The sequence below is a fragment of the Trichoplusia ni genome, chromosome 16 (assembly GCF_003590095.1).
Source record: "Trichoplusia ni isolate ovarian cell line Hi5 chromosome 16, tn1, whole genome shotgun sequence".
NCBI classification, from domain to species: Eukaryota; Metazoa; Arthropoda; class Insecta; order Lepidoptera; family Noctuidae; genus Trichoplusia; species Trichoplusia ni.
Window position 1 is genome coordinate 7,028,175 of NC_039493.1, and position 72,089 is coordinate 7,100,263.

The window sequence follows — 72,089 nt, forward strand, 5'->3', positions numbered from 1 at the left end:
TTACATTCATAAAGGCACTTTTACATAGTCACGTGTCAAGAAGTCGTGAGCTATAAGAGCGAAGCGGAGGTTTGCCTGTGAGAGGGGTGAAGCGGCGGCGCGTGCGCAAGCGATACAGTGCGGCACACCATTATGTAACTGTATCTCTATTAACTGATCCAATTTAAGATCGTCACAATTCAAGTTTTTCAAGTCAAATGGAAAATTGAAAAAGGTTAATTTTCTTTGTTAAATATAGCTAAATGGAACAGAATTTAGATAAATTGTAGCTTGTAGGTCTTAGCTATACGATATTGGTTCGTATCTTTATGACCTATTACTAATATTATATTCGTGAAAAAATATCCTAACTACACCATACCATTTGACTAAAACATTTCTTAGTCATTTAATCGAAGAAAACCGGCAAAATGACTGAATGTATGTTTAATCATGAATGATACTCAAATCTACATGATTGAAGCTGAATATTAGTAACTATTTAAACCCGATACACTATTCATACAATAATATACATTTATAATAAGTACAAAGCTAGAATATCGGGTCATTTGTTAGTGAGTAGCGACATCTAAAGCTATTGTGTCTGTGGTTCAGATGTGTTTGTGAAGTTGATTATCCCTGATATTGCAGGGGTCGACAACATTTTTAACGGCGATTCTTCTGCTAGCAATGTAGTGTATCTGCGCAAGATACTTTTTGTTAAATCTTTTTTTTATTATATTTTTTTGGGACATAAAGCCCCCATATTAAGGCTTGTTGTGATTTTCGTGGTTTATAAGCTGTGAATATGTGGTCTTACGGTACGCACATATAATGTATGCTCAGGATAAGTGCATAGGTGTAAAACTGTGTTTTCATGTATTTGGATGTATAAGGATCATTTGTTCAAGTAAGCAAAACCACCAAATTGAAAAGAAATACAAATTGCAGGGATAAAAGCAAAAGGTATAAAATCAAACTTTTGTATGTGTACTTGCTGTGTGTATACTGAATTCCGTACAACCTCAAAATTATTATATTAAAATTTAATCATTAGAGATCACAATAATTTTGGACAGCAACACAATCTTATTAAATTAGAGTGCTAATTGGCTCAAGCCCACTTGGATACAACATCAAAAATGAGGTTTTAATAACATTTTTTTTTTATTAGTCTTGTTGTTTGTTTGTATGTGTGCAATGTGTAGTGTCGTAAGCACCTGATGCCGCTCACTGCTCGACGGTGACCCGCCACGCGCGCACTTCGCCGCCGCTGCAACACACTCCAATGTTACTTCGCTACCTCAACACTGACAGCCGTATACAAGAACCATACTTAATTAATTTGGACGATGTGAGAAATTTGTGCAGGTTGTAATACATTGCGGGACAGAGCGGCTGTAGTGTCAGAAGAGATTTACCATAGCCTGCAATGCATCGCAACTTGCAAGATTATTTCTCTGTCCCTCAATCAGCTTTAAGTAACATGCTTAAGTGTCTTTCTGTCTCGTTCGTTTGATAGTGAGAAAGACAGCAAGATACGTAAAGGCGACAATTTACTCTAGTTCTTGAATACGGCCGTTTCTCTCCTACAGAGACTGATAATAACTATTGTATGGTTTGGAAATTATAGGTAAAGTTTAGGTAGATTATAATTATCAATACAATAAAAAAATTTAGAATCGAATAATTCAATTAAGTTTAGAGAATCTAGACATGTAATAATATGGTTAGGAAATTATACAAACAAAATAGGGTTAACTAAGATGTTACATTAATAAGTAAATTGAGGAACGTTAAAATAAAGAGTCATGATTTGAAATGTATTTTTTTTATATCAAATTTCAAAGCTACATTTTGATGAATAAACGTTAACAATCACATACACTAATTGGATGTACTGATTGACATTACCGAAACATCAAGTAAAGTTGATATGACAAGTGCGAATGTTGCGATGCTCCACCAACACAGCCATGACGGACTGTTATCAGTCGAAGGGATAAATTGACAACGACAAACGACAAGAACAACAAAATTAATTGACGTCCAACAAGGAGTAAGAGGGAGGGAGGGGCAAGAGGGGGGCATACATACTTCCCGACGGTGTATAGCGCCCTGAGCGTGTGGTCGGGGTGCGCGCGCAGGGCGTGCGGCAGGTCGGGCAGCGCGGCGGGCGCGGCGGCGGGGCGCAGCGCGGGGCCCCACACGCGCAGCGCCGCGTCGCGCCCGCAGCTCGCCACCAGCAGCTCCGCCCCCCCGCCCAGCGTGCACACGCCCGTCACCCAGCCCTTGTGCGCGTTCATCACGCCCTGAGAGACCACGAATATTTTACGGTCAGTACGAGCCAAATAGATAACTAATAAATCCTGATTTCAGTAATTTAAATTTGCAAATAATTTTGATATTGTGTAAAACCTAAACCGTCTTAAAACTCTCAAAAACCGGTCTACTACTAGGACTATATCCTAAAACAACTACTATAAGGGACAACATTTAAATACCCTTAGATCCGGGCAACAAGTAAAATTGCTAGGACTACAACCTCAAACTTAAAATTACTATAAGAAATGAGGTTTAAATGCCATTAGATCCGGTTAAGAGGTAAGGCATACTTTATTTAAACCTGGGGGTAATTTTAAGGTATCCCGGTTATTGGAATTGGGCCTTATTAGGACTTTCTACAAACATTTAAAACATGACACAGTCAGTATACTTACATGTGAGAGTGTATGATCAGTGAGGCTCCACCTCTTGAGGCTGGTGTCTCTGGACGCGCTGTACAGTACAGTGTCGTCGCAGCAGAGCGCCAGCGCCTGCACGCCGTCGTAGTGCGGCGGCTCCAGCAGCCAGCGGTTACTGGCCTCCCAACTACCTGTGAACGATGATGATTCATATTCATATTATTTATTTGCATTCCACAATGTTTACACAGATGATATTAGTAGGTAGTAACGGTACATAGTTAGGTAATGGGCATCCGGGGGCTGATCTTGAAAGCTGTTTTATCGTGTAAGCCTTATGATAGATTTGAAGCCCCTTGGAAAATCAATCAAGGCTTGCTTTTTTTGCTTGTATCGTGAGGAGTGGTACAAACATTTAAGTCACATAAACAAAGACACCCAGACCCTGAGCAAGCATTCCTGGTTCACACGACTGCTTGTTCTAGACGGAGATAGAACCTGCAACACGTTGCGCTCAGTGGGTTTAGCGTGGAGACCTCGAACCCTCAGTTATCCGTGCCGTCGTCAGTTATATCAAATTCGAAACCTAACAACGAAAAGCTAATTTTCAATGCTTAAAAAAGAGAAATAGTCGACCGCAAATCACTTCACTTAGTAAATATAATTGGTTTACCTGTGTCTTGCGGCTGCATGTCCAGTGTCCTAACATAATGGTCCTTGGAGCCGGTAGCCACCAGGTCCCCCTGCGGCGCTCGTCCTATAGCTAAGCACATGACAGCCGCCGCGTGGCCCGTCCACAGCTTGCTGAGGCATTCCATCCTAGGAAAACAAAAATGATCATTTAATGTGATTTTTAACTTTTATTTAGAATTATGGAATTCAGACTCTATACATTACGCTAAAGATTAAATTTGCTTGTCCCTCAGAAGCAACGATCTCTGCTCTTTCATTGCGGCATATTAATAGTGGTGTCACCATTGTTCTCGTCAAATAAGCCGTAACTGCAAGTCTTAAGGTATAAAGTCGCTTGTAGCTTACATGCGCAGGTCCCACAGTCGCAGCTTGTCACCGGCGGCGGTGTAGAGGCGGTGCTGTTGTGTGAGCGCTAGCGCTGTCACAGCCACTTCACCGCCCACGCCACGGTTAGCAGGACACGGGCCTGTCACTCCTGATGACCTGGATAGAAATATTAATTTATGTAAGGTACGGCAGGTAAAGTAGGTTTTATGTACAATTTGATTAAGCCAGGGCTTTAAGAATATATTGATGATATTCTTGCGACTCAAGTTTGATTGCTGTTATCAATCCAATAAGTTAAAAGTTTTTCCTCTATTTGTAATTCTAGCAACTTAACATTAAAACGCTACAAAAGGAGAAAAAAGAAATAGTATTTAATAAAAAAAAACACAACACTCATTCGCAGGGCACCACTGCTCACTCTAAAAATACAATACATTAAACTTCGTACCACAGCGTAGTAACAGGGGTTCGAGATCTGGTATCGAACATCCTGACCGCGGCGCCGGCAGCAGCCAGTACGAGGCGCGAGTGAGTCGCGTCCCGCTCGCCGGCCGCTAGCGCCGCCACGCCGCCGCCGCACCAGCCACGCCAGGTTTCTACTCCCACCGTGAAGTCCCAGCCGCGGACTGTGCGGTCTGCACCCACAGGTAGATAGGTATAGAGTCGTTAGAGGCAAGAGGAAAATATTATTCAAGATGTAAAAAAGAGAAAATTAAATATGACATAATGGGAATCAAGAACAAAGAAATGGAAGTCTTTGCTGGGTAGTCTGGGCTGAAGACGACGAGCCACGATCATAGCAATTTCTTTCTTAAATGCAGGACCAAGTTGTACCTCAGTTTTTTTAATGACCTGTCGAGCCGAAAGAAAATTGCTTCCAGACCAAGCAGATTAACAACATATTGTTTATTTGAGCCATGGTAATAATTTCATTGAGTACTGAGTACACTTTTGTTTGGTTGGTTGCAAAGTTAACACATACCGACTCCCCCGCTGAACAGCATGTCGGATGTGGAGGCGAGCGCGAGCGCAGCGCCGGCATGGCCCTCCGCCACGTGCGTGCACTGCAGCCACGCGCCCGTGTTGTTGCCACCGCTGCCGCTCACACGCTGGACATATACATTTATATGAACTTAATGGACGCATACCAAGAGATGATATTTTCGGCCTAAATCCATCAAATAAAGACTCCGACTATTTTCGTCACGGTAATATTGGAAATACAAATTGAATTTAAAGTTGTCTTAATGATTCGCTTTCAATGGGTCGCAAAATTAGCTCGTACTGAAGACAGCATACCTACAACTTAATTATTATTATTAAAATAAATTTGTAAGTCTAGTTTTACATTATATACTGTCTTGTTCCACACTTCGAACAGGTTATTATCCCAAGGTGGACATTTTTTTAAAGTTAGTCATTTAAGACTAGACAATAGACAAGTACTTCCAAATCGATTCAACGTTCACTACAACAGCTCATCTCTTTACTGACCTTAAGCGCGATCTCTTTGACGACTCCCTGCGGCGTGTTGTCGTTCCCCGCGCCGGCCAGCCTGAGGAAGACGTCCTCCTCGCGCGCGCGCCGCGACGCGCCGGGCGAGGCGGGCGGCGTGCCCGCTGTCGCGCTCGCCTCTCTGCGTTAGTGCACGCGTTAGCAAGCGGGGCCGATATGGGAGTTACACAATTGTTGTAGCCAGAAAATATGTTTGTGACGTAATATAGATAGCGATTATGTAATTTTTCATGGTTTTTATTTATTTTTTAATGCTTATGCACTAGTTACTCAATAGCATCGCTGATCTCTGCAAGTTACATCAGCGTTTGAACCAAAATAATAAGCGTTAAACGTTATTTTGGTTTAAATCTTTGCCCAACATTTTGTTATATGCTTTGGCTTGGTTATGACTATTTTCTGACAACAACATTGAAATGAAAACGTGATATAAGTAATTAGTAAACGTGAGTGTTGGTAGGTAAATCAAAAACTGTGCGCTAGGTTAAACTTAAATTACAAAACTTGATTAGTATTTCTTTTTCCTTAGTAGTTATAGATTTTAAGTGACGTAGCTTTGGGTATTTGATTTAGATTTTATTTAGTATAACGATGTATTTTGAACAAGAATGAGTTTAAGGCTTATAATCGCATGAACCGAAGTCTATTACGTAGTTAAATATAAAACGTAAAAAATACATAACAAATGAGTTTCAATGATAGCACGGCATGAATCAATGGGGCACAATGGTATCCATGCCATGAATATGTAACCAATGAATAATATTGACCACAAAACGAAACTTTATACTTACTTTAGTCTTGTGGAACTAATCTTGTATCATCTATGATTTCTAAGTTTCTTGTCATATATTAAAACTAGTTTCTGTTAGGAGGTGGGTAAATACAACAGTGTGAAGACTACATTAATACTTATGCAATTGCAACCATTTTTTATTTAACATTTTAGATTCTTATTACAAAACGTTCGGCCAGGTTTCCGAGAGTTAAACTTTGGAAAGAGAAATTGAGCTTCAAATACCAATTAAGATATTTCCAAACAAAATTCATAGATTCAAAACGTTGCTAAAAAGGAACATTGGTAAAGTAAAATAAGTGTTACACAAAAGTATCAAAACATGTTAATTATTTTGGATGTAGTTTACGTCTTCGTATAATTTTTTCTATTTAACAACATACTGTATCATTAAAAAACGACTTTACTCAACATTATCTTTCAATTATTGACTGTCTACTTAACACCAGGGTGTTTCTCATGCAGTATAGCGGGGGGTGCGTCATGCCGGTTGCAAACAAAACACAAGCTGTATTGCATCTATTTATTGTGCCTACATAATACACATATATAGTACATACATAGTACCAATACACACATTATATACTAAACAAATACTTGAATCTTAGATAAGATGATTTATGAACTTGTACTTATAAGATTATACGGTTGCTGACTAAAATAGTTTGTGCTGAAATAAGATTTTAATGAGAAACTTTTTGTAGTAGGATTTGAATAGGTACTTTTAAATTGTATTTTATTCATGTGCGGTATCTTATTGAGTCACAATATTTGCAAGTAAATCATATCAAATATTTTAGTCAACAATAGCGAGCATGAACGTTCATCATCAGGTATTTCTTTAGTATATAATCTGTGACGTAAATCTACGGAGTTAAAGCTCACGTTACAATTGTGACGATACACTTACACGCTACTTCGATATAATACAGTAAAATGCATCAAGCTAAACAATTCATTTGGATTAGTATTATTATTTAACATTTATGCACTTAAATGCAAAAGTTCCCATTAAAACTATAGTGAAGAATGGAAGATTTCATTATACAATAATAGATCTTAAACACTTGATCATTAAGTCTAATTTCAGCTGCCATTGAATAAGGTATCAAGCATCTTTGGATATATTTGGTTCGATACCCGTATTTTTAGTAAATAAAATATATTATTTTACATTTTTATTATCAACAGTTAAAATATTCTTAATTCTTTATATACATGGTTATGTGTAGTTCAGCGTAAATGCGTACGTACGTATAATACGTGCGCGCCCGTAAATCGTACGTACCGTAATGTGAATACATCGATCATTTAAAATGGTTTTAGAAACTATAAGTACTTAGTCTAAGAAGGTGAATATAATTAATGTTATGTTATCATTGGATTATTACAACATTCTCTAAGTTATCACAACAGTAAGTCTTAATTTACATTACGGCTGTCTTACGATCATTATGTGTAACCTATTCATCTGTAGTTTAAACTATCGATATTTCTTGTCGTGGTATACAATTAAAATTATAAGCGGGATAACTCACTTTTTTATCATCATCAACATGTTTTATAATCGTGTCAAGTTTCTGTTTTTTGTTTTTCTGTTATAGTAACTATGGTTAGCTTTTTGATATTTTGTTGGAAACAATTTTTTCTCGTGGAAAGAAAAACAGATGATGAATGCGTTACATAAATTCACAGACAGCACTTTTAGTATTGTTAGTTACGTATCAATTTCTAAAACCATTAAAAACAGCGTGTATATATGTTATGGCGTAGATGAAGCAATAAATAAGGGCAAAGCATGCAGAGACGTGTAGGAGGGTGTTAGACATGGGGTAGGGTTGCTGCGCGGCCCGCCCCGCTCCTCAGTCCTCGACTATGGACAGCTCGGTCAGCAGGCTGCAACAACACACGCGTCAGCCAGCCAGCCCAGCCGAAACCGACCATCCCTCACGATACCCCGTACTTATATGTGCAACGACTCATTTCAATACACGAAATTATTGAACTATTGCTTAAGATTCTGGGATAAAACTTTCATGAGAACCACTCTCATAGATTGAAAATTATTGTCATTTGTTTTCATTACTCATGAATACCAATGAATATTGTATTATTGCACGGTTGTCAATTCTTTTACTACAATTTAGTTGGAAATGAGTTCGCCTTGCACATATAAATAGATGGTACAAAGTAGATATATGTAAACAAACATACAAACACAACTCCCTGTACTAAATACTTGCTAACTACGAGTACCTTACACCGTCTACAGTGTAGCACATATACCCAAGCAGTGTACCATGCAGAAAGGGACGGCTATATAGCGGATATACCGGTGCGATAGAGACAGATACTAACTACTCAAGCTTCAAAACTCAAAGTAAAACATATTTACAGCAAAAAGAAAATAGAATAAACCAATTGCTTAAAGAATCAGTCAGTTCAGTTATGTTTTAGAAAAGAAAATTGAAAGAAAAGTAACTTAAATAAAACTCAAAATACTAATAGTAATAAACTTTCACAGGAAATACCGAAACTGAACACATTTCATATAATGTATTATCTTCTTTTTTCCACTGCAGAGCAAAAGCCTGCTTTTCTGACCCATAATATTTGTGTATTTTTACAAAACATAATTTTTCCATAAAAATAATATTTGTAAGACAAATTACGTATGGTAAGTGCTCAGTTCCGACAGATCCTTGTGTTCAGGTATAACGGTTGGTGTACGTACAATGATGCAGGTTTGGAGAGGTTGTGGTGTCGGCGCGGCGGCCGCGGGGACTCCGGCGGGATGGGGGCCGCGCGACGCTGGACGGCGGGGGACTGGGCCCCTGGGGCAGCCCCTAGTGGCTGTAGACCTCTGAGGGACAAACAACGTAGGGTTAATTGGGAAACTGGTTATATTACTGTGGCCTTGGTATTCAGAGGACAGATAGTTTAGTTTCTTCGTTGTTTAGAGTGTCCCAAGTATCGATGTTGGGGCCTTTATACGTCTGATCTCTATCTCAATTTTATAATCCTCTAAATGTAGTAAAGGATAAAAGTGTATAATTATCATCATACCGCAGGCTCCCAGGCGCGCTAGGCACTCGGCTAAGCGGCGCGGGTCTCGGCGGCCCGGTCTCCACCATAGATTGCGTCATGGGGTCCTCCTCGCGACCGAACACGCCCAGGTCTCGCAGCCGGACTGAACCGCGCCGGACACTAAAGAGATGTGAAGAGGTAATAAGGTTGTAAATCGCTCGAAATATAGCTACGTATAACGTAGAACTGTAAAGTTTGCAAACAACTTTAAATCGTGTAAATAATTTGACAAGGTTGTACTGACGTGTTTCGTTGGAACGGAGAGTTGGTGTTGTCATCTGGAGGGGAAGTTGGCGCCGTACTCGACTCGCGAATACCGTTCTTAGGCCGCGATTCGTTTAACAGAGCACTGTGAAAACAATTCATGCATCATATTAAGTTCATAAAAAATGTCGAAATTAGCTATTTTCCAAATGGTACCGCTCATAATAAAGCGAAATCGAAACTTTTTTTTTATTTCAAGTAGGCCATTTTCCTAGCACTTTCATAACGTTACAATATGACTGAAAAAATTACCTGATGGTTATATCAGACTTACTTAAAATGTGCATAGGTAAGACTGATACATGAAACTACTAGTTCAATCCACATACAACTACATAGTTGTGGTTACATACCACAGTAATGACAGATATAACCCAAGTATAGTCCGGTCCATACCTGTCGACGGGCGACACGGAGCGCGTGGAGGTCCCGGAGGACACGTGCGCCAGCAGCGCGGCCAGCGCGGCGGGCGGCGCGCCCCACGGGTTCAGGTTGTGGTCGCCCGCCGCGCCCGCCGCGCGCAGCGCGCTGGCCGTGCGCTCCGTACTCTCCTCCAACTGGGAATTATTATTACAACTATTGTAATAAACATTATTGAATAAAACCGTCCTTATTATTGGTAGAGCCGGAAACAGCTCTTCCCACAATCTCCTGCAATCCTTTGTTTACTGGCGGACTGTGTAGTGAATCAGATACATGGTGTAGATTTTATTTGGTCGATCGTATAGGTGACGCACCACGTTACGAGTATCTAGTTATCTAGAGACTTCTACTCTTCCATACACAATTTAGTACATAGAGATTTAATAAAGAATTTAAAATAGATGGTAGCGCAACGGGATAATGTTTTAAGGCTCATAAAGAGCTGCAGTTTCATCGCGAATCGACACTGTTTATTAATTAATTCTTATGGTTTTTACAATTTCTTCTTGGATATGGGTTTAATTCTTATCCTTTGCGTTGATTTCGAGCAAGGCGCCGCAAGTGGTAATGCATTCTTGTTTTCTCTATCGTATTTTTTACTCGACCCTCAAAAAGATTAGGTGCTAAATTTTTGTAATTTTTCGTATTTCCGTTATTTGTTTTACAGTATTCAACATTTTCAGTTTTGAAATGAAATATGTCTCTCACCTCTTTAAGCTGCGCGCGCATGTCGTGCAACATCTTGAGGTTGCGCGCGGCGTCCTGCGCGTGCTGCAGCGTGAGCGCAGACAGTCTCTCCAGCGAGTAGCGCCCAGCTTCCACCGAGTCGATGTGGTCCAGCAGGCGGGGGAGCATGGTCTCGTCGTTTTCCTCCTGAAAATGGTACTATAAGGTTACTGGTATTCAGACACACCGTCTTCAACCCTACGTATTTTTATCTGTAATATGGTCTCAGGAAGCTACAGACATGAAAAGATCTTGGCTGATACTGCCGCCGATTCAACAAGTGCTGACGAATCGCTATAATGTATTAAACTGTCATGTCAAGTTGTCATACGACTCCGCCATTAAGGAATTTAATCCTTGTGTCGCGGGGGTTTCACAATACACATGCACAAAGACACCCAGACTCAAAACGAGCAATCTTGGATCACATAAACGCTTGTCCTACGCGGGGATCGAAATCGCAACACGTCGCTCAAAGTGGGTTTGGCGTGATGATCTCAACCACTCGGTTATGCATGCAGTCAATTTCTATTCTAAAGCAACGAGATATAATCTAAGCTTCTGATTTTAGCAATAATCTATTGAAATCTTACCTCAATCTGCATGATCTGCGCCTGTGTATCAGCAATGGCGTCCCTGAGGTAGCGCAGCAGGTGTTTCGCGTCGGGGTCCTGTTCGCTGTTGCGCGCCTTCTCCCGCTGCTGCAGCAGGCGCTCGAGCGCGGCCTCGAGCTCGCCCAGCGTGCAGCGCGCCGCGCACGCGCGCGACACCCAGCACTCGAGGCGGGACCACGCCTCGCGGTATGACGTGCTCTTGCGAGATCGGGAGCGATCTAAGGAATTTCTATATTAATGTCGGATTTTATAGAAACATGGACAAACCAACAAAATATATCTCGGATAAAGGTAGTAAAAATAACTTTTGAAACAATGAAAACACCTTTTTTGACATTATTTAATACGACCCGGAAATTGTAATATGGCAAATCATAATTTGAAGCAATTCCTAACCACACTAGCCACACTTTTGACTTTAACTGTGGCTGAATGTTAGCTTTTGGTGAATGATATCGACTTCTTTTATTGAATTAGTAGTAGTACAACAGTTCTGCCTAAGCATCGCTCTAAGCAGCCACCATCACGTTATTTGAACTTTACTGCACAACAATAAGGTTTTCTTTATAACATCTCACCATGTAACCTGCCCGCAGCACGACTGCTAAGCTTGTCTCGATGTCCTCGTCTTAACAAGGATACCTCCTCTTGCTTACGTCTTAGTACCTGTAGAATAAGAAATATAATTAATAATTTTCTCTCATTGCGTAAGGTAGGAAACTAAATTATAAAGAAGAAGTCTAGCTTACCGCTTCTTTCATCTTAGTTTCAGCTTCTAATGATCGTATCAAGTTGGCGTTCTTACGAGATTCCTTTCGCAGTTGGGCCACCTGAGAGAAGATACAATTTAGTTTCATATATGTATTTCAAGTATTAACGATATGGTTTCATATTAATGGATAAAACAAACCTCTTTAGCTCGCACCGCTTCAGCTTGGGCATGACGTTTCGCTTCTTCGCGCATACGTTGTACTAATTTCACCTGAAAATAGTATTACAAAATGTAACATAAATATAATAACATGCAATTAATACTAAGAAACTGGACCTCTTTTACATCGATACACAACAACTTCATTTCAACTCTATTGAATATACTTCAAAACATTTTAAGCACCAATACTCATGCCATTGAAAAATAAACTTTAAACCCTACGTCATAGGGAACAATATTTATTAAACTGGCTATCTTTCAAATAACCTACCTTATCTCGCTTCATATGCTGCAACTCTGTCCTCAGCGTGGATATCTGCTGAGCGGTCTGTTGCTGGGAGCGCTGTAGCCGCGTGTGTTCCCGCTGGGCCGCCTGTAACCGCTTCAGTTCGCGCGACATGCCCGCCACGCGACGCTCGTATTCTTCCTTCACACGTTTCAGCTTTTCACTCGGAGGCGATGCTTGTGTTGCTTGATGAAAAGAGAATAGATTGTTAGATAAAAGTAGTTATAATGTAATGTGAGTCCAAAAAGCGGGACACAGCTGGACAAAATTAACGATTATTGCTTTACAGAGACGAATTTTGGAGTACAAATGAGTAGAACTACTAGAACTCAATTAGCAATAGAAAGAAAGAGAGATAGAAAGATAACCTCAAAAACATGAAGGCATTAAAAAGCGTACTGTCAAAAATTAAGACAATTATTATTTAATCTACTAAATGACGTCGTAAACATGTACATATTATAGTATATGACAAACACAGCAGGCAGTTTAATACTACTTACCAAGAGAAGCGAGCACCTTATCCTTCTCATCATTGGTGGCTTTGATCTGATGATGCAGAGTATCTAGGCGCTGCTCGTAATGGTTCCTCAGTGCTTGCAGGCGACGCTGCGACAGTTCCAGCTGTTCTATGAGGCGAGCCTTCGTGTCTATATCCTCACTTAACGCTGCCAGTTGAGCTGATAGGACGCGTTGACCTAAAAAATTGGGAGTGGATTGAGTAAATAGATGGTGATTGATTATTTAGTTGATGACAACACATTTACGATATAATGGTATTGTGGTGCACGGTAAATTTGAGTGTGATTTATACTGCTTCATACATACATTCATATTATGGTTAATACAATATCTAATGACGAATTGAGAAGTTAAGATTCTAAATATTTGGGCGTTCGTATTAAAAAATCACCCAATTCTCATCAGAGTCATCACGTTAAAATAACGGCCTATAACAACAGCCCATCCTTAATGCTGCATTGCGTACAAAAAGAATGCATCCAGTAAATTATATTTGGTACCTTTAGCCTCAGAATCTTCCTCATCCGAGTCACTGGGCTCTCCATCCCCGTCGGAGGGCTCCGAGTCTTCAGCACTCTCGCCCTCCGCGCGCTCCCTCTCTCCTATAGGCCGGTCGTCCACTGCACTCGTCATACTCTCACTCATGTTCAGCTTACGCTGGAACTCCAGCTCACCCATACTACGAGCAAGAAGCTCTTTTTCCTAAGAGCAAAATAAATTCGAACTTTAATTATCGAATTTATGATAGAAGGTTATTGTAAGAAAAGAAATACTCTTTCTTCTTCTGGTTTGCGAAAGTATGATGTGAAGAAAAAAGGTCGCATGGTTAGACTAGATACTAAAGAGATCAAAATATCTTAGTGTAAATAGTGAGCGAAGGTATTACTATCCTCATAGTTTTGGCGGATTGATTCAATTTTAAATAACATGCTGGCCTAAATTCATTTGTGCTTTTTGATTGATACAACATGTAAAACGTACCTTATAAAGTTCCCGTTTGGCATCGTCTATGATTAGCGACGGGTCTTGCACTGAGTCGTTACGTGTCCTCGCGACCGTCGCCTCTCGCTTGCGGCTCGCTTCATACATCGCGTTTGATTCTAATAGCTGCGCTCGAAGATCCTCGATTTCGCTTACGTAACCCTAAACAATAAAACAGAAGAATAAAAATCTTACCCGAGACTGTATTAAAAGTAGTAATCGAAAGATGGACGATAAGTACATAGTTTCGTTTTAGGGATCCGTACTCAAAAAGTAAAAATGGAACTCTTCTACTAATACGTTCCGTTCATTTATTACCAGGCTACAGCCTAAACGAGAAGGTAATAAACGAACCTCTTGACAGTTGAAATTTACACAAATGATTCTTTGAAATAAAGATAAGTCGCCAGAAAAATAAAAAAAATTGAGGTCATAAGGAACGGTCATAAGTTGGATAGATGTTTTTCTTTACTCGATATTATGGTAATGAACAATTTTGGAAACGTTAGAGTAAAGAGTATCATTACCATATATTGCTGCATATTACCTGTACTAACGACGTGAGAGAACAGTCGTTAGCATCTGGACTGCCATCCTTGGGCGCCCAGTTGCCTAACGCCTTCTCAGCGATCAGCTCACTGTTCCTGGCTGACAACTGCTCGATGGTGCCCTGCATGGCTTTCACTCGCCGTCTCAGTGATTCTACTTCTCCAGTAAGGATAGCATTTTCTTGGACGACATCGCTCCAACCTTCCTCGCCATTTTCTGATATTACTCGTTTGCCCTATTACAAGAAAAAGTATAGTTAATAGAAGTCAAATAAGCCGAATCTAGTAATTAAGTTCAGTTCTCGATCTGTCTAGTCGATTTCTAATGAGCTAATGTAAAGAAGAAGTTCAATCAAACAATCAAGAAAACTTAGAAATTGTCTACCTGTTTATATTCAGCAAGTTCTAGTTGCAACCTCGCCACCTCTTGCCTCAATTGATTAATAGTCCGTGACGTCAGATCTTGGTTCACCACACATCTGTTCTTGATATTCCTCGCTCGGTTGGCATACTTCAGCGTATTTAAAGTCTCCATGAAGTCCCTATCACTGGGGGACACGCAGGCTATCATGACGGTGTTACTGTTCCCCCCTAATGAGTCTTGTAACAGCCTGGTGAGCTTCGAGTCTCGGTACGGAACGTGCAGTACTTTGCGAGACTTGTCGCCGAGAGCGGATATAACGTTACCGAGAGCTAACAGGCCGCAGTTAATTGAAATACCTTCGCGTGCGCGCTCGCCGGTTGCACCTAGCAACAAAAAGATGTACGGTTGAAGGAACACGTCATATTTCATTTAAAACAAGTAAAGTGTATTAAGTTTATGCTTTAACACATTTTTTGTTCAATAGTAAGCAAAAAATGGTTCATCGCTGAAAAAATAGAATGCAGAAATCTTTGTTAAGTTAACAAATAATAACCATATTATCTCTGTATAAGATTCTGTAAACTACATACCAGTACGTTTCAGTCTTTCGGATCCAGCTAAATCAACAAAATGGAACTTGGCTGTGAGCGTCTCGTATTGTTCGGGCGCCTCTGCATCGGCCTCCCTGTCGACAGTCGCGTCCTGGTCGGCCGCCAGCCGCCTCTGACGCAGCAGCAGAGTGAAGACCGCGTGTGATCGTGACGATGAAGAGTTCATGTTGGTAGCTGCTGTTGTTCGTGCTAGAGCTCCAGCGCGAAGAGCTCCTAGAGCTTCCCTCGCGCCTCGGACGGCTCTCATTGAAGCACCTACTATTTTGACGCCGCCACATCCGTCTTCTGTTATCCTAAGTGCTCCCTAAAAATGATGAAACATTGTTTTATTACACCTACCCAAAGAGATTTGCGTGATTCAGTGATAATAAAGTATCACATTTTAGTAATTCTATAAATAAACTTTATTTTAAGACTTTCAACATTAAATCCAACACCGGAAATTGTTAAGTGTCGTCGACACTGTTTCGTAACGACATCACTATTTTAATATAATTGTTTTATTGCAAAGAATTACCATTGAATGAAAAAAAGCTGATTGCAATTATCACGCAAGCTTTAATTGTTAACACTGTCGTTTCCGGCCTGCAACGTATTTATACGCTGTTTACGTTAAACACTATCTACATAGCTGATAATTGATTAATAAAATGCGCGCATGTAGAGATAGCACGCTTCATTGAACCTGGGGAACATTCAGATTACCTTATTATTAATTCTGCGACGCACTGATTTGTTAAACGAGAGACTCCTGTTCAGTGGCTCGGAGAGGGACTCTCAGGTTATTATTACATTAGATATTTATAAGTGATTTTAAGGTTGTATTTCTGACCAGGTTTATTCCTTTTCCTGTATCCTCGAGTCAGCAAGTTGGGTTGTAGAGCTGACACCGTTGCACCGAACGGTACTAATTAGAATCTAGTATAAACTGGGAAGCTACAACCAATGTAGTTTGGAATACAGGCTAAGCAAAAAGAAATAGGCAACAAGTTTCAAAACGAAGAAAATAAAACTTCATATAGACATCGCTATTATCTTAGCTAAATAAATAAAACTTGTAGGTCAGATCTGTAACGCTTCAATCAAATTACTCCAATGCCATCAATATAAAGCAAATATAACATTTAAAACCGCACAACTTCTACCAGGTGCACAGAACTCAGAACATCAAATTTTTGGACTCTTCAATGACTTTCAATAAACAAGTGAAGTGAGTAATATAACACAAATGTTCTTTGATTTTTTGTTCATATCTCCGTGACAAAGCGCCACGATATCTGACTTGCGAAATGTTTGACGGATTTGTAAATTGTGTGAAAAAGTGGCATGGAACGGATTTGTTTACTCGTTTATTGTTTAAAATTGCGAGGTTATAATGAAAATCTCATGTATTTTAGTATCACATCGAATGCCTATTATTCTCTATCGAAATCTTTTGAACTTAATATCGGTTTAGTATTTTTTTTGAACCGGAGATTATGATCATATTACAATTAAAGTCGAAATGTGATTCGTACTTTTTAAATTACCGTTCATAACTAGGCCGCGTGATGCGAATGAAATTAGATTTTTCGGACGAATGACTGTCTTATTTGCTGTACCTGCTTACTGCAAAAAACGTGTTATTTTATCTCGATCTTAAAACTTTTGTAAACGGAATTTAGATAAAACTTGCGTCTGAGTCCAAGTTCTAAATTTATAAAGAATATGTTTTATGAAAGAATATGTCAAGAAAAACTAATTATTTGTCAGATAACTATGTTGAGAATGATGAAGTAAGGATCAAGCTTATAACCCAGTTCATTCATATTTCAAAATGAAGACTATTGGACTAGTTTATTTATAGACCCAATTTTCCTCCAATACTACACAAATTGGAAAAAAGAAAAATCAAAGGAGGTCATTAACGGCGAGGTCATTAAATAACTGATAACAGTACCTTAGCAAACGGATCCTTAGCTGGGTCAAGTAGATCGACAATGTCTTCATTGTAGAGCTCTATGAACTGCGCTTGTACGGAGAACTCTGGCGGGAGCTGGCCCTGCGCGCGCGCGTCGTCAGCCCTCGCCTCGGCGCCGGCGAACAGGTCGCGGATGGCGCGCGGGATGATGCCGCGTCTTTCTTCGTCGCCGTCACCCTCGCCCTCCCAACCGCTGCCCATCGTGTAGGTTTTGCCGGAGCCGGTCTGGTAAAAAAAAAACACCTCGAAGTCTTAGATGGTGATGAAATGAGGTATCCTGTGTGTGAGGATTGGTTGATAATTATATTGACCACCATATTATCTAAACCCGATTTGCAATGACTCTGAAGTTTCTGAAGTACCAAGGATCATGTTACACCTAAGCCATACCGACTTTTGAAAAAGCATTCTATATTCACGGAGCCTTCTCTTTTATTTAAATACATTTGTGTTTGTAAAAACCAGTAGGTAGTCAAGGTTTGTAAAAAGGTTTTGTTCCTTTAGTTCTGATTGGATTAATTTTACGAACATAAATATGACCTTTGATTCCCTTCGTTCTTATTCGATTAATTGATATTCGATTAGCACAAAATAATCGGTAAACTACAAATATATGTGGTAACGAACATGACCTCACAAATTAAATAGCTTTATAATAAATTACGTATCTGATAATTGATATTAATGATGAATTCAAAATTTGATCAATTATACTAAATAATTTAAATTATAGCTACCAAAAAGCACAAACAATCTAGGACCACGAGAAGTTTTGAACAAACATAAAAAAATGCTATTGATATGTATGACCCTCCAGTATTATTTATATATTCGATCAATAAAAGCCAAACCAAATTTAATCATGAAATAAAATAAACATCATTAATAAGAAGTTTACTCATTTAAGATCAGATATGTAAATGGTTGAACTCTACAAAAATTTTATTTGTATTTAGTTCAAACTACGAATCCAGGAAGCAACATCAAAGCAAGTGTCAGATCCATGACTCCATTAATTACTTAATCAAGTCGGATAGATAAGGTTCCATGTTCCCACGGACACGGCGTGTGACCACGAAATTCACTTTCTAAACTCGTGACTCTGAAGTACGCCGTACGACCATATGTCGACGATTATCTTACAGTAATACCTATACCTCATAACTTATTCATTCCGAGTACGGTGTAAGTGTTTGTACAGCTGAAATCGAAAGTATGATTGTGGCGATTTGCTTATTCATTCATTGAAAGTCAATAAAGTCATTTCTGTTTCCCATTCATGAATTTCGCGTTAGAAATTTAAATTGACGTTGTCATATTTTGCAATAACTTGCAATAAATATATAAGTAAGTTGGAGGATAAAAATAATTATAAACGATGAATTAGCTATTCAATATATTTTTACATTTGCTTAAGCATCGTCATTCGTTACTGTTAACTCAATCTAAGCTTTACACACAAGCTTAAGATAAAGTAAAAACCGGTAAATAATGAACGACTTGATTGACAACAAAACCTCCCGGATGTGCCTGTAAATAGCATCTACTTATAAAGGCTGATTAAAACAAACACGGCTATCAACATTCAATTACATATAAGTAAATCATTAATAGCTATTGTTACACATGTTTCGCATCGGCGTCGATGTGTCTGCGGCGACGCGCGCGTGACTGTCATACACAAAATACAGAACAGACCGTGAGACAGACCCACAACAACTATTACTTTACAATTATATAAAGTTATCGAGAAAAAAAATCTTAACACGTGACGGAGTTAAATCTATCAGATAAAGAGTTCAGGCGTAACAAAGAGAGAAAGTAAGCGGTGATGCGTCGCTAATCATATATGTTGGTAATTGTGAGATAAAAGTTAGAAAATGGACAGCATGTTGTGTTGGGAGGGACGATTTCTAAGATGGTATTTGTAAATGGATGAGACAATGGATACGCGAAATATCCCAACAAGTTGCAGAATGTGTTGTTTTTTTAGAATACTGATAATGATGCTACTGTTTCGAGTCCTAGCAACGAGAATTTTATTTTTTTTCTTTGAGTTATTAATTAGATACGACTAAACGCTATATTATTTAATGTTCAGGACCTAAAAAGTGCCTACTCATTCAATTTCTATATATGTAGATGAGTACAGATCGATATCGTTGAAATATGAACGAAAACGCGTACCTACATATTTAAGTCCTCATTTCTATAATACATTTTTTTGATTAAGCATATTTATTATTCATGTGTACAGTTAAATTCTTCACAAGGTAGATTAATAGCTATACTCATAATGATTGGTATGACCATGTTCATGGCGTTGTTCTGACTTCGCTTGCGTCATAACGCCAACTTAGCTTCAAGAATGTTTGACGCAATACTAAATGGCTGGCTGTTCTTCTACTTGCATACATTCAATTATTAATAGATTTGAAACCTCCTTGGAAAAGGGCTTTCGAATATATTTTGCGTAGACCTTTCCGTTTGGTTTCCCAATGAAATGAGGATCGCGAATTCGCAATATTAGGTTACGCTTGGAATTCTTAAGTATGTTTATATTTTCGGTATAATATAGATATATTTCGGATACTGTGAGCCTACTGCCACGTCTTAGATTAGTTTTTTAACGGATGTTGCAGAAGCTCTACGTCACGTTGTGCCGTCACGCTTCAACAGCCATAATAATATTCATTGTTTGAGTAGCCTTATATCAAAGGATCAATCCTATTAAACATTAGGTTTTGAAAAAGCACGAGCATCACACATTATCTTTGTACACCTGGAAGAAAATTTCACAACATGCTGAAATTTTCTAAAAAGGTAAATAAATACATCCCTATTTTTTTTGTCGGCCTTTATATATTTCTCAAACAGACCACCCAATCTGTGAGTTACCATAATACCTAATTATGTAAAATACATTTTCAACTTATAATAAGACCTTTATCAAAACACGCTTGCACTTTACAAATTGTGAAAGGTCGAAAATGTCACAGTATTTCGGACATGTGTTTTATCATTCGCAGAAGCGATGTGCCACAAAGTTAGGTAGCTCTATTGGACATACTAATGAATTGTACAAACGGATTTTGTAGATGTTTTGATAAACAATTATCGAGTGTATGCGAAAATAGACTTAATGTTTACAAGGACACAAGTGAAATTGATTTGTTACTCAAAGTTACATAGGTCATGGATGAAACTGTTTTGCTAATATTAGGTGTGGCAATATGTAGGAGGCTTTGGTTTTGCCCATAAATACGTTACACGCCTTTCTTGTCAGAATTTCTAGCAGGATTACATTAACATTTCGTGTGATATTTCAGATTTCTGCATCGCCTACATTCTGCCATAATAGGTCAAACAGTTAAAAGTAATGGTTTGGCACGGCTTGAGGATGTAGAGAAACAATACAATGTATTTCTTTTTGTTTGTCTAGAAGTTTGTCTAGGAAAATAAAACACTTTTATAAGAGCGTGTACCATTTTTTTTTTTAAATTAAATTATGTTATTGCCTTAATCTTAAAAAACCTTGTCATATTTTTCGCCAACTGTACCCAAACTGCCCACTTAATTTGCGATATTTAAGCCAATTAATAATTTGCATATATTAATCTCCTGTTTAAACATTAGGTGTGGTATTTCGGGTGATAAATATTAATTGCTCACGTAGGACATAGTGTGTATTTAATAGTTTTTATTAATCACTGTTCAAGGTACACATCCTCATCATTGATAACTAGTTTCCAACGTTCCGTTTTGGTGTTCTTACATAATTGTACTTGTGGTGTAAGTAAGCAGAATGTAGCGATTGATATTTGTTAAGTTTGATTTGCATCGCTTGAATGTCAATGTTGTTCAGCCACGTGTAGTACCTAATAAGTGGTGTTGTTTACGGTAATAAACATATAAATTAATCAGGTTTATTAATTAGTTGTAACTTTCAACCCTTAATGAGGTTAGTGAATGCAAATTATAGTACAATAAAATGAACGTTTAATAAAAAAAATACCCTTAATTACGTTATGTGAATGTAAATTTTACTATCGCACAATAAAATGCATGTTTATTGAAGAAAAATTTAATGTTCCATTTTTTTTTCAATTCGAAAAAAAATGTTTTTATTGAACTTGCTACAACTTATGACTTAAAGCAAAGGGCGTCCACGATCGTTTTGTTTACTCTGATGTCACCTGTGCTAAACGCTACTCCGTAATGCGGAACCATACATCTAGTCAGACAACATAAACCCGCACTTCGATACCGAGAATACCGTGTCCTTAAATAATGCAATAACGATTGGCTTAGCACACACCTTGCAATAATAATATCGTATTTATAGTCAACGTAGGACAATAATTACATCTGTATTGGAACTTACTACGTCGTAGGTAAACCTTTGCCTTCGCATACATATTAAAAACACATTCAATTTTATTCAATAAATCATTACTATTAAGTTATTGTTACTGTTACGATAGGTATTTATAAAGCTTAGAATATCAAACTGTCAGTCTAATAAGTACGAAAAATATTAAGTTTATAGTGTATTCACAGCTTTTTAAACTGCTAGCTGACATAGAGGCGTCTGTCAGTCTGTCTAGTAAAGGTCGATCCGAGCGAGCTTTAGCGAGTTCTCACAATTATTAAGATTATGTCCATAAAAAGGGAAACGATTTTATGGAGTTAGCTAGATGATTTACGAGTAGCTGCATAAGCGCCAATTATAAAGTGAACCATCGAATTTTCTCGTCATTATTAATTGATTTCGAATTTTGTCAAGCGTTTTATAAAAAAATTCAAGGAAGGCTTTATGAACCTAATATAATCAGACCTGCATACGCATAGTAAGTACCTGTTATACCTTTGCGTCGTGTGTGGCCTGCACATAGGAAGATGACCATTGTGAAGTGTAATAGAAGCTTATTGTTCAGTTAACAAGAACTAATTGAATGCATAGATTAAACTAGCCAAGTAGAGGTCCGTCTTTTTAAATCAAATTAGCATGTTGTATATAAAGTTTAGTTTTGTTTTATCTAGCTTGTTTGATACACGTGTGACTTCACAAATAAAATTGTTTATTAATTTTTTGTTCATTACCATATAATGAGGATGGACTCAAAAAATATAATTTTCTAGAGCGGCTTATTGTTGTCGTACTAATAAAGGCCATAGTCCACACTCCCGAAGACGTCTCACTTAACTGAAACGAGTGATAAATCTCCATGTAACTTATTTATCGTAACTCCTTTTAGGGTATCGTACAAATACGTTTGTATCGACTGTTTTGTACTGACCGTATCTATTGACTAAGTATGTACTTCAGGTGAAATGCAATCGCTGTATCAGTTTCAAAGATTGTGTTGATAAGAATGCTATAAGTGAGGTGATTTGCAATATGCTGCCGTTGAGATTGTTTGCGAGTGTATTATCATTTCATTATTTAGAGAGAGCGATCTATAATAGGAAAAAGAGTTTTGAAGATGTAACTAATTGGTCTAAACTAGAAATCAAGTAGCTCTATATTTTGATATTTACTTTCCGTAAAAGAAAAACCAATTAACATTCCACCTCAAACTTTACCATATTCCTAATGACAATTGGTAGCCAAAATTAAACAATACTTAGACTCATTTTGACAACCTTGAACGACCTTTAGATTCTGCATACTTTATGCTTCATAACGACTTCTTAAGCAGACAATTGAATACACATACACCTTGCAAAACAAGGTTGAATATAGCAAATACGCACGAGTATTTGGTCAGGTGTAACCGTCCTGTTTCCCGTTAACAAACCTACACTGACCTTTACTCAAAACCGTGGCAAAATGCACCTTATCTACGCAAATGTAGGATTCATTATCCTTATCATTTTCATGATAACAGTGACGAATTTGATGTTATCATTTGGCGCCAAACATGAGTCATTGTTATGCCATGAGATCGCGGTTAGAAAATATTTGTTTTATAATTCTAATGTAACCTTTTTGACATCTTGATTCAGACGGGCGTGTAATTCCGTAGTTGACGTAAGACTGACCTAAATTATATGGACATAGTATAAGTACATCGTTCATTTGTTTAGTGATAACAAGATTACGGAAGTTTTGAAGACCCGAATATAAAACGATGCCACTTTTGTTTTTTTTTTTTTTCTCTAGCCCACTGTGTCCCACTGCTGGGCAAAGGCCTCCCCCAAATCCTTCCACGACTCTCTATTCTGATCCGCATGGAACCAGCCTGCGCGGTAAGCGTTAAGGTCGTCTCGCCACCGCTTCCTAGGTCGCCCACGACGACGCCGTCCATCCGTTGGCTCCCATAGTGTGGTGACTTTGGCCCAACGATTGCTTTCCATGCGGCTAACATGACCCGCCCAATCCCATTTTAGCCTGGCAGCCTTTTTGCCGACGTCTATAATCCCAGTTTTGGAACGCAGCGTGGTGTTCGGAATTCGGTCTTGTAACCTAACATTTGTTATTTTTTTTTAATTTTTGTTGCTTGTGGGAACTTTGTTATTAGTACATAGAATATAATTAAGTTTATGATACTGTTTTTGTAACACATAATGCACGATTGCCTGTTTTCCTAAATAAATAACAGATGTCGTTTGGAGTAAGCGTAACAGTTGTGGAGAAAAATAAATACGATTATAACATTTGATAAGGTGGATAATAAATACAAATAATCACATAATAACGCAGGGTCGCATATTTACAAGGGTATCAAATAAACACTACGTATTAAAAATGCTTAATCCTTTACTTCATTATCTCATCGTTTGAATCTTAATCTTCGCAATACTGATAGGCTTAGCTAGAGCATTTCATCCAGTAGCAGTATTCTTACAGCTTCTTATCTCTTTTGAATATTCATTCCGAACACTAATATACATATTTATGACTGGAAAAAAATAAAACCAATATCGACTAATAGATATGTAGGTATATAATGTTATCTTATTATATCAACTTTCATGAAGCGGATTTATGTTTATTTAAGGACGATTTATTCAAGCGAATAAATCGGGATCGCCCGACTAGTTTCCCACCGAATCGAACTCCATTCGAAACTAGTCGGGCAATACCGATAACATGTGTGAGTAAACTGTTTCTTAATAGTTCGTAGCTGTTGTCGTTGAGAAAGCGAGCTAAGCAAACTTCTACTATTTAAACAAGGGAATGTATGACATACGGTGCGTCCGTTACGGTAGTAAATGCCTGGTGTAACATACGGTATTACCGTTTGGCTTATTATACAGGGCAGTTTACAATTTCCATTATATCGCACTCATGTATCGCAGTCATATAAATCCCTCCTCATAATAGGACTCCCAAAAATATGGCTTTGGACGAATTAACATTTTGGAGTCTTCTATGGAAAAAAAAATGAGTAAATTTATTTTCACAGTACTAAGGCTTTTGCTATACGCGAAAACGGTAAGTTCACTGTTTATTATGTTTGTAACTGATGTTATCCTTTTAAATTAGCTTCGTTAAATACAAAGTAACATTCCAACAAACTGTCCAAGGCAAGCATCATCCGTCATTACTTCATTACTGAATCCGTGCAGAATAAATTGAGCTATAAGTGGCGTTAACACCGCCATTATGCTAACTAGCGAAACATTTCTTTCCTATTACGTGTATTAGCGACAAAGTGTAATACTCTAAAAGGCATGAAATGGGACCACCGGCTACTTACATATTCAGAGAATGAATCAACATGAACAATAAGGAGGACCACACACTGTATTTAAAGCTGTGTACACAAGGGAAATTATCATAGAGCTTTTGTTCTATGCGGCAGTCCAGCGTCAATGTGTGTAGGCGAAAAACAGATAGATACGATAGCGATGCAGAGTATTTGCGAATGCCTGATAATCACACAGGCAAACGGAGAGGCAAGAGGATTTAATATATTATAAAATAGTCAAGTAGTATTTGGAGAGAATGATAGATGCTTAGAGATAGCAATTAGCAACAGCTCATCAAAGTGTAACTAGAGTCAGTAATGAAACGTTTTAAAAGTGCCTGAGAAACGGCCTATTTGAAACGACTCCCGCATTAAGGAATTAAATCCTGGTGTTGCTTGGGGGATTCACAAACATACAATTCACTTGCACAAAGACACCCAACAACACTCTACCCAATTCTTAAGACCTAACCATTGGCATATAGTATTAATTAACACATAACTAAAGGGCAGATATCCATCATAAAGTGTGCGCTATTCCTAACGCTTTGCGTGTAGGAAACGGCGTGGTATGCGCGGGCGCACAGATATAGATCAGAGGCGCGCGCCGCCCGCCCATCTACGGCAGGCGCTAATGTCGTCACCAGCTGCCCTTAAACGTTTCACAGTGACTGAGTCTACACGATGACAAAAGGGTTTTAAAATTTTATGACTATTTTAAAAGTTATAAAAATAGTTCTCTACCTTTTTGAGAACTCTAACCAAGTTATTTTCTAGAACAATTTTTGTGTTCGATTAGCAGATTTCTTCATTTTAAACCGCCAGGAAAGGCTTCTGAATTTAAACTTCTATGTCTAGATTCTAGATTCGTATTTACTTACCGTAACTCGTTTTATATCTCGGAAGTTAATCGCCTAATATTTAAATTCATCAGTAATAAATAACCTTGATTGCATCCCTAATGTAATTAAATCTAAATTAATGATAATTATAACAAGATTTTCAAGAAGGTTTAATCGCTTTCGAAGCATAAATAACAAGTTTATAGTTCTGTAATAAAATGTGAAATAGGTTCATTTGCTTTGGTTTTCGTGTTGTCGATAGTAAATAAAGTTTCTTTGACCTTATTTTGTAACTAAGCTGGGCTAAATGGTTTATTTTATTAGGACTTCTGACTTTACTAGCGATTTAATACCCTTTTATATTTATTTCGAAAGCAATTTACTTTCAGAAAAATTAATAAACGTTTTGTAAAATCTATTTCTATTTTATTGTTATGATTAGTATAAATCTAACTCTAACTTACACTCGTACACTATAAACCTAATAATCCAAAAAAACATACAGCCTTGATATATCAAAGGATAAAAACCTATTCGTGGTAATTTACGAAACAACACCAAAATCAATTCGACGTAGGCGAATTCCGCAAGGAGGATGACCTAAACATTACGTCCACACATTCATTCACAGATCAAGTTTCCAAATTCAGAGGACTTTGATGGAAAACTAGAACTTACCTGTCTGCTTATATTGATTAGATAATATCATGAACTCCGAACTGGTTTATAGTTATACCACGGTCGGTTGGAGGCCAGTAGCGCGACCTTCTGAGACATATGATCAGGGGTCAATAGCACCAGTTCACAACCAGGTAGTTGGCAGTGGCAGTGGCAGTTATTCTTAATAATAATGTGAAACGGACTTCTGTGGTTATATTTAGTGTTGATACCTATTTGGGTTTTTCAACGGTGACGATGTTTATACATTATTGTAATTACCAATTAGTATTCGTAATATAACAGCATTCCAACGAGTCGATTTAATGATGATGGTGGTTTATTGTGCTTTAAAAGAACGATTGATTTGAGAGTTTGCGCAGAAGATTTGCGCATTTATTTATAATATTATATTCTTTTAATTCAATTTTCGGTTCGTGTAAAACAGATGTTTATTAGTAAGCTTTAAGAAGTTACGAAATCTGTCCATATATTCCAATGCATTGTTTTGCTCCTTTGTTGTAAAATACAAAAAAATATATATATTTATGTTTGCCCTTTACGTCCTGTTGAAAAAACTACTCTACATATTTTAAATATCAATCACATACAGCAGAATACATTTGCCAGCCTATTAATTTGTTGTAGTCAAAAAATATAAAGCTTTAACGATACACCTGATAAAACCTTAAACCTCATTCTCAGACCCTTCCTATTAATAAATGAGTTGATATAGATTAGATATGACGTCGAAAGGGTAATTCGGGAAAGTGTGTCACGGGCTTATCAACAAAGGGCTCAGTCGAAGGCCCGGATATCCGTCGATAACGGCTAGACAAAGACTTGAGGAAACCAAAGAATAATCCAATTGAATTATTACTCAAACATGTCATTCATAATAATCATATTATAAGAAGCTACGTAGTTTGTTACGTTTTTATGTCATTATGTTTTTACGTAGACATAGAAGGTAGGTTCAAATGTTAAGGGTAATTGTGTGTAGTATTGTTTTATAATTGTCCATCATCATTATTCTCTTATTAGACATACATGAGAACAAAACAGAATCTCATTTCGGAACAAGTCATTAAGAAAAACTATCAACGATATAAATGGCTCTAAGAGCACTATAAATTAGCAGCCAGTATTTTGTTTAACGGGCGAACGGCTCAATAAAGTCGTCAAGCAATAAATTACGCTGAACGTGTTTATAATAGCAATTACGAACAGTTTAACGTCAAGATAAGATAACCTAGTTGTAAAGTAACATCTCTATTCAAGTTCATGAGCAAGGTCGACGCACTCGGTTGAGACTGAGGTACAAACGGTGAGCGTAACCCGCTCAATTGGTGCTCATCTGGCTCCCTACTATGGACCACTACCTATTACAGAAATACGATTGCAATTGTTGAAGTGAGACGCCGCTATATAGGTACCGTAGTTTGCCTCTCGCTTCTACTAATGCCGTGTTGCCTTAGAAGGTATGTTCTAGTAGATTCAGTGCATGCGTTGAGTCAGACAATCAACTATTACAGACAGCTCATGGATATTTCAGGTACCGTTTGCTCGTGGAAAATTGTCTCGGAAATGCACGCTTTGAATATAAGTAGGTTAATTGCTGATTTACGTGATGTGAGCCGATCTTAGTCATCTCTTTTCTCTGAAATGTTCGCTTGAGTTTCTCGAATAAAACTGGTCTTTATATTTGTTTTTACAGTTTTAGTATCGAAATGTGCTTGTTGCAGACAGCTTGGCGCTATTGAGTATACGCAATAACACTACGCTACAACTGTATTTTGTATTACAGAAATCTAGACCACGTTACGTAAAGTCTAGCACGCGTCAATAGACACACGAATATTCATAAATCTTTACAAACAAGTACCTATCTTCAGAGAGTATGCGTTAGTTACGTAATATATAGGAAGGTTTAGCTATCGCTAAAAAGGAATTAAGATATAAGTATTCTTAGAGCAAAAAAAATGCTCATAAAATCAAACAAATATGATACATTAGACACTGTTATTAAACATTCAAGTCTGTTTTAAAACATCTCAACAAATTATCTGGCAACAAGACAAAAAAAATCTTTTTTTAACCAAACAACCTTTTGTTCTTAAAGTAGGTATACACTTTTTTTGCAGTTAAGAGCAATACTTTCTTTGTAGAATAAGTATAACAATACACTTTTTCATATAAATATTATATTTGCTTTGAAAAAAAAAGACACTGCTATTTGCGACATAGAGCTCCATCTCGCTCTTATACTGAAAGAATTCGTTCTCTATCAGCACACATAAAGGCACCGGAACAAGAAAGGAAAACGCAAACACACAAACAACACCCATCGCTCTCATAATTACAACTCAACGAACAATAAATAACGCTTTGTTTAATACCATTACAGTTGCTTAAGGTAAATACGTGAGCACGCGCGGCATGATAATGAAAGTTAAACATTACAATTTAAACATATTATTGCACGATCATATTGAACCACAAACGAGCGAATGTAAACAGATTTAATATAGTGATGTCAATTAAAGGATTATGAATCCCTACTAATATAATATTATAAATGCGAAAGTATCTAACTCTGTCTGTCTGTCTGTTACGCTTTCACGTCTAAACCACTGAACTGATTTTAATGAAATTTGGTACAGTCACATGATGTCACACTTCCAAATCTTTTTTTTTGCTAAGGAGTAGGAATCCTCATGAACACCCACTCCCTCGGGGGAGGAAACGGGTAGTGTCAGACTCTTACTAACTGACTAAACCTGAACCGCCGTGCTACGTCATCCGCGTGTTTGTGTCGGTGTATGGCAATGCATTGCAATCCTTCAGACACACGTTTCCAGACCTGCTATAACTTTAAGATCTGCCGGTAAGCCTGTATTTAAGTGGTTAATATAAAGTAATTATGTTATAGCTTATGCTTGAGCGCATAATTAGCGGCGTACTTAAAGCAGGCGAGTGGATCGTGGGCGGGCTGAGGCAAGGACCGACGCCTGCGCATGTTCGCTACAACTTTTATTGTTAACTCCATGCAAATCATAATCGGTTGTCATTGAGTTTTTGTTACGTTACATAATTAAAGCACGTGGGTTGTAAGGTACCTCGTCAACAGATATGGTTAGACCACTTTGCAAGTACGATAAATGATCACATACAAATCGTGTTACTTGTATTCATGATATGTTATAATAACATTTAATAAATACTTGGAATATTGCATATCATGTGATTGGTTTTTAAAATCAATTGGTAAACGATATAGATTTATAATACTATGATTATTTAAATTGCAGTAGCGTAGGTTCGAATTATGAAGGTGGGTGTATGATTGTTAAAGGTTATTTTTTTAATTTCATGATATGTTTTATTTTTCAATGTAAGATTTATTTGTTTGCTAACGGTTAGTATACACCGTGATTTTTTAGTCGTCTTACAAAAGCAGCCCAGTTCATGTATCCAATGACTAGAACACGTTTATGATAAAAAAAAATAGGTATTTATGAGATTTGAAAAAAAAATGCAATTTTTATTCAATATTATGATGCAATTCGTAGTTTTTTAGAAACACAGCTCTGTTGCGAGCGCGGTCCGGCCCTTGTAACAATGGTGAGGGGCGCGGGCGGCGGCAATTTTATCATTTTTAAGAGTATATTTCAGATTTCTCTTGTTTAATTTTCTTCGTACTTATTATCTTAGTTGATGATAAAAAAAAATCGCGCCTAGGGGAATTTTACGTAGGATACATGAACTGGGCTGCTTTTGTAAGACGACTAAAAAATCACCGTGTATAATTATTAGGGTCAGAAGTGTACAGGAAAATTAGCAATGATGCATGAGCACATACGTTTGATGTTTTTTTTGTTGAGATAAAGTGCTCAATCTCTAACTCACTTTCCATACTCTACAAAACGCAATAATAGAATTTTCGATTGAAAACAAATATTGAATCAAAGCGTGGGAATAAACACTTAAAAATCAAAGCCCTTTCATAATGCATCGGTTATGGGTGGTATCAACTCGATCTCTACTTCAATCCCCTTTCGAAGTTTAATGCAAACTTCCTGTCAATTTATACTCATAAACACGCTGCATATGAAAGGGCTAAGTAATTGACGTCGCACGAGTGTGGGTACAGGCAACAACAGATGTTAACAGCATCCGATGTATAAACGACTAGTATTTTTTTGGGGAAAGGTCAAATTGGTGTTAAGTATGATTTAACTAATAATGTCCTGACCGATTTCGGCCACGATGGCTAATATCGCATGACACTATTTAGTTGCGCGGGACATATTATAATACACAAGCTAGTCAAAAATCAATATCAAAAGTTTTTATTTCAAGTAGGCAGTCTCAGGCACAGTGCTAATACAGGTGCACTCTCTATTCTCTTACTGTTCTCATAGACCATAACTAGGAAATGATATTTATTTACAAACCAAACGCAACCCTTAAAAAGTCGAGACCTTTGACTATACTGGATGTCAAGGCAACTTTGTTACGTAATATCAAAACAGTAACTATTTAATTGATTGTGTACAGCTGTTTTGAAATAGAGTTTGTACTAATTGAATTCCGTTGCCGGTCGTACACACTGTATAGAAATATAGAGTACTAGCTGTTGCCCGCGACTTCGTCCCCGTGGGTAGAAGATAATAAGATAAGTTATGATTTAGGTATACCTGCCCTGTTTTTTTTCACATTTTTCATTGTATCTTAGCTCCTATTAGTCGCAGCGTCATGGTTTATAGCCTAAAGCCTTCCTCGATGAATGGTCTATTCGACACAAAAAAAAATCAATTTGGACCAGTAAGTAGTTCCTAAGATTAGCGCGTTCAAACAAAGAAACTCTTCAGCTTTATATATTAGTAAGTAGTATAGATAAGGATTGTGTAGAGCTTATAAGCAAGGGGTATACGCATGTGTTGGGAGACTGTGTGTCTCAGTGTTCGGAGGAAACAGGTCGAGACGACGCCAAATAAGCCGTGAAACAGCTTAATTAAGTTCAAATGATGCTTGAAGTTTGCCGTATTATTTTATTTGCTGAGATAATTATATGAAAACTGTTTGGTTAAGTTTGATGTGATCGTTCTAAGCAAAACGTTAGAAGGAGTGAATACGATGATTTTTGAAACGAGGATGTTTATTTAGTCTTAAGTAACTCTTATTAGCTCCGAAATTTTGGGTAAAATATACATAAAAGCTAAAATATGTGTAACTGAGGGAAACTTTTAGTAATAAGTTGTTATCGTAATCTGATAAAAGATTAGATACATGTATTACTATCACTTAGAGTTGCAAAATATAGTGACACAGATGACACTGGCTATACAAATAGTCACAACATATCAAGACTTCAACGATATATATATTAGAAAAAGTCTGTTTCTTTCAGCATTTCCTCGTTTTCGAATAGTACGATTAAGCCCACAATTATTAGCCGGCACTAAATAGTAATAAAAAGCGCTATTATTTGACTATATTAAAAGTCAAAGAACTCGTACTATATCGATAGTAAATCTCAAATCGTAAAAAACTTCGCGAACCAAGCATTAGAGTTCTGTTTGTTTATGGAGTTGGTAAGTTGTGCAATTTCGTCATTACAACTTTGTAAGTGGAGAAACTCACGCGATATAGTAGTGGTTATGTTTCTTGGGTTTCTTGAACAAACAAATATGCGGTAGGTCTCCATAACTTATACACGTCATTGCTTTTTTGTCTAGGTATCGAATGACGGAATTAGCAGATCCGATAGAGTAGAGATGTTGTACTTTTTGCGGAGAGAAGTATTTTTTTTATCATTGGAAGAACAATCTTCAAAAACATTTTAAACCGTCTGTTCTAGAGAAGTCCTTGAGCAAATCGTTTCGTAAAAAACATGGCTGTTTTTGCAGATCTATACTTAACCTGTTACCATATCAGCAAAAAATGGGACCCTTTTAATGTAACCTCTAATTGGTAAAATTTCTACGTTACACGTACGTCAAATAACTCACAGTTATTATGTCACGTACTTGACCCACTAATCCCTAATTATGGTATCGATTTAGTGAAAAATGTAGGCCTAAATAATGTCACCAACCCTATATGAATTAAGCTTTAAATGGATTTAGAATTAAGATTGAAATATTACAAATTAACAAATTAAAGTGAAGAAAGAAGGCATTCTAAAATTATATGCCTTCTGTGTCTTACGCCATTTTTACAAAGTTGTTTGATACAAAGGTATGAAAATTTTTCGGGTCTAATATTACCGGAGTAATAAAGCGCTGAATAATCTTTCAAAAAGTTGAAAATATTTTACTAACAAGGAACAGCTTTCCATAAGCGTAAGTTTCTAAAGGAGCACACTATATTTTTTTAACTGATTAAAACTTAATCTAAAATCAATAACCTCTTTGTTTAAAATCGTTTGGTTATGAGTCTTACAAATCAGTTTACAATTCGAAAATCTCTAGACCCCTTACTGTCTAGTCAGACACTCGACACCGCCTTTGTTTATCCACAAGTTCTAAGACTTAGCCGCTTGATCGCCACAAGCGGGCAAACTTCGTTCAACCACGGCTTCTTTTTCTACGTATTTACTGCAAGTCTTATATTAAAGTCTATCAGAGTTCATTACTACCATACAAGTACTGATTGGGTCTGATTGCAAATCCTTCTATAATTGTGTGCAGAAATTATACGTTGTAGTTGCTTTATTGAACCATTTCCATAGCTGGCTTTTGATTATGGCTATGTGGTCGCAAATTATTTTTGATTAGAGCTTATTGTGTTCAAAGTATGTTTTATTTATAACCACTTGCAGCTATAAAGCTTTGATACTTTTATTACACGAGGCAAGGAAGTGGCCGATACTCGAAGGCTTTAGTTTCTTAGCTACTTATCCGTAGATGTTTGTACTTAGGCAGGCACGCGATGTTTGAGCGTTACGTTGCATTGTTTAAGCTCTTACAAAAGCCTTAGGCTTCCTACTAATATAATAAAACCGAAAGTTTGTCACTTTTTCAGGCAAAAATCACTTAACGGATTTAGACAAAATTTGGAACATATAAAGGTTTTACGAGTAGCGTCGCTGCTGGCAATAGCTGGTACAGAATAAACTAACGATTTTTAAATACATAAAGTAAAAGTACATACCGCATGGAGCCGACAGTACCAGATACTCAACACGAGCCATAATCACAATACCATAAAATGATAAGTAAGCTGATACATGTTCTGTGCATATAATCTGTGTACTTGTGCAGAGTAATTACTGCCAGGAGCCGCGACCTTCACGGTGTTTTAATTGAATTGTTGTGGTAACCTTATATGCTGTGCTAGTTATCTAGCTTAGGCTAACGGAGATGAGAGATGCATGACTGTCGTCATATCTTTTGATCTTCATTGACTGACTTCTATGCCTCTGTCTTCTGTACGCAGGCTTCGTGGCTTCAAATAGAATATGAAGGATTATGTAAGCTAAGCAGAATGGAAAATTTACCTAGGGTTAAATCGGGATAGATGTGCATTAAGTATCAGGCCAAATAATGTTATAGCAAGCGATAGTGAAATAAATAACTTGACATTTCGTGAAAAAACTATGCCAATATTTTAAGAATCCTTATAACAATTGGGTTTGGCACAATACTATCGACTATAACAAGTTAACATTTTTTTTACGATTTTGTATATTCATTATCCATAGAATTACATCATATGGCATGAAAAATTTCTATCAAGATTGATAATCCGCAGAATGAACGCGGACGTGACTACTGTGACTAGTATACGCTTTATATAATTATAGTAAGTGGAGAATTAGAGAAATTGTTTGCTCTATTAATTGCTATTAGTACAAACCTTAAACTCTCACATTAACCATGTAACATCTTTGTATAATTACAGCTATTCTGAGTGAAAGTCATCAGAGCATGCCCTTACGGTAAGGGCGTCCTACACATATTCTTGCGGCCTTCTCAACAATGCGGTCAAGGAGCGTGACTGCGTCGCACCACATTTGTTTAATTCGTACTCCAACCCTATTTTTATTTAGGACTAATAACAGAAAGTAAGAAAGAAAAACCTCCCTGTTAAATGGCACCTGGCCACTGCAGCTATGAAAACGTGATACAGCACAATTGCAATCATTTTACTTTAAGAATAATTACCGATGAATGCACACAACATACAGAGAGACAGGAGAACTGGAGATTTGAATGAGAAATGAAATTTACGTCGAAGCTTGTCCTACGCAGGCGATCCCGTGTCACGTATCGCACGCACGTGGTTTTGGCGAGGAAATCTCAACCACTCGTCCCAATTTGTTTAGTAGATATTCTAAAGATCACTTTATTCATAGTAAAGTTTTCCTATAAGTTTCTCTAGTAGCAAAATGATAACAAAGTAGAACGAACATGCAGCTGTTTGCCGTTGTGTCTTTAAAAGGCAATAAAACAAATGACTGTAATTGGACCCGCTAACCGCTGAGCATTTATTTAAATGTTTGAATATTAATGTCATCTCATTGCAAATCATTACCGAGTGCCGTAATCTTATTTAAGGCGAAGCTTATTTAAATGTCATGATCATGTAATCATTAAATCACTTCACTAATGGAATCTTTTAATCCGTATCAGTCACTTAAAAATACTTATTGCTTATGATATGGGGTGTTGTTTGTATATACTTGCCAATGTTGTGTGTGATTCACAGGTTCCCGGGAATAACCCATGGTAATTTAAATGTGTATAGTACTTGATGTAGTCAGTAATCAAATAAATGCATGCGATCATATTTAGAAGGGTCATTAAGCGAATATGACACATGACATGGCGTTTAATTACACGTATGCGTTAATGCGGATGGCGACTGTTTTAGTCAAGGGGCGATCATGTATGTTCCACTAAATCCAAAGCATAAACTCTTAAATTGCATTCCGCTTAAACGTAGACACACGTTATAGAAATGCTGTTTTTCAGCTTTGATATAAAACTAACTTTATAAAGTTGTATAATTTAGACCACAATTACTTACACTTCAACGTATCATTTGATAACCAAACAATTGCACTGTACCCATATTTTTCTTGTTGCTAGGTCAATAGTTTTGCTAAGATACAAGCTTAGTATGAAAGTTTGCATGACAAACATATTTAAAGAGATAAACTAATTTTGTTCTCGACTTTCCTTTTATATTACAATTTCAGGTCGTCGTTCTTGCAATGGATTCTATTTAACTTTGCACTCGTTGTTTTGGTACGTTTCAGACAATTTATAGATTAAACAACACAGATAGTTTACTTTATAAAGCATTTAAGACCAAATAAGTAAACAAAAACTAAAACTTATGAAGATACAAGGAGGATAAAATTTTAAGCTTTACCAAAAATTACATAGCTGTGTACCTATCACACTACGAGATCCGAAAGGGTCCAGGCGTTCGGTTCTTGGTTATAATTTACATTCTTAAATTGTAGAATCATGTCACGCATTTAACACGTTTTATATTCGATTTTAATAAGATATAATAGATCCGAACTGCGAGATATCACATACGAAAAATATAGACTAACCTGTCCATACGCGAGTACGGTAGCATTGTACCCATCGAGGGCTGCTTCCACCAGCTTCCTGACGCAGGTGTCGTAGACCAGCTGCTGGCAGGAGGACGGCTCGAAGGCGTAGTCGAAGGTGAAGGCCCGCTCCGAGCCTAGCGCCACGCCACCCTCGCCGGCCGGGCCGCCGGCGCGCGCGCATATACCGCATCCTTCGACAACCTCACCGGGCGTCTGCGGACGGATCCTGAAACATTGGTGTTGGTTAGAGCTGGAATATGCTTGGAGAAAACAGTGTTACAATTCTAATGACGTCAATCATCAATCAAATGTGGAGAAGAAGGTGGTTGTGACGATCTTTTGTAATATGAGGAACGCACGTGGCCAGAAATTGGACAGACAGACAGGTTTGGAAGAAAAGGGATCAGACCTTTTCCCACTTGTTAATTAAAACATTCGAAAAATGTATGATATTTTACTTATAATAAACATGTAGATGGAGTTACCTATACTCCTTGTATCAAGTAGACCACCTAACTGCATAATCGCGTGTGAATCAGAGTGGCGCACTTGTTTTGACACTCGATACTCGAACGTGCATCAAGACGAGTGGCGCTTCTTATAGAAGGCTTCGATTTTATCGTCAACCGTATGGCTTCTGTGTTTACCTTTGTTGATTAAAAACAAAGCACAAGTACGTTCTTCGATCTACACACACCAACATGCAGTCGGTATAACAGGCGAAGCTAGTGTAGTTACAAAGTGCGTCGACACTGCGTTATTTTGACGCAGCGTCGACGCAGCGAGTCGTGTGCACGTCCATCACAGTTAATATACATTGAGTATTATAAATTGGTCGCACTATTGCTGACGTAGATTCGCGATTGAATATTTTGTCATTAATCTGCTCTACTGCAATTGACGCCTATTACCGACTCAATATAACAAAGACCTCTCCAATTGTTTTGTTTTACTTCAACGTAGTTACCCATTTCTATACCTATTATAAAATATCTATTGACTACGGCTAAGCTCATGTAAGTAAATTACATATGATGATGATGCCATAAAATTAAAAGACTAAATATTCTAGAAATGTCCTTGTATTTAACATATCGATCAGTCACGTTTATTATTAATTACCTTAACATTTATGTAAACGTGTGAACACATACACAAGAAGTATATAACAGCATCATACATACATACATACATAAGACCGACACTTCACGTTTAAAGATGTTTTTCACTATATATATATCTATAAACTATCTATTTCTGTCTCATTGTGAAAAGTTCTTTCATGAGTAGGTAGTGTAGGTACTCGGTATTCGAATCACGGAGTAAATATAATATGAGGTGCCATATTTAAAATGTCTAGAGTTTCAGCGGTGAATATAACTATTAGTTATAGCAAACAACTTTACTACGACCTTCAGAAAATTGAATAACATTTTACTTAGTCAATCTCGTAAACTGTCTTAGTTTTCTAGTTATAAAAGTGAATTGCGTGTAAATAGATGTCTATTAAAAGTAATTTTTGCTGTCGACGTCTATGGTTTTTGTGAACTCTACAAAATGGCTGAAACGTTATTTCAACTATAAAGGACCAGCATTAATGAGAAACATATCTTTTGGTGACACTACCCTTCCTCCGGCTTTCAAGGTCGCGAAAATGTTGTAGTAAATCTAAATACGCGACACTTTGTTAAAGCAAAAAATCCTTACAGTTTTGAAGGTCAACAGAGTCAAGAGTACTCAAGAGCCTTTACATGCGCAGATTATGCAAGCGACACAGTTAGGATCAAGTGATACAGTCATACCGCCATAAAATGCAAATTAAACAATAAAAATTAAAGGTGCGTCTTGTGAAGGCTCTCAGAAACGGACTGGATCTCTCCAAGGTCATTGAGATATCTTCCAAGGGCATCTATGTTAGTGTTGCGTACACAGCTGATTGACGACGAGATAAGGCGAATACGGTGATGTAACATAAACAAGTAGAAGGAATATCTAGAAGACAATTTAGACTTTAGTGTAATAAGATCTTGGTTTTAGAGCATATAAAGTTTGAGAGGTCTATTTACGTCTCGGAGTAGGTAAGGGATTTTCTTACGTAAGTAATAAACAGTTTCCTTTTGCTTTACAAACATTTCGACGCCAATAGAAAGAGGACGTCCAATTTTTGTAACCTCCCAAAAACGCTACCTGAGGTCGAAATATGAATGTGGGTTTAGCAATCACAGTCGCAAACTTATTGCAATATCATGAGTATTTAAGAAGTAGTATGTATTGTGATTAATCGCCAGTAAATAGTACCTATTCATTGCATGACCAATGCCCTGACATTAAAATGCTCATTTGTTTAATAGCCTGTACCTAGGACTATGAATTAAAATCTGAAAAGCCTCGACGTCGTATTAAACGAATAGCATTCCTAAACAAAACTATTTTATGGATGCAACGACATTTCGCAGTCGTAAAATCTAGAATGCAATTTGTCTGAATTGTTCTGCAATGGTTACCATTAAATTCAAATATGCTTATAATATAACTTTAAAATTATTAGTGAAATGTCGGAGCAAACGTATTTAATATCAATTAACCAGCTTATTATACTGCATCGCTGCACAGCTCGCCTAGACGCCCGCCATTCAATGACGAACGGAAGTACCAATTAACAGTTCAAAAGGGAACATTACCGACCGACGACCGAATGTACGCATACCGCATACGCGTTGCGTACGTAGCGTACCACTTACCATAAAAATATATAATTTTAAACAGTACTTTACTAGGTGCGGTGTGTATGTAGCGCCGACTCTACCCGCATAGAAAGTACCAATTCCCTTGGTTGGTATTACTTCTGTGCATACTTTACAGTCTCTAGTACGACCAGCAATATTTGAATTTATTCATGTCAAAGTTCTTTTAATTTTCGAACAGTTATTTACTCATCGAGGTCATGTTTCATTTTTTTTATGGCTAAAGGCATTTACCGGCCAAGATGAAAAGATGATGAGCCGTAATTAGGATAAGTTTGTCGTACTGGTTCTTTCCACAAACTCACAGATGGTCGATTTTCGTGGATTTAGGTCAGACATCCTGCGGAATGAACTTTTTTCTTTGTCTTTCGAAGACTTCACGAAGTTCATTTAATTCTGTACGATGATTAACAATGTAATTTTTTGAGCCCTACTCTTCATACCAAATTGCTTTTAAATTTTGGCAGAAAAGTGAGATATGATGTATCCTTTTCGGGGATTTTTTTCGAATCACTTAATATTAAAAAACAGGAACTTGGGACGTTTACAGCATAACCAGCATATGGCATATCTAATCTATTATATATTACTACCGCACAATATTTTTGTATTTTAATTTGTGATCGATATATCCCAGCTAGACTTACACATGAAAGCTCCATTATTACCCAGCATACCTGAACACGCAACACTCCATCTGTTCCTTCTTTTGTGACGAAGCGTGCCGTCCACTGCAAATCGGTGCACATATTGGTATATCTGAGTATGCACGTACGTATGTATGTATATATGGGCATATGTGCGGGGCTATTGTACTGGTCGTTACACAATGGCAGCACGCGAGCGCCCGAGTGGAACACCGACGTCGCACGCCATCCCGCCTTCTTAACTAACACCAGTCCGTACTGAGACTTTCAACACCAATTATAATATTGCATGCCTTCATAAATCCAGCTTAGCTTTGGTTTGCTGATTAAGAGAATTCAAACTGTTATGGATTAGGGTTGAGAGTTCTTGGGCCGAGAGTATGAGGCCTTCTTTGATATTTTAAGGAATCTTAACATGAGCCGTGACTCTGGTTCAGGCACTTTAAGGGTTTTTTAGTCAGCGAAAGTCCGAAATAACGTAGGTTAAAGTCGTTAGTTTTTCACCCCACAAAAAAGGCTGACTAAAGAAGGAGTCGATTCAACTACATTGAAATGGGTAAAACATTTTCTTGAATCATATCTCAACACTTGCATTTATACAAACATTTCTCAGCACAGTTTTAATTAACAATAAGTGACAAAGCAGTTCTGAATGCAAGCAATGTCTGTTGCAAAAAGAAAGTAGTAGGGAAAGAGATTTACGGTGCACGTAGATAAGATGTAGAAAGTTAAAGCAGCTAACTTTGTTGCAAGGCTAAATGCTTGAAATATTTGATAAGTACTTTGATTCTATTAGAATTTAGACTAAAGTGGATGAAAGGCTAGAGGAGACAGTGAAAGTACCTGAAGTGGATTTGATGAAAGGAGTTTCTATTCGGAGACCAGTCGCATAAGTTACAATATTAAATTATATTTATACAGTGTTAAAATTGAGTTTAGCTCCGACTGTTTCAGTTTTGTTAAACAATAAATAAATAAATGCGGCCAACATCACATACATTGTTCTGAACCCAAAGTAAGTTGCTAAAGCACTTGTGTTATGGAATTCAGATACAAAGAAGGTACTACAAACAGCCAGACCCGTGACAATGTAGAAATGTGAATTTTTACATTGACGGATCGAACCCGGGACCTCAGAGCTAGCGACACCTTGAAACCTGTTCGTACGCCACTCGACCACGGAGTTCATCAACAATATAAGTTTGAAGTTCAGTCGTGTATGAACTGTTCAGAACTGTAGATCGTAGGACGCCGGTATTTTGGCAAAACATCGTGGATGATACAAATGTTTGACTTACACTGGAATCGAGTTTGCGACTGGCTTTTCATTATTACGCTTGTTAATGACCGATCATAGCGATATACAACATTTTCTGAAGTAGGCGTGTTCAAGAGGAAGCAGAGTCATCTTACCAAGACGAGAATATCTTACGAGTTACGAGGAACATCAAAGAAAAACACGAAACGCAGAGTACAGCACGCGCTGTGCGTACAAGCAATCAGTCGGTTCTAAGAAAGCATTGCTATTTACACGTATGCAAGAGTCCCATTGTGCCAACATACTTGGCGTTGCAGACACAATGGCGGACCACTCGCTGTTATTAAACTACGTGTAAACGGATATCACTACATTGTGATATAGTTTTGTATACCCTTAAAGCAATTTACATGAGTCAGCATCTATGTACGTATTATAAGGTAACTATAGTCTGACATAAACAGTTAATTTGCGAAACGGAAATGAGTTGTGTTAAGATGTTATTTCATTTCCCACGAGTTCATTGTGTCAATTTTCTTTCTTGATCGACAATAGGTTTTGTTCGGCAATTTTTGCTTTTATGCGCTGTTAAAGTTAACTGACGTATACAATGTTACCTTATAATTATGCTTTACAGGTTCTTTGACTGAGCATTAAATTTAAACTTGTGATTTTGTTGTTCGACTACAATTATTTCCTTATTTTCATTTAATAAAAACACATACTAATATACCTACCCCCCTACACACATACTACCGGACTTGTAATATATTCTTTTTCTTTTATTTTAGTATTCACTAAATTATATTTTTGATAGAACATTATAATATATTTTGATGCAGAACAAGAACATGACATTAGTCCAATTACCTTTTTGACAGCTGTAAATGGCAACACCATGTGATTAGTACAGATATTACGAGTTACGACTAACACGAGAGCATTTAATTATATTATTTCTATTAGCATCTCTCGGAAATTTAGTAAACCGATCTATATATTAAAATATGTCTGCATATTCGCTAAGTGCATAAGGCTATGTAGAACACGCGTGGGACGCTGTGAGCCCAAATATTTTGCGAAACGCGCCCACAGTTGATTGCAAAGTGGGCAGATAGAAAACTGTAACCTTTGAATATATTAGTACTTCATAATGATATTCAATGTTGCGACATTCATACACAGAGGAAACGAATAAATATTTTAGTAATGAATCTGTTATTTTGATTGCCGTAAAGTTTGTTTGCTTTTGTATGTAATTTAAGTACAATTTCCAATAAAATACATAATATAAAGTATAAAACCACTCATATCACATTTTGACAGTAAAGCTATTGGTAAGCATTAATGAGGTTGGAGTCATGAACCACTGAAGCATAAAAGGAGGAACGTATAAATAATCAAACTACGTTTAAGAGAAAAAGAAATACGTAACTTATTGATGACGCGATAAATACAGCTTTATTATCACAATTATCATTATCCTTACTGAAGTCCTGGCTTTAATTAGGTTACTACTTAAATGCACAATAAAAAACAAGATAATCATGAGTTGCGATAAAAGGCAATCCCGCCTTATCAACTGAGTTGTTTTGTTGATTACAATCGTGCGATGTTGTTTGTGATACCGCATGTATGAATGCAGATATTTTTGCTATTCAACCGCTTCACCTTTAGCTGCAATGATTAATTAGTTTTAGTATAAAAACTATACTAAAGATTTGTAAACGCGCCTTAATTAACACGTAAACAGGTTGCAGTCGACATTCTACGGACTGTGCGAGGGTGGTCGAATTAATTTGCACGTTACAGCATTCTAAATGCGCCTTCATAATATAATAGGTGGCCATTCAAAATTAGTACTCAATTATAGGTCGTAACACCCAGTAATAAGGAACGGGTCATTTTAACGGTTCATAACCATACTAGTCGCTGGTCTGAATGCATAATCAAGCAAATGACATTCAGCGGTACCAAATTGAGGTGCGTTTGAATTTGTATCGAATTTCGTTAACAAATGAAGGCGCGATGTATGGTGCGTTGTATCTTTTGAAGTGCAGCATGGCTGGGTGCAGGCGGTCAAGCGGCGGAAAAGCAATAAACAAGACGGTTTTATTGTTTTAACTACACCTTGTTAACAATAGACGGATATAGCACCCGAAACATCGAGAACACAAACGACCGAATTACCGAACGTTTGAGAATTAATTCTGGTGACGACACGCGACGGAATGCATAAATATTACGTGGCACATTACAAAAAAGTATTCAATATATTATTAAGTGTTTTTAGTATACTATTAAAGTAAAGGTTTGTTTCAAATGAATGATTTTTTATTTCTTTATAAATGGAACTAAAAAATGGCAACAGTAGTAGTAATAGGATAACAACCAACAACATGTAACTGTGTTGTAGCGATTTACAAATGAACATTCATTCTAATATTACGAATCGACAGTCAGCTTGTTTGTTACGCTACTACTTCCAAACCACTAAACCCGATTTAAAAAGTATTTCAACAATGTAGAGCTTCATTAACAGCGAGTAACATACTACATGCAGTTTGCCCTCTAAAACGGGAACTAAACAATTACAACCGCGTTCCTTTAGTCTTTAAATCCAACAAACTGCACCAACATTTCAATAATCCAAGTTACTCAAACTCGTGTAATACGTAACACATTTCTCTGCAAACCGACCCGCATCGTAAACTGCAGATAAGAATAACAATCAGTTGCAACAATGACTTATTCATTTCTTGTCTACATATTATGTCACTGTACATCGCTCTCACCTGATTTAGACTAGATGTAACGTCTAGACGATGACCTTGACCTCGTTTCTTATAGCGTAGATTAGACGCAGTGTCTTGTTCAAAAATAAGGCCTAATGTGGAAAAAATATGAGTATACCGGCTTTTGAGCTCAAAAGTTCAGTGAATATCTAAAATGTTCCTTTTTTCGGCAAGCTTCGGTGCGGTTTACTCACGCGTCTTTATCGGAATAGCCCGACTATTTTTGAACATGTCTGGAGCCCTTTATCATAAGCTTACGCGAACGTAATTCGAATAGATCGACGTAATTGAATAAAAATATATTTTTAGTAACAACTTTCCTATAATCACTTTGTTTATCTATTTTGCTGACTGTATGATGCATACTTCGACCTTTACAGTCCATAAGAGCTGAAAACCCTTCTTAAATTATTTGTGTTGTGTTCAGATTGTGTTTCAAAATTCACACAGCGTTAGACATGTTAGTTTGTTTTGAAGGAAAGTCAGGTCAAGGGCACTCTTACATAAGAGTACGTTGCTCTCAAGAATGCGATGAGGGCTCATAACTATACTGTAGGTATAAAGCTCGAATGCTATGTCAGAATATATGGTATGAAAGGTAAATTTCGCAGCTTTTTTGGCCTCTTAAGTCAGAGGTCAATATTTGTATCATTTGATTGCAGAATCCTTATGGAGACGCCTTTAACCTAGTAACGACAGTCAGGGCAAGAAGAAAGGTCAAAGTAAGTTTGCAATTAATATTAAACATTAATTCTCCTACAACACCTACGTATAAAGATCTAATATAAAATAATTGAGCTCATTGTCATAATAAAAGAACAAGTAACAAAAATATTTAACTTAGAGTCTATCGAGCATAAAAGTCCATCATAATATTGAATAGGCAATGCAGAGGAGGTTAAATAGGCAGTGTGTGTAACCACATCCTTATAAACCGTGTAAGCGAAGCAGTAAAACTATGAATAAACAGTAATAGTGAATGTTATGCCTCTGTAGTCTTTGAGTCTTGCAATAGAAACATAATGTCTCGTTGCTTCATCAAAATGTAGGTACACTATTGTCCGTAATAGAAAATCTTGTCCAAGGAATCTATAAAATCTCCTTTAAGTAAAATTTTGCAAGAATTACTTATAAGGGAAATAAATGTTAGGACATCAGTAGCAGGATTTGCAATACTTTCGTTTTGGGCAACAAATAATATCCAATACTAGCTGTTGCCCGCGATTTCGTTCCCGTGGGTAGAAGTTATAAGATATGATTTATACCTGAACTGTTTATTCACATTTTCCATTGTACATATCTTCGCTCCTATTAGTCGCAGCGTGATGGTTTATAGCCTAAAGCCTTCCTCGATGAATGGTCTATTCAACACAAAAATAATTTTTCAATTTGGACCAGTAGTTCCTGAGATTAGCGCGTTCAAACAAACAAACAAACTCTTCAGCTTTATATATTAGTATAGAGTATAGATATAGATTAGAAGCCGACTTCGAGAAAAAACAACGACCATAAAAGTAGATCGATTAAAGAAGAATATTTATTGACAATAACGATCACGGGATATTAATAAAACAAAAGTATTGTGTAAACAATTCATAACTCTAAACAAGGAAGCAACAAAAGCGGGGTGAATGCGCCTGTTATCATCGTTCGCCATCAGCCGAAGGAAGTGGGTCACTTAGGTGTTGGTATAGGGCCAACAACCTGCCATTAACATAATGCAATTGCGCTTTTCGCCATTATCTGTACGGAAAACCGTGAGCAACACGTAATCGTAAATTTTATGTACGAACATGGTGATACCATATTTTATGCTGCTTAGCCTTTGGAGTATACATTTCCTTTTAACAACACATAAGTTTGATACGGAATACCTGGCTTATTTACGAAAGCTCCTTAAAGAAAAGAAACAAGATTATTTTGAAGAATGGAAAAAGTAGGTAAGATTTGTAGCCTATAACGCAAATCTTACCATTTACACCTATAAAAGATTTCAAAACACAAAAAAACATCTAAACATAAAAGTTGTAACACTATCCAAAAGTGGAGCAAATAGGTATTTATGCCATGTAGAGCCGGTCAGACAAGAAGCGTAAAATCAATACGACACGTGTTCCAATTGACATTCAGCTCCCACGTCTGAACAAACTTATAAAATATTTAAAATAATTGAACGGACGAAGGTTGGTGTCGCGACCTCACTACATCCTGTCATCGATCGTTAAGTAAATAAACAATATCAATTAAGCTCCATTACGAGTATGTCAATTAATGTTGACACTTTTTCTTATAAGTCGATACAGCTGCTTTTTTACGTCTTGATTGGTAGAGATCACTAGTCGGTAAAGATATTATCACAACTTGAATTCTGAATAACAAAGAGAATCGAATATTTAGAAATATATTTGAAATCTTCAAACGAAAGAAATAAATCGCGTTGTTAGCAAATATGAATGATTTATCAACTTAATTGAAATTCAGAGGGAAAACTTGGCATCCATATATGACGCCTTTCCAAAGTAACAGCTGATTTTAACTGCCAGACGTTTTGGCAAACAGACAATAAAAAGTTTGGTATTTTAACGAATGGGTGAAGCTGAAGAGCAAAAGTTTTCGTATAATGTATCTGCTTTATTTTGTCACATCATTCAAGAAAAAGTAGCATAAAACAGCTTTATGTATTGTAGAAGGAATTAAGGATGACTTGGCAAATCAGCATTATTTTCTCACTAAAGGAAGAAATGTCCAGTTAACTTGACTATGCAAGTTCTAGCATAGTCAAGTTGTATAGACAAGACATAACTTGTCCCCTCAGCTCCAGGACCCAGTTGCTTGTTATTTCCGGTAACACTCCCGGTCGGCCTGATTTTTTGCCATGGGGCCAAGGGTGTCCATTTGGATTTCCCCGCAGCAATAAGGGTGTGTCAACGCACGTCATTACTTTTATCAGACAGCGCTTTTGAAACAAGTGATTAATGTTAGTGTTTACTTATAAACGCAGGTCTAGAAATATTATCATACCTTGAACGGCAGTTTACTTTGACAAGGACGAATATCTTACAACAGAACTTGGCAATTAAGGCGATTGTGATTTAACGATCTGTGTAAAGTTAAGCGATATCGTGGGATGGAGTTTTGTCCAAGAAACTTCAAGAAAACTTAGTGAGCTGTAAAGCTGTTGGGTGATCCTCTATCTATGTCACTAGTCGTTCTTCGTAAAACACTGGTACTTAGCTGCTTCCGAATAGACGGGAAACCGACTCCAACTAAGTTGGGTAAACGATTTGCTGATAATGATGTAAGAAAAACGATAGTACGTCACTAACTCAACTCTCTCAATAAAAAAATCGTTAGTCTAAATATATACGATACAAGGAAATGTAAATCTCTCGCCTAATAAAACATGTAATCTATCCGGATCGGAAACCAGCACCGGAACAACTAATCCGGTATACAAATTGGGCAGGTGATTGCGGTTGGAACGTGTGACCGGTCCCTTAGGGCTCACAAAACCTTTTCTGGGAATGGACAAGATTAGATTTTAAAGTGTCACTATCGGTTTCTATGTTTATGCATATAAAGTTGTACTATCGTCTTCTTTCAACGGAGCAGCAACTGTCAGAACCGCACTTTTTAATTTGCGCTTATTTAAGGATCTTGCAAGGTGGAATGCCATTAGCAAAAGGGTAGTAATATAATAAATAATACCATAGGCCTGTTCCCATCCATAGATGAAGAACCTGCACCCCGTACATGCAAATCCATGCATAGTTACACACGATAAGTAAAAATTAGTACTAGGAAAGATAGTATAGGTACAATTCTTGTTTATGAATCTAGGTTCCGAAACTAGCTACGTACCATCCGTCTCAATAGCCGCTAATGTGAGCATCCATATCCTAACTATCTTTCGCTTTACAGACTCGCCTAGTTTCAACGGCCTCACTGTCTTCCAAAACAATAGGACAATTATATTTTCTTCCATTAGGTATAACAAAACGAGCATTGTGCAAATAGCGTCTAATGTTCATAGAGCAGTCTACGATAACCCGATTCTGTATCAGGAGTGAGTCACAGGAGGTAATTGTAACGTGTAATTAATATTTGCTCGGCCGAGCGTAAATCTTTTATCTCAGTGAGTATTGCGGTCACAAAGAATGCCCCTACTTTACTACAAGGAGCAGACATGTGTTGACTTTAATTGCTGCGATAAAAATCTGATCAGGTGGTTACAGTTGCGACTGGTTTATGTAATTCTCATGTGGTTATGTGAACAAGTTATATTTCACCTGATGTTCGTAATAATAGAAATAGAGGACGGTTTGAACAAAATTGACGAAATTTTTTTTCGAATGCAACAAGTTTTGGAAAGCAATCATTTGTTTAATCAGAAAATCTTGACATCTTTGAATAGGGAAAGTCGAATGATTTGTTTGTCAGTCGCTAAGAGACGGAAGTTTAAATCTTCATTAACGAACGATGGGTGGACATCTGTATATTTCCGCCTACGGTTTATGCATATGGCGATTTTTCTCTATCTTAGAGTCACTTAACATATGTATTCAAGTGTTACTCACTATAAAAACAAATTCCATACGCCCACAACTGAGAAAAAGTCCACTTCCAAGTAGGTTCAATAACATCATCACAGCCTACTTGGTTCAAATAATTACGTTGAAGACATTAGCTAACTGCCGTCTAGTCGTTACGAGACAAAAAAATAAATCGATTTGGTAAAAACTAAGTCGGTGCAAACCAGGCGAGCCGGTAATAGCTTACCGTGCTACGGTAGACCATATGACGGCAGAAATGATCTACGATAATAGACCCTACTCCTTTGTCATAAGAGTCCTGTCAATGTTATACCTACTAGTAATGTTTGGTTGTAAGGCAGGGTGCCGTTATGTTCCTATACCTATGCTCGTACCAGTCGTACTATAAATTGTAATGGCCATTGACCAATGCTGGCCTTACCTACATAAGGGCCAATGTGAATTCCCGTTGTGCATTCATTGACTACAAACTGCTTATAAGGTATACATGTTGTGATGATAGCTCCATGGTACAGACTTGCCGACCTCAGACAATAATGGTCATTGCTCTTACTTGGATTTACTTATTTAAGATGCATTCTGTTTTCTATTATCATGTAAATGAAACGAAAACATTGCAAACTGTTGACGTCTGCATGTCACGACACAAAAGCAAGTCTTAGGAGTTCTATGAGTAATTTTAGAAACACTGCACCTACATCAGCTCCTACTGAATAAGTAGACAAAAACCCGAACTATGCAAGAAGAACATTGAGTTCACACATTAAACTACACAACAATTGTACACGTAACACGTAAATTAATACAGCGAATGAAGAATCAGGTCAGCGGCAGCGCTGTAAACTGCTTGAAAAACAATAGATGCAAGATAAACACCATTACAGTTATAGGTAGTGAGACAGGAACAATTTAATGACTATAAACTGATTATCTTCAGACGCCTGTCACACCGTCACGAGAATGAGGCGATAGGTGACAGGAGTGGCTGACACCGGCTTTACGTAATGTTGACAGGATCGTGCCTCGCTCTTGTATCGTGGAGAATTTTGATCTGATTTCGATTTGTAGGTGCTTATAAATGAAAGAGATCATGAAATGAAATATTTTATTCTGCAAAAGGATAATGACATTACTATTACATGCAAATGCAGTTTTTGACGCATTTACTCAGGGCAGACCAACTGATTTATAGACTTAACGCTAATATCTCTATTGCCTTTTCTTCTTAGCCAAAATATCGCCAAACTTGAAGTGTGGACGGAGGTCGTGTAAAGTTTGAGGAGGAGGAAACAAGGGTGGAGGGTGGAAATTTGGGAAATAATATATATAGCCTAAAACCTTTCAATCCAACATAGTTTCTTAATATTTATAACATTTGATGATCGCTGACCTTAAAGATCAAATTGAAAGGTCCTCCTAGTCCACGTCTAGCCCAGACAATAGAACTGACACCGGTTCCACAAGACTCAGTGAAACAAATATAAATACTAGTTTTGACATTTACTAGTAAGGTAAATTAGCAAATCGATTGTTTCAAATATTAAGTAATATTTACAAAAACTGTTTGACATATTGTTTGCATGTTACATGCAATTTGTACGGTATCGTCATCCGTGTCAACTTCTGATTGTTTAATATTATGTAGCTAACATTACAAATTGGATTCACTGCAACTCTTACATAATTACCTTTATTCTGTTGAAGTATGTTGGTTTTATACGGATGTATTGATGGCAAGGCTTCACGCTATGTGTTCTCAATACCTATCTTACAAATGGCCGTTCGTTTTTATCATAAATCACACGCACGTTTATTCGAATGACTGGAAATTAAAACTGAAAGTCTAAATTCAAAGGGTTATGTTCCTAGGGGGAGTAAAATCGATGTGTTCTTACCAGGAACCGGCATTTCACCCCTGCGACAACCCTCGCCCTACACATTTTAATGCCTCGATAACAATAGCGTATAAAGTATAAAACAAAAACCCTACTGGGGATTTTAGGACCATGCCAACTATTCAATCAGAGACTTTCCGTTTAAAATCAAATATAAAGGGGATCGTGGCGGGCTCTGTATAGAGCTCTTTATAAATTTCTTGGCGACCGTAAAGCGTCTGATAGCAACAAATTGAAGTAACTTTCTCTGTAATTTATCATTTCTACATTGTTACAATACTAGCTTATAGCCTACCTAAGTTATTTAAACTAGGACGATACAATCACGATTCGCTATCGTCTGTTCCACTGTCCTGTAAGATGACAAATACGATTGTAATCGGAGGATAAGAGGCTCACGACCGCTCGCTTCGGTGTGTAAGCTATTACAAATCAAGTCGAGGATAGGTCGCGGCTTGTCCTCAATGCCTCAATGGCTATTCTCACAGATTTGACATGGCACGGTTCAAGGAGCCGAGTTAAGTAATGATGTTACCTCATAAAACAAACTGTCAAAGTGAAGTGTCAAAATTCGGTAATATAAATTGAATAGGATGTTGTTTTTATTTATGGCTATAAAGTTATTGAGATGCGATATAATAAATAAAATATTTCATAAAAACACCTTCAGCCAATTCATCTGCGGTCTTTTTTTCAAACTAAAAAAAACTCGACGTTCTAATCCCGGCGGATACGGATAAATGCTTCATAGCGTATTTTATTACTTATTTAAATTATAAAAGGCACTGTTTACATCTAAAAAAAGCGGCAAATTTTATTATAGAAAATAAAATATCATTAATAAAAAAATAAAAACATTTATCGCGTACAGATAAACATGTCAAGCATTTACTTATAGCTCATCAATCAATTCTGAACAGGATGTTGACCGGTAGTCGGTAAAGTACAAAAAGTTCGAAACTACTCATGTTACGATGTCGAGGCTATGTTGCATTGCTGAGTAAATAGTGCTTGGTGCAGACGCGAACACCGCAATGCTTGTTTTAATATTAATACTTTTAAAGCCACTTGACGCTTCCTTTCTATTTGTATGTTTTGAAACATAATGATAATGTTTAAGGTTCGGAGAGTGGATATCGATATTTTTGTATATTTCCAAGCTTTGTTCCTGAATGTTCCTACAGCTGATAATATTTTGTAGTCTTATTCTGCAAATATAAAAATAAACCAACTTCTCTACAGTTTGTTCATAACATCTTTCAGAACCGTCATACGATAATAACACTATTTTCAGAATTCCCCCGCCAGACGAGTCCATTGTTCTATTGCTTACACTTCAACTCAAAAACTAGGGTACGTGTCGTCGCAATACGACAAAAGGGAACCCAAGTTATAAAATAAGAAGTTTTTTCATCGGAAATATTTTTAGTATTTAACGCATGCGCAGTAAGTCTTAAAGAACTAAAAGGTATTTGTATTTATTAGGGAGACTCTGTGTTTCCAAATATTCTCTTGAGATTTTTCATTTACATTATTCTAATTCCACTTTTCAGTTAGCCGAATACCTGGCCGGTGTAAAATATCATACACTGCTGAAAACCGAACGACACAAATAGTAAACGGAGTAAGCTAAAAGGGCATAAATCTCCAAACAACTAGAAATAGAACGTCACGTATTGGCGGGACAATGAACCTGTCAGTCATCTCCTAGATATACACAGCCAGCATTAGTAACAGGTATATTAAGACTTCATACGATTGTGGGAGGCACGATGACGGCGGAGTATAAATGCTAGTCAAGGCTGTGACGTCAGCATGTCATTACACTTCAAACGTATCGGAGAACAAGAATATTAATTCAAAGAAAAAGCACTCACATATTGTGTTAAATAATTAATTTAAAAAGAAGAGTATGAAATAATTATTTTCCGCGATATTCAATATCAGAGAGTAACTTCATTATTTTTCGAAAAATTCTAGGAACTGTGTTAACGTAATTATCGCTACTGAACTAAGAAACACAAACAGGAATGTTGACAAATTCACGTCAAATACCGTAGTGGTAGTTAGCTAGGGAACTGAAGTTTTTTACGCTCGTTAGCCCGTAGCAATAAATCAAACTGCGTATGTCATTGCAGAACAATTTCGTCCATATCTTTTTTATCACGCAATTTCGATATAAACTAGGGTTGCGTGCAAACTATCTATCCAAACCACATCCAGAAATTACAGAATATACTCAAAAAGTCTAGTTAATTTTTACTCGAATAATAATCTTGCAAAAGTCAGAACCGATCCATTAGACAATCCATGACTACGAACACTCCGCCAGGAATTTACAACAAAGAAGAATTTCAAAAGCAAAAAGGTTCAAATACAGACCAAATTATCTTTTACGAATATGCAGCCTGTGTATAATTAATGTTTGGGATGCAAAAAGCTCGCATAAGTAATGCGAAAAAGGAATTGAAAATTAAAACGTCTGTCACAGCCTTTGTAAAATGCGTAAAAAATAAGCGTGCCGTACATGTCAAGTCATCGTTTATTTAATGGGCGTCGCGACGATTGAATTTACAAGCTTTCTTCGACGTGTTATAATGAGACGCTTAAATAAAAATGTGACGCCTTTTGTATTAAATATACTGTTTTTTAGTAATAGTAGGTACATATACGTGCAATAAGGATATTGAATTCTGCAATGACAAATCAAAACGATAATATCTTGTAATCTGTCAGCGCCGATTCGCCTCCAATTTAAATGAGTTGGCGACATAAATCAGTCTTTAAGTCGTTAGCTAGTAAGATCAACTATAGATACATGTAAATTAGGATATAATTAAACCAACGTTTGATGTGAGTCGAGTGTGATACTGATTTATTGAATCGTCTTCATTTCGAAAGGCCATAACTCTTGTTTACGAAGCTACCGGTAGTTTATCATAAACATTTAAGATGTTTGGATGTTTATTAGCTCGTATTAATTTATTACGTGGATATTATTTTTAAATATATGGTTGGTAGATCCGGCAGGCACTTGAGAGTTGGGAGAGGTATTTTTTCCCGACTGCCGGAAAAGGGGAGGTAGTTATTTTGTTCAATGATAAAAGTTGTACGTGTAGTTAAAAGTTTCGCTCTTTTTCTCGTAACAATTTGTTCGTGGTGTGTTTATATGGGTAGACATTTTCCCATTTTCAACAACTTTGCCATTTCAAAGTCGGTAGTAGACGTGTTACAGAAAGGGTGCTTTTGAGTTAAAGTCAAAAAGTATCTGTGCAAGAAATCACGACATTTTCTCATATAGCAAAGAGGATTTAACTTTAACACTCGTTCTCTGCGATCATACTTAGATGTTGAACAACAGTTATGTACCAACACAGAGTACATAACGAACAGTTCTAGGCTCAAACGATATAGGAAAGGATATTAGTCTTAAAAGCCACGTTATGTAACTCATCCACATGTCATTGTTGTGTACACTACATCTTGAAGCAGTCTATTGTACACACACATTGAAACGTATACTATACACTCTATAGTTTCACACATACAAATACTATATTCTTAGTAAATAGTCCACACATAAGGCAGGTCTTTGGGTTAGTTATTTGCATACATTATGTAGATATTCCATCACGTTCAGTTATTACAATGTAAACATGTGTAATGTGTGTTTTTTTTGCAATATTCACGGCTAGTGTTAGCATGCGCTGTGAGTGAGCGTGTCTAAATGTTTTTTATACGGTGGATGTTGTATTCAAATGAAATCTATCTATGTTAAGGTGCTTAGTTAAGATTTTCTTTTTGGTCGTTTACTGGGACTTTAGATTAAAAATTGAACTAAATTGGGAATAGCCACAATCCGATCACCATAGTATATTTTAATAAGCAAAATCGAGTATAATGAATACTATTTCTTATTTTCTTATATGGTCTAATATAATTTCGAGACTCATCGCCCTACAAGCACAGAGCGAAGTCTACTCTCTCCCTTCAAGACCATTAACAGTCTTACTCTAACTTGATGCCTCGAGGCATACAATTTATATACGTCGCCTTTCTGAGATCCCAGTTCTGGGCAAAGATCTTTCCTTCTTCTAGTTGAATAATAAAATGCCGCAACAATAGTCCGATGTGTGTTGGTGGACGCTAGAGCCTCGTTAATTTGCAAGACGTATCGCGTGTAGGTGAAGTTGCCCAGAACTTCGGTGGTGATTGGATCCCTTTCATAAACCACGAGCCTTGATATAGGATGATGAAGAAGTTAGTATGTTTCCAATGAACTTACCGGACAGCTACTCGCACACTGGACTCGTCCGACATGGCTGCGCACCTGTAACAACAACTGCATTCAGATGTTTGTTTTAAACAATTCAAGGTATTGTTTGTCTTCAAACTTAGACTGCAACTCAAACTGTTTATGTGGGCGGTAAGGCTGAATACTGAAAGTAAGGATTGGATTGGAATCTACGGTCACTGTTTGTCAACTACGATTACGAGGTTTATTTTAAATGTGCTGAGTCCAGCATCTCTGTCTCGCGTGGTACTTCATCAAAGTATATGTATTTTATGATAAATGTAAAATTATGTGAGTGTGCTTGCATGTGTATGTGTTTATGTTTGTGACCTCTTCATGTCAAAACGAACGATCGAAAGGCTGAACCGATTTCGATCTAATTTAGTATGGAAGAAGTTGACACCTTGAATAGACACACACACACTTTTATATGACTTTGCTTGAAGAGAGTTATGTTATTTGTTGTTGTTTGGCTTTCAATTAATAATCAACAGGATAATGCACAGAAACTGATAGACCTATTAAACAACAACAAAAAACTGAACAATACAAAGTTTTAGTCACTAATAAATATACTTCGTGGACACTAATTCATTTAAATTAGATTACTTTAATAGAATAACATCAAAGCTGGTTTTTCAAAGCATAACTTTTAGACCGGTTATCAAATTGTAAAGCTGAATATTTTTGTTACTCTCATTCAATGTTTATGTCATATAAAGGACAATAAAGTTTTTCAACTTAACGAAAACGTTGGATTGAATTTGAATCAATTATAATCAATTTGGAGTGTATATTGTTTTTGACATTGAGATTGATACTTTGTACCAAACAATTTTTTGATGGCTTACAACAACTACATTTAAATCTAACATAAATTAGGAAGAAAAAGAATAAAAACGGGAAGAACTATTTTCAATTTATTATTAAATCTTTAATTTGTAGATTAGTCTATCAAAATAAGAATTATAAGGCAAACATTTTGTTTTCTTTGTTGGTGAATGGCTATTGTTTGTTCTCTTTGTTGACATTCCACAAAATACAGTAGTAGTGCAGTAGTGTAAGCTTATAAGTATCAATTACAATGTTTAGAACAACAGTATAATAAGTAGACAGTAACAATAATACATTTATTGTATTATAAAGATCGTTAGATTACTACATGCAGCCCATAGTAGGACCAAGTAACTGGTTCATATCATAGTGTTTATAAACAAATTGTTTTGATTTCATAAATGATAACTTAAGATAACTGCTAATTATTTTATGTTTAGCTGTACTTGGTATTTAAATCTTATATTTACACATACAGATTTACTATTAATGTTTTATTTAATAGCCTCAAATATTTCCATCATTAAGATTAGAATCTTATTTGTGTGTGTAGAGAATGAAGTTTTTATAAAGACTTATGTTGGATACTTGATAATGTTTTAGAGATACAACTATGTACCTGTTTTTTTTAATGATAATCATAAAAATGCTATAATCTAGACAAGTATAATAAATAATACTGCTTTACTTATATCAGCTGTTTATTTTTGTTAAAGATACTCTACATAGATAACTGAAACAATATGAAAACTATTATATTTCAAATTAAGAACAACAGTAAAGATAACTATAATATTTATTCATTTGCAGAGATAAGTAATGTGGCCAACTACAACAGACATTAATAGCATTTACCCAGCACTGGCTTAAGTCAAGACCACGAAAAAAAAACCAAAGCTTTCTATGGGTACATCAACGAAATACGTATGTTGCACACATGATGCATTCTACACACAGCTGTTGTTATTTACGTTTGTTTTAAGTATAATAATGGCGGATATAAAAGAAAAATACATAAAAACATTAAACAAATAAACAGTATCTGTGATATATCTATTAATATCTGACCTTTATGTGATAAAAACTGACATAACTGCGGAATATTGCCGTAAATAGTGGTACAATTACTTTCACATACAGACGTAATTTAGAGCTTCATAATTATTTATATAATCACTACACACATTACTTATTTTGGTCATTGCCTTCCTAGACCTATTCATTGAGAAACAATCGTGCAGAGAAAGCTGATAAGAAAAACGGTTTATCTGCAACGAAACATAACATAAACTAAGTATCAAAACACACTTACTGCGGTTCAAAAAATCCTTAATTTCCGTTGCACTAGATCACATTTCATTCAACGTCGGCGTCAAAACGGCTAGCTAGACCGATAGCGACCGATATTTACGTCCATCTTTCACCATTGTGGCAAAATTAAAGTAATTTTATTATTTAGACCACGTATTTTTCGTCTTTTTAGCTTCCGAATACGGTTTTCATGATTTACAGACACTATTTTCATAAATACGGCACGCAATTATGTATTAAACAATCGTATTTCATTTAAAACGGTAATAGGGAAGTGGATGCGATTGTCACTCGCGATCTCACACAAATTACATTTGACAACTGACCCGAACGCGAGTGCCTGACAAAACAAACGATACGGAACGTCTGGTCTAACGTCACTTTGACATTTTCATACAATGCTGCCAAACAGTTAACAAATTGCTACTATTTTCTACCATTCAGATCGGTTTTTAAATGTCTCTTGAGTTCTTGGTAAGCAAAGCTTTTTTTTTCAAATATTTCGTACATATTTTATACGTTCACAGTTCTAAATCTATAATCAAAACATTCTTCGTGTTTTACAAACATTTATTTTTATCAAACAAATTAAGAGACAAGCTTACATTCGAAACCTGTTGAAATAGAAAAAATAACCATAATGTTCCCATTTTTAAATTGATTACTTTAATTCTCAAGTAAAGACTTTTATTACAAAACTTTTAGAATATGATTTTCGTTTTGATTTTGAAAGAAATTATTAACTTAAAATAACGTACAAATGAAATCTTATTGTGTTCTTAGGGTAAATCACCTTAACCTAGGTTATAAGCCAATAGACTTTTAGTCTAAATTTAACAAGTGCTATGCTATGAATAACTAGTGCAGGCAGATAAATTATTGCACTAAAGCGAACATTTATGAACCATGCCATAAGCCATGCCCAACATCAAAGGGAATTAAAAGAAAATCTTTTTTAATTAACAATTTTATGTTTTGATTATCTCAATAAAGTATATAATAATAATTAATAATTTTGCAGGGAATAAAAAAGTATCGGTCCAGAAACCTCGGCAAATGCCTTCCTTTTTTGAACTTTTTCCTTCTCTAAGCATAACGTAGCAACATTAATACTAACGGAATAAAGTATCGACGCATTTTCTGAAAATAAAACCAATTCTACTACAACAATAAAATGTGTGTGAAAGGTGGGTAACATTACGACTATGACGCTAATAGCGATAAGATATTGTCCATGATGTAGAAAGAATATGTACTAAATAGTCAAGTCCCGCAGTAACTAGTATGACAATATAACGCTAGATGGCGCGCTTATAAGTTAATTGATTAAGTCAAACCAAGATGGCAGCACACATGTTTAAATATCTGACGAGTAAACACTTTGTTTGTATTCATTTTAGATACTTTGATATGTAAATATAATGTTGTTATAAATTTCATTAAATAGTTAATTTAGAATAACGTTCTGTTTGCAAGGTTTTTTCTTAAAATTAATTTTATGTGGTATACATTCTAGTTTGAATAGATTTTTCATGCTAATTATTTTTTTACTGTAATAATTTAAACCAACTCTAAAAAACAGACTTAATACAAGTTCAGTAGACAGTTATAGTTCGATAAATTGTTGCGCCACTAATCTACCTGACGGGTATACAACATTTATTATGAAATCTAGTATTCTAGAGCCTACCTATTGCAAAGATTTTCTTATAATTTGAACAAACTAGCTTTTGAAATACGAAGCGACATGAGTCACCTACTATTAAGCACAGATAACCTATTCAAATTATATTCCATCTCTTATTGAAACTAGATTCTCTTAATGTTTTTTTTGTATAAGTTTTTTGCAATGTCTACATAATGACATAATTATAAGTGAAGCAGTATTAGGATCTATGTTGTCTGTTATATTGATATAAAAAGAGACATGCGATACAAATTATTGTTGGAAGCAAGAGGTTGTTAACTTGTTACCATAGGGCCCGAGTTGGTCTTTACGTGAGTCATTCATTTAGCAACGGCTGGTAGCCTTAAGACACGTGTATCGTGTAGGCACGATGGATCTCACGTTACTTGTGTTAATGAATTAACATTTTCAACCTAAATTCTTTGCGATTGAGACATGTCGATTGTCATCTACTGTATCTGTGTTTGTTTTTTATAGATACGTATTAGTCGCTGTAGCACTCTAGTTTTAGACAATTCACGTATGGAGTCTAATTTATAATATTTAGGACTATTTGTAAGACTTTAACCAAAAATGTCAATTCAGACCTCAAACCATCTAACAAGATTCTTACCTGCGAGGTAGATATCTTGTTAGTTGTAGGTATCTTCCCACACTTTAGGCCAAATCAGGTAAAAATAAAATCACCTAAGAAAACATAGGCGAATTATTATTCAGCAGGTAGATATAAAATTGTAAATCCAGTACAAATCTCGAATAGCTTCAAAATCTTGCTTTTGCAAAGCTTCGTTAATTATCCGGTGAAATGATTGACTACAAGATTTTGGGTTGTTAAATAATTAATCGTGATCTCAAAATCTCGTTTCCGCAGCCAGCAAATTGATATTTCAATTCTACAATTCCATAACGTTTGCTTCAATATCTCTCTGACATTTGTTGTTGTTTTTGTAATTAGGCGATGTCCAACTGCGGGTCTACCAGGATGTCTTAAAGGAATATTGTGGGCAATATCAAAGCGGGACAGCGCAATAAAAGGCGTAGAGCGACGTCTCTTTCCCACAACTGCAATTATATTTCTTTCAAACTTTGGGGTGTTTTTATATTCCAACGCGGAACAACAAGAATAGATCCTTTACGAGTATTGGATATTGTAATCAATCTCTGTTTCATTTGCAAGTCTCCGCTGACAGGATTGTTTGTCAATAACTTGAAAGGGAAGTTTGTTTTTCGTCAGCTAAAACACAATGTTTACATTGGAAACATTCGCAATGAAACTCGTGGAAAATGTTTCGTTTTGTTGACTATTCGAAATAGGTTGTTAAAGTCTAAAATGGGAAGTAGTAAGGTACATAAGATTTTTGTTTTCTATTCAACGGCGTCGATTGAGGGATATACACATTTCTACATTTAAATAAATACTTACGTTTAAAAGATCGGAAATTTTATTTTTCCAGTCACTTTTCCAAGAAAAGTTTTCTACCCTCCATCATTCCCGTTTGCCAATTTCATCATTTGACGACAGAAATAACTAAAATCTAACAACCTACAATTTTCCTAAAGACAGCGTAAAGACAACCCTTTCTTTTTCATTTTTCTCAACAAATTGGCTAACTATGAAGTGTCCACGCTTAATAACCAAAACAAAATTAATTACCCGTCTTTCCGGGTATTCTATGGACTTTAGCTTACCTCTCAGTAGACGACTTCATTATGGTAATGCATAGGTACGTAATAGCACCGCGGGGGTCAAAGCCTTACAGAAGCGATGCAAGGTCCCGATGGAAGCAGGATACCGCTCTACAACAATTATGCGTCATCTCTTTTCCATAATGGCAATAAGCTTACTTCAGGCTGGGGAAAAGGGATAAAGAATGTCGTACAAAAGACTTTGCTCGCACAAAGGAAATAAACACTTTCTTTGGTATTTGAGATCCTTATTAAAATGTCACTTTTCATTCTTCTTTATTGAGTGAAAATTGCTTTGGAGTATACTAGAAAATTATGATTAAATATGAGAGACAGACCTTAATAAGATATTTCACTAAATTCTTTGGATTTTTTCATGGAAGAATTGAATTTAAGCAGATATAACATAAGAGTAAATAGATGGCTACTTACAATCTGAGGGTTTACTACCAGGTCTTAAAATATTCTGGGTGTGGGAGACAGATGCCGCCATGTACCTATAGCGCTGTCACAATTTCACACTATAGTAATATTACATGGTGTTAAAGACATGGTGGTTCGGGTCTCTGGTCTCTACAGTCTTCATCTAGGCCTTAGACGCGGTTTCAATACACTTTTCTCGGGTGAACTAGGTTCGTTAGACATACAATTTAAAAATGCTTTTTTTGGACATCTTATCGGAAAGATAATGGTTATTCATTGGGTTATTGAAAATGTATCTATTTAAAAATCGAACAAAGCTTGTTATAAGTTTATAATTATCTTTAAAGTTTTCATTCTAGCATACTGGTGAATAGTAAAAACTCATTTCAAACCATTCTAAGTTACCGAGTGAGGTGAATGCTAACAGCCTTATAAAATAACGTAACGTGTTAAATCCTGTAATGTGAGGCGAGCTGAACGCCATTAAACGGACGCAATTCCAGGGACCGACTTTAAAAACACTAAAATGAAATGAGTTTCTAACGCAAAATCTAATGGAACTGGCCGCACTGGATAACCTGATACAAGATGGTCTAGAACGATAGGGTGTGATGTCGGACACCTATTTGAATGGAGAATTTTAATATTGGTTTCTTGATACTACTAAATTATTATGTATATAGGTTGGTTTGACTGTATATTTATTTGATACGTACCCTGGATCTTAGAAAACTTAGAAAACTTAGAATTTTATTTTTTTATCAACAATGAAAAATAATAAGTTTTATAATTAGTATATTTATTCCATAACATTTAAAGGTGAAATATATCGTGTGCATATTTCATAAAAAAAGTTTTGATAGCCCTACTAGGGAAAAAATAAATGACATTCAAAATTATTCTAAAAAAAACATTATCACGTTCGAATTTTGAAACGTATAGAATGCTGCCAATAATATAACGAGATTAGTCTGGCTTAAAGCCTTCATGGAGAGCCGGGATTATAGTACGAACGTAGGCTTTTTTTACCACGGGGCTTAGCATAAATGGATACACGCTGCGTTAGATAGATAACAAATATTGTTAAAAAGCCTGTATATTTGTCGTTATACATTATTCTACCCCATTAGCGTAGTCTTAAATAGAAAACTTAAAAAGTACTGATAGGACATTACTATTCCATTTTTGAAGTGACTGACTTGTCAGTTTACAACAATTGAGCAATTCGATTAGTGCTAGCGTTCAGAACAACGAAATTCGTATACTAGTGCTGGTGTCCAGTAATCAATATTATCATCATTCTCCTTGAAATTGAAAACAAAAGTATAAAAGTGTCGGACGGTAACACCAAGGCCCCGATTCTGCTATTTTACAATGGCAGATGAATGAATGGCAATTGGATTAAATTTGAAATTATTCCATTTCTCTTAAGCATTTTAAAATACAATAGTCGTAAGTTAATTTTATTAACCTTAAGTATACCGTCCCGAACTAAATTTAAATTTATTGTGTAGAAAAATGATTAAGAGAATACGAAAATTGTCATTTTAAGTCAAATTTCATTAATTCATCGGCCGTTGTAAATAGCAGAATTGGGGCCCTGAATTCCGCTTTCCGCGCCATCATGAAGACTCCTAAAAAAAGTAACTGTTTTTACAAGGGGTGCTCTATCATTCACTCCTAAGTAAATAGATCGAAAGAGAAGGGAAATTGATAACGTGTCGCGAATTACTAATGGGGGACTGACGAGGACCCAATAATATATTCAGACTTATTTATTGCATTTCAATAGATGAACCTCTTTGCAAATTGACGCTTTTGTCAACTGTTGTTGTAATTGAAGACTGATTGGGGAAGGAACGTGATTGATATTGGGTGTCATCACGTTTATTTGTACGATAATTTTTTGAATTGAAACTTTTTTATTGGCGTTGGAGAATATTTTTTATTGAGGAGGTTGTATAAAGTCGAAGATACATATTTTTGAATATTGAATCGGCACCTATCTTGGGTGTAATTTGCATCAGACAGTTTAAAATAATAATTTATAATATTAGTCTATTGTTATAAAATGGAGACTAAACACTCCATTTTAATAGGTATATTTAGTCCATCATTATGTCTAAGTTCTTTTAGTCCGATTCCTGACCGAAAGAGCTAATTAGATTCTAATAACCATGACTTGCAATGTCTAGTAACATTCTATCACTACTCTAAAAACTCTTGCAATTAATTACGCCTATAATAATCAAAATTCTTATAAATACTACCTACCTAAGTGCCTATCGTCTTAGGGTCACTTTTTTGCACAATTAATTAATTGTGAATATTTTACTTTCGTCACGTCAATGTCAGCCGTTGCTCAAAAAGTCGTAAAAATTAAACTGTCAAAAAGAAAACCAGTAAAACTTGATTAAAAATGTCAACTTCCCGCCTTTTATTAATGAGTTTAGGAAGTCAACTAAAACAAATGAACGAATATAAATCAGGCCATAGATACGGACAAAAAATAATTCGAAATTAGAATTAATTTTTGAACATTTCGGTCGCGCATAACTGTCAAATTATTTAAACATTAATTTGATCTAAAATGTCTAAAAAAGTGTTTAAATTGGATGTTTCTTTTTTTTTAATGTAAGTAGACTATGATAATGACAAGCAATTAAGCCTGCGCTAATGGGAGGATTAATAAAATGCCTTATGAAGTAAGCTTGTACTGTTTCTAGATTGGATAAAAATCGCATAGCGAATTAAAAGATAATCGGTTTAAATTTTAAGTTCGAGATAATTAGCTTACGATATTGCTTTTCTATTTTCAGTACTTATCTATGTATCTTTATGAGGAGTTTAAACTGTTATAACCTTTTTAACATTATGTAGATTTCCTTGAATGTCCAAATGTTTAGAGCATTAAATTGACTTCACTAAAGCCAAAGCATATGGCGACACGGTTACCGGGAAACATAAGGCTTTTCTGAAGATACTCGTAGCAAAAAAAAACATGCTATTAAAATTTAAGAAGAACTTCTTATCAGGATACTTACGTACTATTCATATGACGAATACCATTATTTTGGTATTTGCATATAAAAAAAAAATAACATACCGTATAAAATTCTTATTGCGAATTCATAGGATTAGATTTTCATTCATAAATCTATGAATATAAAAGAGCTGAAAAGAAAGACAAATGTAGGAGTAACCTAGACTTTTCAGTAATTTATTTAGTCATGAATTTCTTATTTGCTTCGTACTTAGTAATGGAAAGTAAATGGCAAAATCCATTAAAATGTAGGAATTGTATTACTGAAGAGGTTTTTTTTTAACTCTACGCTGTTAGCGTTAAGCATTGTTAGTCCGCTCCTATTAGTCGCAGCGTGATAGTATATCGTCTATAACCTTCCTCGATGAATGGTCTATTCCACACAAAATAAATCAATTTGGACCAGTAGTTCCTGAGATTAGCGCGTTCAAACAAACAAACTCTTCAGCTTTATATATTAGTATAGATATAGATATCTACTCTAATTACATCCTCTGGCCTATTAGGTAAGTTCAAAAATGCTCATTAAGGGGTCCGTAAAAATATACTGAAGAAAAACTAATTTCAAATGGAAATGTTCACCTATCCTACACCATTCGTTACTTAACCACGATTTTGTTTGTTTTATTGTCATAGCGACAACAGAAATTGATATGTCATCAAATTAAACTTTTATGTAAGTAAAGTTTTATGAGATACTGCTTGTTGAGAGGGAGACATTCAGACTGTCAGACCACAAGACGCATAGACAGCAGAGCCTTAGTTACAATGTTTCATTTTGGGTTCGGAACGCTACAGACAGAGACGAGTTAACGATATGGTATAAAACCTTTTTTTGTGAAATTAGCACAAAGAAAAAAGTACATTTGTCATCAACATAGCTATCTCGTTCTCTTTGCAATGCTCGTACCAGCCATGAGTAATCAATATTAATGTTTTTTGATAACCTGCCCAAAGACAGTTTTGCCTATTAAATAAGGAAGTTGCTTGTAATAATGTTTTACATATCACAGATTCAATCTCAGTTATGTCCAAGTCTATTTTGAAAAGAATTTGCAGAAAATGTTATTAAATTGGAATTATCCATAATTAACAATTAACTACAGGCATATGAGGCTTACAGAATTGAATATACATTCCTGTCTGCAAACTGACATTAACGCAAAGAATTTTGTTGATTGTCTGTCATTTCCTGGTTATAACCGCATCGTAGCAAAGTCTCTTCGATGGCGATTGTAAAATATTAAACTTGGCTTAGATACACGTGTATTATCCTTATTTTGTTAAAAAAAAAATGTACTCGTCTGTAATTTATGTTTTTTTATGATATTATGCATGTATGTCATCATCATCATGCTGGAAAAAGACCTCCCCAATAACACGCCATCGAGATCTTTCTTTGGCTACTCGCATCCAGCTCCTGCCAGCCAACTTGCTCTACAATATAATTATAATCAGTATTTTATATAGAGTAAAAAACAAAACAACAAAAAACGCGAAAAAAATCTATACTTATAGTCAGTTGTCCCTTGTTTATTTTAAATTACTTAAATGGACATGACATAATTACCTACTCTTTTGAAACATGAATCACAAAGTACATAATTGACAATAATTTTCAATATAGCGTCAACGATAACTCATCAATAACGAGAATAATAACATGCTGGTTATAATTAAACTCGTCGCTGATGAATTATCGCGTTAAATATACTGTAAAGGAACGAACCGTTATTGCATAATGCGATTTCCAATTTAGTATAATTAAATTTGTAGAGAAGGTACCCTTTTATGCTAAGGGTTCGGTTACAAAAGACAAATGATTACTTATCTAACATGCACTGAATAAAATATTGTAATTGGTTTTGATGTCTTTGTGTTTGCTCAATCATCATTCTATCCTTTTCTTACTACGTTAGGGTCGGCTTCTTTCTAACCGAATGCAGCTAAGTACCAGTGTTTTTTCAGGGGCGACTACCTGTCTGACTTCCTCAACAAAACTAATTGGGCAAACGATACTCCTTAGACTGGTAATCAGACTTTCGAGCTCTTGAATATCCGTTACCAACTTTTTATTGTGGAGAACAATAATAAGTGTTAATATAGGTATGAAATACGAGCTTATAAACATCGAACTGCAGGTTTCAAAGTTGATTCTGTTTTACTAAGAGGGACTTTTAAAACCTAATGCAAATTAGCATTATATCCTGCTAGAAAATATTTGATTATGTTTGGAAGAGGCCAGTACTCCAACCGAAGTCCTTGTTAACTAATAAATAGATACGAAAAAAAAATCCCTCTTAACAGTTTTTTTTTCTATTTCATGTTTATGTAAAACAGAAATATGCATAAATAATAGACTTTTTTTATTAATTATTATCTTAAAAAATGCTTACTTTATCAAAAAAATAACACTGAACAATCCCAACACTGAGACGCTACATAAGTATAGTATACATATATATACAGTATATAGTATACAAGTTGTAAGTATACTATACAAGATATTAGTAGGTATATCAGCTGCTTATTTAAACCCTCAACAAACAGAAACATCATAAAACATAACGGCAACTAGAAACAAACAGACATATTAGGTCAACATAAAACTTATCTTAATATAATTGATTAATACCAACAATAAATTACAGAGCCAAGTTGCGAATTGCATCCGGCTTACACAGTATAACCGACGGACAACTTGGCAAGTGGGTTAGATTTCTATGGGTGTCCTAATGCCGTAAATGGCATTTTGACACCGGAGCCAGACCCCCGAGATGTATGGCAGGAGATAACAGATCTAACTACAGTTAATGTTTACGTGCATTTGTGATATTAATTCTTGCTTAACTTGTTTTTGCAGTTAACTTATCAATGTTAAATGGATAAGTTAGTAAAGTGTGCCTGATTGGTTTTGGGTTATAGTGTTGTTTTTATAACATTGTATTTGCTTGCAAAGGCTGTACTGACTACCGCGTTTAAAATGGGTTGGGTTGGATATTCTTTGTAAAGTGACAGCTTTCGATTGTATGAGTATTCCATTTGAAATTTGTTTATTTTTTTCATTAATTATACTATTTTTTTTTATTCAAAAAACATAAAAAATTACACTAAAAGGAAAAATAGTTTTGTTAAAATATTAAGGTTACAACCTTCTTAACTATTTACTGTCTACGTGAACGTGAATCCACCACTACGCACCAGTTCTCAAAATAAGACACAGATGCATAGGCGAGAGATCGCTCCACATTGCATAGAGCTGTGTCCCTCTCTCTCTCCTGTAATCTTACATTATCAGGTGTTAGCAAGTTCCTAGGACGACTTATCGTAAATTCACTTACTTTTAATTGCTTAAATATATGTGTCCTTTAACGACTGACTTTACAACCAGCACAAGAAATGAAAGAGTCATGGAGGTTTAACGCGTAATGAATACGAATAAATACCTTTATATCTTTGCATAATTTTATATGAGAACCACATATTTGTTAAGTCTTATTAGCTCGGGGAAGTAGAGACGAATTTAAATGGTCTCTCAACAACCTCAACTATAAAGTTATTATTATTTCACATAAATTATTAAAGACACAAAGCATATGTGAAAGGTCGTTGATCTTATCTGCTATTATAAAACTATTCGTTAGTAGGTACTTATGTCTAGCTAATACAAATAATAAAACGATATTATTTCGTTTTATCTATGTGGTTTTGTGCGACTTTCATTATTGTTGAACATACTGGAAATACATACTCAATACAAATTATCGTTTGACTACAGTAAATACAGTACCTACAAAAGCGAGATGGTAGAAAATATATTTTTATCCTTAGGTTAAGTTTGGACCATTCAGTGTAGTTGTTCGTTTCCTTATAGCGAAGGAAATAATTTCTCTTCAACCACATCAGGAAAAGAAAGCATTAAAAATACTCTCACAATATGGAAATTTCCAATAAATGTACCAGGAATGCATATTTTCTAAGCTATAGCACGTTAGTCGAGTGTTTGAAGCAATTTCTATTGTTAGCGCGGCCGAGCCGCCCCCGGTCGCACGGGACGCAGCTACGCGTGTCGGGGCGAACGCACTGGCGACAAACAATACCAGCATTTTATTATTTTAACTACACTCTGACCCGGCTATACCTCGACGCGTTTTATATGCGAGGAAACAGAAATGAATCATAGAAATGTTACTTTCAAATACTTTAAAAGTATTCAAGTGAAGTAAAATAATCAACGTTGATGACGCCAGGCTGTTTCTTGTTATGTTTTTATTGCGACTTACATCTGATTCTTAGAAAAGTTAAGAAATCTGATAGTCAAATCGCATTATGTTGACTTCAAAAAAGACGAAAGAAATAAATGTAGAGCTTTTCAATAACTAAATATCTGACCTCATGAAATTACTAAAGGTACTGCAACTTCTAGACTCATGGTTAAAAATACATACATTCAGCTCGAGACGTAGCAGTCAAGCTTATTCAAAACTTTGTTTATGCAAAGTAGAGTGAAAGCAACTACTGAACTATACCGTACCTACATTAATATTACTGGCAACTTCTGTTTAGTTTTCTGCAGTTGAAAATTTCGTCTTGTTTCTATGGGAAAATTGTAAAGCGTGCTCAAAGTTTGTGGCAAGCCGTGTTGGTGTCTAATCAGCATTCTGAACTCGTTTCATGGGGCTGGCTACGTGAATTTTCGGTTATCGACAGCCTTCGTTCATAAGGAAAATAAAATGCGAATGTTGTATTTTTTATGCTTCTGTTTCTGGAAATATAGGTACTTGTCTATTTTAGAAACCTTATTTAACGTTTTGTTATTACCAGTGACGTAATCAAGTTTTATAATTTTATTGTTCGAAATGTTATAGCACTTTTTTAATATGCAGTAATGATTAATGTTTTTTAGAAGAATGGTACTAACAAGCGGCAGTAAAAACTGACCTGTTTGATATAAATCATACTTTTTCCGAGTTAAGTCTGTTTTATCAATAGAAATAAAAACTCTTTTCTTTCTTATTCTTTAATCGAACTTTATTCAAGAACGATACTTGGGAAACGACGTCTATTTAACTCTAAATTTCATTTAACGGTAACAAAGAGTGCAAAACATATAAGGGTAACTTTTACAACCTCCCAAAAAAGGGGTGTTGTATGTTTGACTTGTCTAACCGTGGCATCATAGTTTCCGAAAGTATTTCAGTCGTTGGTTTTGTATTAAAGGTGAATTACATTGACATAAGAACCAAATAAAGTCTGCAAATATACACGAGTGAGAATCAAATGAAAACGCTCTGAAATAGAATATTGAGGACTTAATCAAGAGAGGAGCTACGTTAAATAAGAAAATTTGCTTGACGGAAAATGGGATATGGAAATTCGATTATCAATGTCTTTTTAATTCTGCTAAAGATGAACCAGCATCAGAGCTCTATCCAAAAAGAATTCTGAGAAAGATTTGGACCTGATTTATTTATTTACCATTGACTTGAGACCACGACTGATGATCAGCAGTCTAACAAAAAGATATCCAGTGAGCCCTCGCCCTTACAGTTATAATTAGGATTCTCTAGCGTACGAAGCGACAACTAGTTATGCGAGATAAGTACTTATAATGATCAGCATTCAGTTAGACCTACGCAATTTGTTTTATGATCTGAGAATGATAGCCTGGATGCTTCACCTGCTTAATTTCCTGACCATACTTACGTGTGAAGCAAGGGAAACGGTTAAGCGATTCTAATTTATTTATACTATAAAGGCAGCGGTCGTATACCCATTTATTGCGAATCTTATTTGTCTTTACACTCGCGGATGTAATAATACCCCGTGTATACTATAATCAAACCTGACCAGGAGTAATCAGCAATAGAAATCGATGAACAAATTCTGTTTTTAATTGGTGTCTGGGATTCTGTGGTGTTCAGAATATCGGTGAAAAAAAATTTTGTTCGATAATGTTTTTTACGAACACAAGGACAACGCCTTTCAAATAAAAACTTTTGAGATAAACTGACAAACTCTTTTTTTTGAAGTCGAATGAAAAGTCTAAAGAAATAGAAAAGAAAATTTCGTGAACAGTTAAATAAAAAGTACAGGTCGTATACGTCTTTGTTTCAGGACTACCAAAGACAATAGAAAACGACTGACGACAAGTGTTAAATGCAATTAGGTAAGGCACGTGAGTGGTCAAAGCCTTGGCCTGAGAATGTGAGCTATGCCTGACCATGCCTGGATAGATATCAATGGGCAATAAAGACTAGCAATTAAATGCGACCCGCAAATCCAAAGGTCGATGTAGGTACGAAATTGGTATGTCTGGAATACCAATACAATTCAGCCATGAGACTCAAGACTGATTTGACCATAAGCGTGGTAGAGTCTCATTAAAAGTCCCCTTAAAGTGACCAAATTAAAACACGTCAAAACTATATCTAGCTCAACAAAACAGCTAATTAATTCTTCGATACCAAACCATTATCCCTAAAACGAAGACGTTCAGAGGAAATTAAAAACAAAATGATATCAAGAATCTTTATTTATAAGGTAGGCGCTCACCCTTGTCAAACGTCGCACATTTCCACATTAAATTCGATCACGCAGCGAAACTTTTTTATGTAAAAGACTAAACTTTGTACCTTTTTAAATTTAATGTGAGGCGATTACTTCTGCCCGATTGGGCAGGGCTTGACACAAAAATGGAAAGCTTTTAAGAAGCTTATATTTTTGACAGTACATTGACATCTTGAGCGGCGTTTGGGAAGGAAGCGAGTTGGAGAGCTTCGGTAATACAGATCTAGAGACGAAGCGCGACAAGTGCTATTTAAGCTATTTTCATCTCTTGAATATTCAATTTGTGACCTACTTTTAGTGATACAGAAAAATAGAAAACATATTTCGGTATGTCCAAAAACACTTTACGAATATCACACGTAGAACAAGGATCCACAGGTCCTTCGTAAACAGTCTTTAGTTTATTGTATGGACCAAGACTTGTAATCTATTTTGGACTAGTTTCCTCAGCGTTTACGACGAAAATTCTTCAATACAAAGACTCTAAAGTAAGACAAATCTTGGTCCTTTTCTCCGGACGTCATGAGGAATTCACGTTGAATACATTATAAATGGCACAGGTTGTGGGCACTTGGTGTTTTAGTGTCCCATGGGTTGTCTGCATTGCAGTGCGATACATGCATGTTGTGCCTCCACGCGCTGCTCGCTCTGGGACTGCGGTAGGCTGTGCACAATGCATCCGTATCCGTAGTAACAGAAACATGTGAGATCTCATCAGATAAATGAAACAGCCATCGCTCGAATTGTTTTCGCAAAACGACTCTATTTTGTTCTATTTTGATTTTCTACTCTGACTTTTGACGTAAACTGGTCGGCAAATGGCAGTTTTATTAAAACATCTTATCGTTTTTGGATCCACACATTACAGATAAGAACGAGGCTATGAATAATTACTGTCTCAATAATTTAATAGGTGATACAATCAGAAACACTTTGTGAATCCTTATCTCAGCTACGATCGATCCCAATCACAATTAGTATATAAGTGGAGGTGTAAATGGCAGCAGTCGTTACGAGTCACCGAGTGTGAGACGTAATCCTCGCGCACAAGTGACGCCTTAATCGCGTGAATCGCTTCTAATAGTGTTTTTACTCATGTTTGAGCGATTAACCGATCATTTTCACATGGCACTTAGCCACGACTCTACATTCTCCCGAGAATATATCGCCAATATTAAGTAGGCATGCCTAATGTTATAATGTTAAAGCTTGATGTAAAATAGACCATTAGATCCAAGATTAGCATTATAAATATTCATTTTTTGCAATTGTATAAATAGATGGCTAACGTATGAATTTAAATGAAGATAAAAGGCATGATGAAATATCTCGGGTGGCGGCGCGCTGGTGCCGCTCGGCGAGACGTATTCGTTTACCAATTACAATACAACATGAGTATAGGGAACAGACAAAAGTGCATGATGCGGTTTGCACGGCGGCGGCGACCCACCCGTAGCCGTAGACCTGCTACGTCTATAATAAAATAAATATATTGTAGCGGTAAACGTTTTATAGGCCCGGGGGTGTGCGGGGCGGGGCCGGCGCGCGGAGAGGGGGTGCGTTGACCTCGGGCCAGGTTTACGAGTGCATTTGCACAGTGACACCCCCCCGCGCGCCGCTCGCCCGCCCCCGCCGTCACCATGCGTGCACGCAGCACTGCGATTCTCGAAATCGCAAAAAGCGGCCAATTATGATTGATACGATCAGGATTCGCCGGCGACATCGCGCCGAAACTGGAAAACAGGCAAATCTCTCCCGAGTTCATTAGCGGCGTCGTCTAGAAGTCGGCACCCGATAACAATCGAACTCGTTTATTCAGAATGATGGTTTTCTAATACCGCTTCTATGTGATCCAGTGTGCGAGCGAATTTTCTTTTCAATAGACGTCAAGTTAGCGCCTCGCACTCGCTTGTCGCCATTGTGCTCGCCGGGAATGTGGTGTTACTTCCTGATAGATACGGGCGTACAATAACAGTGACGCGACAGTACACCTATCATAATAAAGCCTTTCAGCGCACCCTTACTACTAACGTACAACGTGTTCTCGTTATGCTCAGTGTAGCTTGATTTACATCACAATGGAAAGTAATATTCCGAACAGTTTGACAATCATTATTCATGTTATTAAGGTCCATAGAACGAAAAACAATAGAATCAGGACATCGCATAAAACAGGACGATTCAGCGTCTCGAAGAGAAAGGTTTTCTAATATGACACAAGTGCTGCCGTTGACAGCCTCTACAAATCAATTTTATTCT

At 36.3% G+C, this 72,089-nt stretch overlaps 1 protein-coding gene across 1 annotated transcript; it reads right to left on the reverse strand.

Moving 5' to 3' along the window:
- Positions 1 to 393: 393 nt before the first annotated feature.
- Positions 394 to 56,791, reverse strand: LOC113502230 (kinesin-like protein KIF21A). The gene is made up of 27 exons (XM_026883723.1): positions 56,423 to 56,791; positions 54,268 to 54,312; positions 36,088 to 36,316; positions 17,297 to 17,542; positions 15,337 to 15,661; positions 14,768 to 15,129; positions 14,382 to 14,618; positions 13,835 to 13,996; positions 13,354 to 13,555; positions 12,835 to 13,029; positions 12,317 to 12,516; positions 12,022 to 12,093; positions 11,861 to 11,941; positions 11,690 to 11,777; positions 11,091 to 11,329; positions 10,480 to 10,644; positions 9,745 to 9,905; positions 9,329 to 9,433; positions 9,064 to 9,204; positions 8,732 to 8,860; positions 5,181 to 5,322; positions 4,669 to 4,795; positions 4,135 to 4,321; positions 3,705 to 3,842; positions 3,340 to 3,485; positions 2,703 to 2,857; positions 394 to 2,294 (listed from the first exon to the last, which is right to left on the reverse strand). Exons 2-27 carry the CDS (start codon positions 54,300 to 54,302, stop codon positions 1,893 to 1,895), a joined length of 4,671 nt encoding a protein of 1,556 aa, XP_026739524.1. The 5' UTR covers positions 54,303 to 54,312; positions 56,423 to 56,791; the 3' UTR covers positions 394 to 1,892.
- Between the last annotated feature and the right edge of the window lie 15,298 nt (positions 56,792 to 72,089).

Excerpts from the sequence above, each read along its gene's own strand:
- LOC113502230 (XM_026883723.1), bottom strand. The coding sequence starts at position 54,302 with ATGTCGGACGAGTCCAGTGTGCGAGTAGCTGTCCG. Across the intron at positions 14,619-14,767 it reads AACTTGCTGAATATAAACAG|GGCAAACGAGTAATATCAGA; the intron begins GTAGACAATTTC and ends TTCTTGTAATAG. Across the intron at positions 2,295-2,702 it reads CTGATCATACACTCTCACAT|GGCGTGATGAACGCGCACAA; the intron begins GTAAGTATACTG and ends GTGGTCTCTCAG.